The 72,089-nt window shown below is 38.1% G+C and overlaps 1 protein-coding gene across 1 annotated transcript; it reads left to right on the top strand.

The window, feature by feature from the left end:
* The first annotated feature begins 22,449 nt into the window (after positions 1-22,449).
* LOC126473474 (S-phase kinase-associated protein 1) lies at positions 22,450-37,472 on the top strand. The gene is made up of 4 exons (XM_050100550.1): positions 22,450-22,575; positions 22,690-22,792; positions 31,181-31,389; positions 36,874-37,472. The coding sequence occupies exons 2-4, from the start codon at positions 22,690-22,692 to the stop codon at positions 37,048-37,050; spliced, it is 489 nt and encodes a 162-aa protein (XP_049956507.1). The 5' UTR covers positions 22,450-22,575; the 3' UTR covers positions 37,051-37,472.
* Positions 37,473-72,089: the final 34,617 nt, after the last annotated feature.

Here is a 72,089-nt window from a genome sequence, read left to right as displayed (position 1 = left end):
CCACTGCTTTCAGCAGTTTTATGTGGAAAATTCCCACACCTGTAGACCAGATTCTGGACATCAATATAGCACAGATACATGTCGAGATTGGTGGATTGTGCATGCAGCAGTGGCCAACCAAACATCACCCATGGACGAAATCTGGACACATGATGCAACTGCTGTGTCATCAGGGATCTATGGGATTGCTCTGCTTGCAGCAGAATTGAGATGGCATGTGCCTTGGCCAGGCTACTGCTGACAAGATGACACTACCATGCATGGCTACTTTGGTGTCATCAAAGAATTGACTGGAGAGAAGATGAGAATAGGTTCTGTCTGTAAGTAACTGATAGATGTATATGTGTATGGCATAAATCTGATGATCTGCCTCTTTCAGAGTGCATTCATCCACAACACAGCTCCCATCCCAAATTCCATGATGTGGGGTGCCATCAGTTACAACTCGCAGTCTCATTTGATGTTTCCAAAACGTGAAGTACCCAGTGTCCACTACACTGCACAGACTGTTATCCTCGTGTTACTGCCACTTCTTCAGCAGGAAGGTGATGAGCTCTTTCAACAAGATAATGCACATTCACATACAGCTGCTGCAATGCTATGTGCTGTTCACAGTGTACAAAAACTGGCCTAGGCAGCAAGGTCACCAACTGAACAAATTTCTGGCATGTTGAAGTGGGGTCTTACTCTTTATTCAGAGCCTGCAAGAACCACTACCAAACTGCAACAGAAGGTGCAAGATGCTTGGGATAATCTGTCGCAGGATACTATTCAGAATCTTTATGATCATGCAGGAGTACATGCTCGTGTTGTCCCCTGTACACTGTGTACTGAATGGACTGTTTGGGCATCCTTTACTGTTACATGTGTGGTTCATTTGGCCTGAATGTGTTATCAAACACTCCTACTATAATGAGCTATGTGTCACCTCACTTGTAAATAAAATGACCTTGTCCATGAGGATGTTGCATTTTTTTCTGGCAATGTAATTTGATTGGCCTACCATTATAGCCACAAGGTTTTATGTTCAACTTGCATCACGTGTAATTTTCTTAATATTTTAACGTACTTACTGTTTTTAAACTATTTCATCACACCTACTCTTCTTTCACCACTGATGCCAGCCCCAGCACCGCCACCATTGCCACCATGGTCATCAGCTTGGAGGCGGCTGTACTTGTGTACATAAACCCTACCAGTTAACCCATGTAGACAGTTTCAGAATATTGTTTATTAATTTTGATTTCTTGACTTCAAGTGGACTCAAAAGATTTGATATTGGTATACCAGCTGACAGAGACTGTGACGGAACCATAAAAATCGAAAATGGTCGAGTTGGCATAGTATTACTGCAGTTCACTGAGATGGAGTGGGAGTAATGGTAGGACAACCTAAAAGACATTGAAGTTCTGATGACATCAGCAGAGTGCAACTTAGTTCCTTAAGATATCAGTATTTGTAGCATAAGTGCATCAGTAGTCAACTTACATGGAGGTACTACGCTAGACTTATCAGCATCCAAATAGATACACCGTGTGTGTCTTAAGTGTAATTTCTTGTGAATTGTATACTGTGTTGTAAGTCTAGCCGTTGAGAGACTTAACCAGTAGTGACCATATGTTAAAACACTCTTCAACCATGTTATAAGCTACTTAAATGAACAAAAAGGGTTTGATAGTGAAGTTGAATCAGTAGATAAATGTATTAATGCTTGTATGTACGACAGTTGAATGAAAAGTAATGCCTCCACCTTCGTTAAGTGGGTTTTGATGGGAATATTTCAATGAATCAAACGCAGAAATAATCCTTAGAATGTGGTCTTTAATTACAAATATTCACTTTTCTGCATAATCACCAGCCAACTGGATACATTTCTGCCAACGATGAACACGTTTTCTGAAGCCGTCACGGAAGAAGTCAACATTCTGTTTTCGCAGCCACAGTCTCACAGTTCTCTCAACGTTTTCATAAGAAGCATAATGATGTCCCCGCAGATCGTCTTTGATTATCAGGAACAGATGGAAGTCAGACAGTGCTAAATCTGGACTGTATGGAAGATGCCATACGGTGGTGAGATTCAGCCTCTGAAGTTTTGCTATGGTGGCGCGTGAAGTGTGTGGTTTGGCATTGTTATGCTGCAGGAAAACATTTCCCTTTTCCTTTCAGACCCTTGTTAGCTGTAGTTTCAGAGTTCACAGTGTTGTGATATAACACTCTGAACTTATTGTTGTTCCACGATCAAGGAAATCAACATGGATAAACACCATCTGCGTCCCAGAACACTGTGGCCACGATTTTTCCAGCGAAGGATAGTGTCTTGAATTTCTTTTTCTGGGCGAGTCTTTGTGTCGACATTCAATAGACTGACGTTTCGACTCCGGGTCGTAATGGTGTACCAACGTTTCGTCTCCTGTCACAATTGAATGGAGAAAGGCGTCTTCATCATTCTTGTAAAGCGAGAGGAGCTCCTGGCAAATTTGAAGTCTGTGCACTTTCATTTCAGGAGTCAGCATCCAGGATACCCATCGTGCACAGATCTTTTGATAGCCAAGCATAGAAATAATGTAACTCACACATTCTTGTGAAATGACGATTGTCCTTGCAGTTTCTATCTGAGAGATTCGACGATCGTCCTGAACAATCTGTCAACATTTTGCTTGGGAAACTCGGTGGTTGCTGTCACAGAACGTCCAACTCTTTGCTAGTCACGCAGGTCAGATGTTCCTGCTTCAACATTTTTAAACTTACTCGCCCAACGACGCACAGTACTCACATCAACCCATTCACCATAAACTGCTTTCATTCTCTGATTAATCTCCTTTGGGGTGACACCTTCTACTGTCATGAATTCAATGACTGCACAATGCTTAAATCGCATTGACCGACCATCTGCTCAGGGTTCCATACTATACACTGTAACAACACAACCGTTCAATGCTAAGGCTTCCCGCCAACTAGAGCTGTAGAGAAGAGGCTACGAAACAAGACACTGCCTGCCACATACCAATGCTGCCAACTGTTGAAGAATTACGAAGGTGGAGGCATTACTTTTCAGTCAACCCTCGTATGTTCCTGTAGATTTGGATACTTATTCACCAACTGGACAGAATGTTATACTGATGGAGTTTACTATAAATAAACAAATGACTTTTAAACTATGTTTTTGCATAGGGAATGGAGGTGATGTAGAAAGAAAGGGTGAGAACTATAAAGTTTAATAGTAAATACACATTTTCAATTGTTTCACTGTACAAAAAATATGTAGTAAAGGCACAATGTCACACAAGTCTTTCTATCCTACTCTGCATAGGTAGAAAACACTTTATGTCCAGTCGCACTGGTGGTAATGCAACGATCGGCAAAACGAAACTAGGCGGTTCCTGAGGTCAATGACAGCAGAGGTGACAAAATGAACAGATAACCAAAACAAGTCCAGAGCATAGCAAAATCGTCTTAAGCCTACACAACTGTCCAGGAAGCTATCCAAATCACGAACTAGAACAGGCAAGGTCATGATTCTACTATTCGATAGCACGTAACTTACGGCTTCAGAGACTGGCAAGAGACCGGCTAGCCAGTCAGCCCACATTATTTAGCAGTAAACACTCATCAGAGGGTGGCACTATCTCACACACTTGCTGTAGCTGCTGCACGTCACATGGGCACCACCTGGTACTGTATTCTGGAGCCCGAGCATCTCCAACATGTTCTCCCTATCGATACTTTGGCTACGCAGGTACTCTGATTCACCATAGGTTACTATACCCATCCCCCATTTAATCAGCATGTAAGACCAAAAATGGCCCAACTTATGCCGAATTTCCTGAGGAAAGGGAAAGAGAGAGAGAGAGAGAGAGAGAGATGCAGGAATTCCTTCCAAAGGCTCTCACGGTAGGTCCTCAATGTGTATTGGTGGGTTGTAAGGCGACTATATCTGTGGGAGTCCCAGACGATTGCCTGGTTGTGGTGTGTGGCTTTGGCCAGCTTGCTGGGGAATGGGTGCTGGACAGAGCGCTAGTGGAACCAGCAGTTCAGCCCCCAGAGGCATCACAGGCCAAAATTACTCCACCTTCATTGATGGTGAGGGGAGGGGGCAACCAGTGGTAGGGTTGGAAACCGGAAGCAGTGTAAGAGGAGGACCACCTCTATCAGCTTCCACTGACAGTCATTGTCGATTTCCTGTTGACACCTAACATGGGGGAAGAGGTTATAGTGGCATGAGGCAGGCTGGTGGACTGGCTAGATCCTAGAGTTGGTGTAGGAAAGCGGTGATGGTATGTCACATTTTGGCTGGAACTGATTTGATTCCATTGTCAGACCAGCTACTCCCTACTGGTTGTAACTACAAACATCTGCCACCACCGATTTCCAATGGCCATGCACTAAGCCCATCCAGCTTCCTTGCCAAAAGTACAAACCCAGACACGTGAGATCACATGTATGACTGTGCACAGAGGTGGTGATCCTGTTCTCTCAGGTGCAGCAGGTCAAACAGGGTGCAGTGCCAGTGTCCATGTAAAATTTCGGCCAAGGTATGTCCGTTTAGGGGAGGGGGTGTTCCAGTAGTTAGCGAGAAAGCTGGTGAGAGCTTCCCCGGAGTCAGCTGTCCTCATTATTTTGTATATCTGTATCTTAACTGTCCTGATCATCCGCTCGGCTTCTGAACTAGATACAAAGTGAAAAGGAGCATTGGTCAGGGGTTCAGTGCCATTGTGGAAATCAGGAAACCAGATGCTGTGAACTGAGGGCTGTTGTTACGGTACAGAATGGAAGGTGCCCCTTCTATTGCAGATATGGTGTACAGGATCCATGCAACATATGGAATGAGGAGAGGATGCCAACAACTAGCAACCAAATTGCTCCCCTGAATGGACTGGCAAAACCGACGTTCACTCATTGCCAGGGTGGCTGGGGCGTGACCAATGGTTGAAATGATATTCTGGGGCCAGCTGGTGGCAGGCGGAGGCATGGCAGGTTCAGATGGTGTGTTCAATGACGACATCAACCCCAGGCCAATACGCACCGTTGCTTCATTCTGCACATTCCCCAATGTGCAGCATGGAGGAGTTTCAGGGTGCCAGGACGAAGTGTTAAGAGGAACTGCCACTTGACATTCAGGAGCATTGTCCATAGCTAACAAAATAACCCCCACAGTGTTGCAAGCAAAAACAGGTGCGCCATTCCATGTTGTGCAGTTAGTCAAGTCCTCCAGTGAACCGAACTGTACAGCAGACAACATCCTGTGAAGGAATAGATCTTGGCACATCACTGCAGCTACTTCACATGCCCTAATCAGAAAGTCGCCATGGGTGCGTCTCTGATTTGCGCCTAAGGCAACACACAGAACTTAATGTGTATCAAAAGCAGTGCCTATTTACATGGCAAGCAGGAGAGTGTATCAGTGTTGGAGCGCTCCATGGTGGGCAAATAATGGATACTTTCCTAGGTATACTTTTACCTAGGAACAATGCACACCGTTGCAGCTGTTGTGCTGCTTTATCAGGAAGTTTTGAATGGTTGCCAAATTGCAAAATAAGGTTCTCATTATAGGTGAGTAGCTGAAACTTAGTACCATAGAGATAAATCTGTAACTTCTGGATGCTGCAAGCCAACACTTCTTCTTGAATCTGCAAATAATTCTTCTGCACTGCATTTAATGCTTTAGATACAAATGCAATGGCCTATGCTGTGCCATTTGTGGGACAGTATAGCAGGAATACCACAATCCAATGCATCAGTGGCAAGTGTTAAAAGCTTGCTGAGTAGGAAAGTTGATAAACAAGGGGCTGACTTAGGACACCTGCTAAACCACAAGAAAGTCTTGTGGCATGCCTCTGACTATGCTAATTTGATGCCTTTTTTATGCAATTGATTGAGTAGATAGGAAACGTGGAGAATATAGGGAATAAGGAAGAGGTAAGGTGAAATACCACATTCTGACCCTAGGAGGCCCAACTGGGCCCAACCGACCGCTATATCATGCGATATAGTATGTACCACGCTGTCTTGCAGTTGAATGGTTACTTGCTGCACCAAATGTGGAAAGTGAGGTGGAGCACTGCTAACAGTACCAAGCATAAACGTCAAGTAAACATCATACCTTAAGAGTTATGAGCGCTTGTTCAGTAGATGAGATATGTTTCACAGTAGCAAAGATGAACAAGTCCTCATAACCCTGGCTTAAGGTATGTGAATTAGAACTCATGTTACCATATTTCTTTTTTTTTTGTTTCGGTCCATACTACCTCCTGCCAAAATATGAGGAGCAAAGAGTTGCAGTCCACTGTCAGAGATAACAAAATGATTTTTATCCATAACTTTCCACTCAGCCGTTTCCAGACCTGGGTCCCTTACCCCAAATTGACACATGTAGCCTTCTCCATCATCCCTGAAAGTTTGTAACATCATCAGAGAATCACCTCTGTATGTTGAGTTTGGACAGGTCCAGTATATACATTCTGACATAAACAGGCTTTGTGAAGTCTGCCGAAACCTTAGCGCCTTCTCCAGAGTGATGAACTGTTCATTGAAGATTGTAGTCCATTTAAAATATGACCTAGCGATATAATTTTTTGCACTTTAATGCCTATACAATTTCACTGTTAAGCGAAATTCACAATGTTTTCTAACATCCTAGATTGTTTTGCTGAGAATGATTGCATTATTCTTTCTCAAATCTTATTCTTTCTCAGAAATCGTATGTCGCAGAAGGAAGACATCTTTTAATATTTATATCGACGTATTTTTTTCAACCAGTGTGACTGGTGGAATTTAATAGTATATTTGACACTAATCAGTTTCATCCTCAAACTGTGACATTGCTGGCGGCTTCTACAATAATATACATATCATTTTAAACGAACAGTGTCGTCATCAACGTGACGAGGGAACCGTTTCATCCAACTCGGTCCTCTGGGCATAGTGGAAAATCATTGTTCGCATCATGCAAACTATTAGGGTATCCCATGTCCATTTCCACTACCTATCCTACACTGCCACATTTGATAAATTACCCAGTCTAACAATTTATTCATTGAATAGCCATCAAAAACCTCCAACTGCCAGAAATTATTGAATGGCATGTCTGTATAGACTGTTTACTTCTAAGTACATGATGTAACTTAAATCGCTGAATGCTTTATTGAACGTTTCACTCATTCATCGTTTATTTGCCTTGGCATACCTATGGACACTTTGGCTGAGTTGCCCGCAAATCCTGTGTTAAAAATACATTAGCATGTCACGATTGGCTTAGAGTTCAACATTGGCCTCAGAATTTGAGCATGGCATCCCACGAAAACATGGAGTTCAGTGCAATGCAAGGTCCACTGTGTATGTTTCCAGGCCCACCTTCTGCAAGCGAGCATACATAGTGTCAATATAAGGCCTTGCATAACCACATAAATATGAGATGTTAATCTCCTTCCAAACACTCACTTCTCATCCATTTTGTAAATGCCTATAACAACACTGGAAAATGTGGTTATGTCAGACAATGAGGTTTTGTTGAGTTTCTCCATCGAATCCAGGTATTTGTATGGGATGACCCCTACCTTTGTCAAGAGTTGAAGCTTAGCGTCATCTAGATGTGCAACTCAAATGAAGAACATATTCTCCTGATACATGATTTCACTAACTTTCTGAAGTGATGTGTGCATAAAATGTAGTGAGTCCAGGAAGCATGACGTAATATTTTGGCGATGGCTTGGAAAGTGAAATACATTTATCTGTGTTCTCAGAAAGGACACTAATTACATTGTCCCACGAACTGAAATCAACCATGTTCTCAACAAGGAAGTGAACATCATACTATCTCAGCAGAAGAAATTATATGTGTCGTGGTAGTTCAGATTGCATGTGTTATGTGCTGTACTACGTAATTTGTCAGTTAGATGACAATGATCCCGACGAGATTTTTCAGCTTTCTTAGCTAATGGCAGCCCACAAATACAGCTACTAACTGCTTTCTTGTATAATGGTATACACTGAAGAGCCAAAGAAACTGGTACACCTACCAATCATGTAGTTCTGCTGCAAGACATTGCATGGACTCAAATAATGTCTGAAGTAATGCTGGAGGGAACTGACACCATGAATCCTGCAGGTCTGTCCATAAATGAGGTGGTGCAGATCTCTTCTGAACAGCAGGTTGGAAGGAATTCCAGATATGTTCAATAATGTTCATGTCTGGGGAGTTTGGTGGGCAGCGCAAGTGTTTAAACTCAGAGCAGTATTCCTGGAGCCACTATGTAGCAATTCTGGAGGTGTGGGCTGTCGCATTGTCCTGCTGGAATTGCCCAAGGCCGTCGGAATGCACAATGGACATGAATGGATGCAGGTGATCAGACAGGACGCTAACTTACATGTCACATGTCAGAGTCATATCTAGACGCATCAGGGGTCCCATATCATTCCAACTGCACGCTCCTTACACCATTACAGAGCCTCCACCAGTTTGAACAGTCCCCTGTTGACATGCAGGGTCCATGAATTCATGATGTTGTCTCAATACCTGTACACGTTGTAACCTTTCCACAAAAAATTTATAAGATATTATTTTTTAAAAACTAATGCACATTGTGCTAAGTGTAACCTCCCCACCGTAATTTTTAAAGTTTGAAATAATAAATGAATGGTAGCCAAACCTAACCTCCCTAGCAATTAAATTTAATGACAATAAAAATGAGAATCGCAATCTGACTCAAGGTGTAAAATCTCACGAAAATAATGAGAGACAATTTAATGCTAATGAAACTTCAGTGATAATGATAACTCAATTAAACCGAAATATTGGTCTTTGGCCCTGTGCAAAAAAAAAATCATAATTAATTTCTTACCTCATTGAAACTGCATGTCAAATTTCTGCTCTCATTGTTGGCCACGGCTTGGAGGAAATGCATTGCAAATAATATTTTTTTTTTTTTTGAAATTTAACTGAAACTTTACTTTAAGGGAAATGGAAGGAAATCATTGGTTCAATTAAATGGTTTTTTTTGTAAAAAAATTGCTTTGAAATCAAAATTATTATTGGGGCGATTATTGCACAAATTAGTTACAGTTGATTTGCATTATTAGCTGAGCACATTTAAAAATAATATACCTCATCCTGAATCTTGACCAGAATGCCGTGTCGACGCCCGCCGACTCCTCACACACAACTGCACTCGACTGCTACTACTGACATACTGCACTGCTCACAGACTGCCCACTGACAGACTGCTCGCAACTATACTGCACGACTACTACTGACCGACTACTGGACGCAACTGAACTGAGCTACTGCTACCAACAGAATGCTGCTCGCAAATCTCGCGCGGTCAAGCGCAGACTAACCACGATAAAAGGCTCTCTGGTCAAAGATTTTATCATGCCTCACCATCGCTGCTACGTTACATACGTGTTTCATAACCCTCCACTGGGGGGGGGGGGGGGGGCAAAAATTTGGCAGCGATGGTGAGTCATTTGGACTTGCCAAGCGCGGCAAAATTTTTTCTTTAATGAATGAACTTTTACAATTTACAGAATATTTAGATGTAGTACATGAATTAAATGTTGTGCACATGCACCGAGTACAAAACATTTCAGACAAAGACAAGATATGAGTACAAAACATAGTAGCAAATCAGAAAACTGTATATACAAATTATTTTACAGATAACAAAGTGCACACGCACTGAAAAAATTCTTTAGCATTTTCAGAACAAATAAACAGAATGGCAAAAAAATCATGTTGACAAGTGACATGAGTGCACATGCACTGCAGTTCAGCGAATCGACAAAAATGTATAACCCATGAACATAAATGATGTTAGCAAAAAAATGATTTTCACTATTAGGATAGGAAAGGGAAGGATTGCATCATGGTTGTAGCACTTTAGATTGCACACAGCTGTTCTGAAAGTCCATATCTTTCCACAGAAGTACAACACCAAGTGACACAATTTGAAGTTCTTTTCCCATCAGAATTTATCAGCATAGCCAAGACACTGAACTGTCGTAGTAATGTTCCATGTTTTCATTTTGGCAGTACACTAGGTACACCAAACAGTGCGACCATAAAAACGTCTTCATCGCTCACGGTGGTGGACAGCATGTCGTGTCAACACCACGCTCTTACAAGGCACACCAACGTAGAATTAGTGCAAAAACCAAATATAGTGCTCCATGATCATGAGGATGGACAGGACAAATGGATACTGCAGTAATTCAGGGTAGTTAGCTCATAAGGTGAAGGACATTAAGTCACATAATATTGAGAATTACAGTAGTAGTTTGCGGCATTCATAGCCTAGTTATTGAATATTTCTGTACCATGTATTTAGTATTACAGAATAACGTTCATAAAATTAAATTATTGGCATCATGGGTAATCGTATTACAATAAACAGTGGCAGTCCTTGGCCAGTTACAAAGCATATTTAGTATGACAGAATAATGTTCATCAGACGTCTTAATTGAAAAGGAGAGTCAATTATTGGCCTAGCATTAACATAATACATTGAGTGATACAAATTATTGGCACTCATTGGCCATTTACCAAAACATGAAAAGTCAACATTGAAAACAAGAGCTAATTAATGGCATAATTAATAACACAATTCATTTAGTGGCTTTAATTATTGGCACTCAGTGGCCAGTAATAGAACATGAAAAATCGTCATTGAAAACAGGAGCTAATTAATGGCATAAATAATAACATAATTCATTTAGTGACATTAATTATTGGCACTCAGTGGCCAGTAATAGAACATGAAAAATCATCATTGAAAACAGGAGCTAATTAATGGCATAATTAATAACGTAATTCATTTAGTGACATTAATTATTGGCACTCAGTGGCCATCAAGTATCGAATAGTATAAAACATTGTTCCTCATTCAGTATTATTCAGACCATTAAGAAGTCATTATTAAAAATCAGCTAATTACAATCATAGCATTAATAATCACGGGCATTATAAGTAGTCTCATTACAATAAAACATTGTTCCTCATTCAGTATTATTCAGATCATTAAGAAGTCATTATTAAAAATCAGCTAATTACAGTCACAGCATTAATAATCATGAGCATTATAAGTAGTCTCATTACAATAAAACATTGTTCCTCATTCAGTATTATTCAGATCATTAAGAAGTCATTATTAAAAATCAGCTAATTACAATCATAGCATTAATAATCATGGGCATTATAAGTAGTCTCATTACAATAAACAGTGGCAGTTATTAGCCAGTTACATAGCATTGTTTTATATATATATATATTTTTTGTCTCATTAAGAAGTCATTACTCAAGTGACATACTATTCAGAGCTAATCAGTATTATTCAGAATTATCATAAACTAGTGACATTATGTGGGACTGGTAATACATTTTTTTTTTGTTAGCAATGCATTGCGTTGGGATCGATAATTAATTGCTGAGGCATAACACTATTTGCTTTTGACCTATTGCTGCAAATGAGGATAGGTAACGTCATTCGTCATGAGTCAGCTGTAGCAAGGTTATGTAACAAGGCAGTATATGTGATCACATTTATAAACGATAGACACAAATGGGTAAAAAAATAAAAATGCAAGTACTAGAACAGGTATAATAAGTAACAGGTTTAGTAAGTATCATGAAAAGCTTTTCCTGAAAAAAAAAATACAAAATGGATTATTGAGCTGAAAGAAGAAACGCATACTATGCTGAAAAGTAGTGAACTTTGAATTAACAGGTAGTGAAATGTGTATAAAAGTGTTCCATAGCTGTCCTTTCCAAAACTTTCCGTCATCCTACTATGCAATATAACAACTGCTGTCAAAGCAAACTTCAACAAATACTTAAATAACTACATAGCATAAATACATAACTTCAACATTATCCTCATCTGTAAAGAAAAAACTTCATTATCAATCACTTCATTATCCATATTATCATAACTTCATTATTATCATCACCTATAAAGAAAAACTTCATTATTCATAGTAGCATATCCTTCATCATTATTCATCAGCATTCATTATCATCTGCAAAAAAAAAAATCACTTCATTACTCATTACACAACTATTCCTTATCTCTAGCACATTTCATCACTAAAACTAAGATGTGTAGTTCTGTCTGACAGCCTGCATCAATCACCTTGTATTCTGAAAGAAAAAATTAGTTAAGACTGCTATTCTACGATGAGTATAGTATATTCTTGTTAATGCTTGTTAATCCTGATCCATTTACTCTTCCTCATAAAGTTATTGCATCTTCTTTCGTTTATTCCGTAGGTGAAATTCCCACTTCTGTTGAATTTATTTCTTACATGCATCATTTCTTTCTGAAATTGATGAACAAAGATTAATGTCTTGCATTTAAATCATATACTCACTAAATAATGACTGGTTTATGGTGACATAATTAACCATACAGCATAACATGACAGAAAACGTAATATGTCAAAGACATTGACAGTGTTCAGAGGCAAAATGTACAGAGAATATCACAATGCAGCAGCAAAAAGAAAAATGTAAAACAGTCACGATGTTGAGATATCATAGGGCAACAAAAATGTCAAAGTCAACTGGTGTGTGTTATATCTTAACTATTTGACAGTGCATACAAACAAAACTGGAATACAATCATATACACAAAAAGAAGTGGAAAATGTGCACGGTCTGATGTGTAACGACAAGAAAAGCGACCTGCTAACCTTACCTTGTCGGGCACTTGCCAAGAAAAAATACGATAATCATCAGTAATTAGTCATGTGAATATAATTGCATAAGTGGTCATAAAAAAATTAGTAAATGGCATCATAGTGTGTCGAATCATACAGTGTCTTAATTCAATAAAGGGTTTAATATTTGACCAATGGTGGTTGCCTTTCGATTTTCTGGTTCTCAAAGTTTCGACGTGTGCAACATTGGGATGAGGAATGCTGCGAATCCGATATGGACCTGCGTATAGAAGTTCAAATTTACTGCACTTACCTTTTAATTTGCTGGATAAATAGTGTGTACGTACTAATGTCTTCTGTCCAACGTGAAAGTCGCGGCGTGTACAAACCTGTTTCTGCTGTCTTCTCCGGCGCTTTGCGGCACGTTTGATGTTGTTCAGCGCAATGTCAATTATTTCGTGGTGTCTTAGTCGACGACATTTAGGGAAGTTTACTAATTCTTTAATTTTGTTTGGTGGTTCAACGTTTTTCAGTATAACAGACGGAGATAGCATAGTGGATTCATTTGGAATGGAATTAATTACATCTTGGAATGAGAGTATTTGTGTATCCCAATCAATATGTCTTTTGTGGCAGTATATTCGGCACAGCTTACCAATTTCTTTCATTAACCGTTCACAAGGGTTCGAAGAAACATGGTACTTGGATATATAAATCGGAGAAATGTTTCTAGCTCGTAACATGCGTGTCCATATGGCAGAACGAAATTGAGATCCATTGTCAGAAATTACTTTCATCACATGCCCTACATGAAATAGAAAATGTTTTACAAATGCTTTCGAAACAGTTTTAGCAGTAGCTTTGCGTAACGGAGTGAAAGTAATAAATTTTGAAGTGAGCTCAACAGCGACAAAGATGTAGCAAAAACCTCTGTTAGTTCTCGGAATTGGACCAAAAATGTCTACTGCGGCCATATGTCTTAATTTAACAGGTACAATGGGATATAAAGGAGGAATATGTGAAGTGGTGTCTGATATAGCTTTCTGGCAAATTTTACAAGACGCTAAAACTCGTCGTATACGTTTTCCCATGTTGGTAAAATAACAGTTCTGTCTCAGTATAAGAAAACATTTTCTTGCTCCGTAATGTGCGTAACTTAAATGAGTGTACCAGATTAATTTGTTAACCAGTTCGTCAGGAATGCATAATAACCAATTGTTGCTGTCAGGATGAGAGCGGCGAAACAGAATGTTATTGCGTACAGTGTAATGGTTTCTAATCGTAACATTATTCTTATCTTGCCAAAGGTGTTTAATTTCTTTCCACACGTTGTCTTTATTTTGCTCCTTTGCTATGTCCTGTAATGACGATGAAATAAAATTTTCAAATGCAACTTGTAGAATGTACATGACACTGAAATTTGCTTTGCAGAAGTTGGTTGCTACGTCTTGCTGATTGTTGCTCAGGGAACGCGATAGTGCGTCTGCTATAACATTTTGTGTGCCGGGAATGTGAACTATTGTAAAATTAAATTCTTGCAAATAAAGTTTCCATCTGCTTAATCTGTCGTGAGTGAATTTAGCCGAAAGTAAAAATTGTATTGCTCTGTGGTCTGTGTAAACGGTGGTATGTCTGCCATAAAGAAAGTGCCGAAATCTCGTAAAAGCCCATACAACACATAATGTTTCAAGTTCTGTAACGGAATAATTTCGCTCAGCAGGTGACAGAATGCGACTTGCAAATGCGATGTTTTTAATTACTGTTGAGCCATCTTCTTCTATTTCCTGAAAAATGTGTACGCCTAAAGCGGTGTTGGAACTGTCGGTGGCAATGGAAAAATTTCTAATAAGATCTGGGTGCGATAAAAGTGGAGCATTCAACAAAGCATGTTTCAGGTTCACGAACTCAGAGTGTGCTTGCTTATTCCAAGACCAAATACTGTTTTTACCTGTTAATTGGCATAATCTGGGTGTGTCTAAAGCAGAGTGATGAATAAATTTACGAAAAAAGTTAATTAAGCCCAAGAAACTGCGTAATTGCTTCTTCGTCGTAGGAACAGTAATGTCACGTAGAGCTTGAAGTTTTTCCGGATCAGGTGCAATGCCTTCTGCTGAAATTACGTGTCCAAGAAATTTTATAGAGGTTTTGCCAAAGTGCGATTTACTAAGATTAACTGTAAGTCCTTGTGCACGAAAAGTTTGTAACAGTTGTTCAAGAATCAGATTGTGTTCAGACCAGTTAGCTTCTGCGATAAGAATGTCGTCTACATACGTCGTAATTCTGTCCTTAAGTTCTGTCGGAAGTATTGTGTTCAAACCGCGAATAAAAGCTGCAGAAGAAATAGTTAAGCCGAATGGTAATTTGCAAAATTGATAACAGTCGCCAAAACAAAGAAAAGCTGTATATTTTCTACAATTCGGATGAAGTTGAATTTGCCAAAATCCCGATTTCAAATCTAATGTGGGATAAATAGCAGTACCATGAAATTTCTGTAGAAGTTCCTCTAATGTCTGTGGTCGATCTGTTTCATTAATAATAATGTCATTAATGTGACGTGAATCAAGTACAAGGCGAAGTGAGCCATCTTTTTTCTTAACAATATGTAGCGGGTTTATGTACGGACTAACTGCCGGTTCAATAATTCCTTGATCAAGCATATCCTGCAATTCTTTTTTAACTTGTTCTTTGTGAATATATGGAATGGGATAATGCTTTGCTTTAAATGTGTCGTGCTGTTTGACTTGAAATTCATACATAAAACCGGACATAGTACCAGGAATGTTGTCAAAAACTGGAGCTTGCTGTAAAAGAATTTTGTGTAACTCCGTGCGTTCGTCGTCTGTATTTGCACTGCTCTCTTTAACCTTATCAGAAATCATCTGTATTACGTCGTAGTCAGCTTCGTCTGGAGTATTATAGTTATGTACGTACGTATCCGTGAACAATGTGAGATTACAGTCTATGTTACGTGTTGCGGAAATGACCTCTGTGCGGTTAATTGTTTGTTCTTCCGCAGACAATGAACGCTGAAACTCTAAAGCCAATTGTACATTTTCGTCCTTTAGCATTAAGTAGGAATTTTGAAAATCAACCACTGCATCGTGTTGTACGAGAAAATTAGTACCTAAAATTACGTCTCTTGTCAATAAAGGAACAATCCAAAAATTTGAGTGAAAAGTATGACCTCCAATACAAAATGATAAATGCGTCTGTAATTTAACGTCTACTCCTTTACTCGATACTGCTCCTTTTACTTTCATTTTGCCTAATGGTAATGTAGGATACGTATTCTCTTTGTTGCACTCGTTGAAAGTCTCCTCATTTATTACTGATATTGGTGATCCGGAATCAATTACTGATGAGAATTTCGATGAACCAATTTTAATTTCGATGACAGGATGTGAAATAGTTTTCTGAACAAATGGTCTTTCCTGCAAGAGAGTGTCTCTGATATCGTCAAAAGTAATTACATTTTCGTGAACAACATTTTGCGTGTCAAAGGTAGTGCTTGTGTTATTGGAATATGCGTCCTGTGCAGTATCTAGTCAGATTCTATCTGACGTGTTATTATTATTAGGAAGATTCTGTGGCATTTCTACTATTTGAACTGTTCTATTACTTCTTCCAGAAGTGTTACGCTCTGGATGATACCTACTGTCGGGTTCATTCATGAGAATATGTTCTTGTTGATTACTTTGTTGCTGGTAAGACCGACTGTTATTAAACGTATGTTGGTAATTATGCTCATTGTTTTTACGTCTGTCGTGAAAGTCATTCCTATACGGTGCATTGCGATAGGAATTGAAATACTGTCTTCTCTGTACGTAGTTGTTTCCTTGCTGCCGTGCGTTACTATTTGTTGGATCTTGGACTATACGTGCACGCGGTGGAACATTAAAGCCTGGTTGACCTTGTGCATTACATTGTTGGTTATATATTCCAACCGGCTGACTTTCATGCTGTTGTGGTGGAAAACGTCTATTGTTACCAAAATGTGTTTCCTGTTGCTGAAAATTTTGACGATATTGATAATCTGAATTTTGTCTGTGATTTAAGTTCTGGTAGTTGTCGTTCCTAAAGCGTCTGTTACTTTTTCTATTGAAATTACGTCCCTGATCATAATTACTGTAAGTTTGTTGGCCTTGGTTGTTATATGTGAAGTTTTTGTTTACGAAAGAATAGTCTGATTGCTGCACTTCCAAGAGCTGTAAAAGATCTCTGAATGCTGAAATGTTTTCTTTTTGCTGCCCTGTTAGAAGTGACACTCGTAATGACCGTGGTAATTTAGAGATACATAATTGAATGAGTGCAGATTCACTGTACGGTTCACTTAGGTACTGGTTTTGTTGCACCATGTGCTCAAAAAATTGCGTCACACTGGGGAAATTGGAGTTCTCATAATTCGGTAAGCTAATTAGTTGATCTTTAATTCCGCGCTGTGTCGTCTTCGACCAGTACGCTGATAGAAAAGCATTCTGAAATTCTTCTACCGAGTAACATTGCCTCGCGATCGGTCTCATACGAGTTGCCGGTTCGCCTTCCAAAAAACTGCAAATAAATTCAAGTTTGTGCGTTACGGGCCAAGTCGGTGGAAAAGCAAAGCTAAATTGTTGAATCCAATCCAGTGGGTGAATCTGTGTACTGTCATTCTTAAACACTTTAAATTTTCTTATCGACAGAAAATGTTTGTAATCGAAATTATCGTCTCTGTGTGATGGAACAGGTTCAGGATTGTAAGAGAATCTATTGAACTGTGGTTGTTCCGAATCTAAGTCCCGTACTCTCTGTAGATTACCCAAATTACACGCGCTGCGTGAGTCTGACAAATGTTCATAAAGTGGCGTCTGTTGTGGTATGTTATTAACTGAAATGTTTTTCATCTCTGTTACTTCTTGTTGTAAACTCGACAATTTTCTACGCGACGTGTTATTAGACGAATCGATCTCATTAATTGTCTGCTGTAAATTTTGAAATTCAGGTGTTTGGTTAAATGAAATCGGTGCAGTATCGTCTGATTTGCTGTCATTATTACTTTCAATAACGTCAATACGACTGGCCAATTCATCACATTTTTCAGTCAGTATTTTAACCTGATCATCGGTTTTAGAATCAGACGCATTAATCTGTTTTTGCAACTTACGTGTAGTTTCGTTCAGTTTTTTAACGTCAGCTTTGACGACATCGGAATCCTGTGTTAGTTCTAATTGTTCGAGTCTGTCGGTTACTGTTTGAAAATCTGTTGTGTGTGTGTGTGTTTTCGATTTAAGGTCAGAAATTTCATCACGTAATTCCGCGTTCAACTGTTCTATGGTATTAATTTTGTCGGACACTGTAGTAATATTATTGTCTACATACGTCTTTGCCTTCGCAAACATTTTACGTTTGTCTTCTTGTCTTTGAGCAGTGATTGTTTCCATGACTTGACGTTTGACTTTATTTTGATCCTGAATAAATTTGCGGAAACGCGTATCACTGTTTTGTATGTGGTGACTAAATCGCTCGTCAATTTGAGTGTTCTGCTGCTCAAATTTCGCGTCAATCTTTTCATCCATTGTGCGCGAAAGTTCTGCTGTCATTGCTTTAAACTCGTCGCGTAATTGTGTAGCTTTTTCAGAGCATTGTTTAGCGACTGTACTAATTTCTGCTCTAAGTGTTTCTGTTGCGGCTGTTTGCATTTCCCTTAATTCTTGAGCAACAGACCTAATTTCTTCGCTACTTTTCTTTGAACAAGCCTCAATTTCCGCGCGCAACTGTTCCTTAGTGTCATGGCACTGCGCGGCAACGGCTCTAATTTGTTCACTAAGCTGTCTGGAATTGTCGTCTAATTTTTCATTTAACTGTCTGGAATTGTCGTCTAATTTTTCATTTAAGTGTTGTTTGAGTTTTTCGTTATCTTGTTTGACCTGTTCACTAAGTTGTTTGAGATTTTCGTCATTATTGTCAAGTTTTTCATTTAAGTGCTGTTTGAGATTTTCGTTATCTTGTTTGTTATCTTCCCTGCGTTGTCTGAAATCTTCACTCTGTTGTTTGGAATTTACACTAAATTCGTTCTTAAACTGTAGCATTACTGCCATAAATTGTTCCAAACCAAAAGTAGCTGCTGCATTCTCAGTGCTCTGTGATGGAGTACATGCAATTGTCACGTTCTGTGTGACCATTTGGTCATTCTGTAATTTGCAAAAAGATTTGTCAGTCAAACGTACACTGTCAGTCACTATTTCTGAATTAAATGGATCCATCGTACTTTCAGAACACTGTCCATTTTCATTAGACAAATTTGTCTGTTCGTCACGTGAATTTAGTAAACCGGTTGTGTTAAGCTGGGCAGCGCTCATTACAATAGTGCGCCCCGCGTCATCAATTGTCGTCAAATCAACACAAGACACAATCGAGTTCGTTTGATCATCATTAAGGTCTACATCATTATTAATGGTTGTAACGCACTGATTGTCATCATTACACTGCGTGTCACAATTACTATCGGTCACGTTGTTTAAGTCGGTAATTTCGTTCATAATACCTCGCGATACACTATTCACAGTCTTTCGCGGCATTTTTACAATAGTCAAAATTATTCACAAAATAAATAAGCACAATGCAAAAGCAACACACAAATACAACAGAGCAACGAATTGCCGTTGACCTGTAGAAAGAAAGTCACAAGATTAGTAAAAGCGTTGCGCCAAATTCTAATTATATCTAAGCAAATAAGAGCAGATATCTGACTGTTTTTCAAAAGACTCTCAACAAAATTCGATCCTGGACTGGGTGTCGCCAAGTGTAACCTTTCCACAAAAAATTTATAAGATATTATTTTTTAAAAACTAATGCACATTGAGCTAAGTGCAACCTCCCCACCGTAATTTTTAAAGTTTGAAATAATAAATGAATGGTAGCCAAACCTAACCTCCCTAGCAATTAAATTTAATGACAATAAAAATGAGAATCGCAATCTGACTCAAGGTGTAAACTCTCACGAAAATAATGAGAGACAATTTAATGCTAATGAAACTTCAGTGATAATGATAACTCAATTAAACCGAAATATCGGTCTTTGGCCCTGTGCAAAAAAAATCATAATTAATTTCTTACCTCATTGAAACTGCATGTCAAATTTCTGCTCTCATTGTTGGCCACGGCTTGGAGGAAATGCATTGCAAATAATATTTTTTTTTTTTTGAAATTTAACTGAAACTTTACTTTAAGGGAAATGGAAGGAAATCATTGGTTCAATTAAATGGTTTTTTTTGTAAAAAAATTGCTTTGAAATCAAAATTATTATTGGGGCGATTATTGCACAAATTAGTTACAGTTGATTTGCATTATTAGCTGAGCGCATTTAAAAATAATATACCTCATCCTGAATCTTGACCAGAATGCCGTGTCGACGCCCGCCGACTCCTCACACACAACTGCACTCGACTGCTACTACCGACATACTGCACTGCTCACAGACTGCCCACTGACAGACTGCTCGCAACTATACTGCACGACTACTACTGACCAACTACTGGACGCAACTGAACTGAGCTACTGCTACCAACAGAATGCTGCTCGCAACTCTCGCGCGGTCAAGCGCAGACTAACCACGATAAAAGGCTCTCTGGTCAAAGATTTTATCATGCCTCACCATCGCTACGTTACGTACGTGTTTCAACGTCCATCTGCTAGATACAATTTGAAACAAGACTTGTTTGATCAGGCAATATGTTTCCAGTCATCAACAGTGTAATGCCAGTTTTGATGGGGCCAGGCGAGACGTAAAGCTTTGTGTCATGCTGTCATCAATGGTATACGAGTGGGCCTTTGGCTGCAAAAGCCTATATCTATGATGTTTCGTTGAATGGCTCACACGCTGACACTTGTTGATGGTCCAGCATTGAAGTCTGCAGCAATCTGCAGAAGAGTTACACTTCTGTCGCGTTGAACGATTCTCTTCAGCTGTCGTTGATCCCGTTTTTGCAGGATTTTTTTCCAGCTGCAATGATGTCGGAAATTTGATGTTTAAGCAGATTCCTAGTATTCACAGTACACTTGTGAAATGGTCGTACCAAAAAATCCCCACGTCATCTCTACCTCGGAGATGAAGTGTCCCACTGCTTGTGCGCCGACTATAATACCATGTTCAAATTCACTTAGATGTTGAAAATCTGACATTCTAGCAGCAGTAACAGTTCTAACAATTGTGCCAGACACTTCTTGCTTTATATGGGTGTTGCTTCGGTAGTTGAGTGGTTAGTGCGACAGACTATCAATCCTAAGCGCCTGGGCTCGATTCCCGGCTGGGTCAGAGATTTTCTTCACTCAGGGACTGGGTGTTGTGTTGTCCTTATCATCATCAGTGGCATCAAATCGAAAGACTTGCACTCGGCGAATGGTCTACCTGACGGGAGGCCCTAGTAACACGACATTTACATTTTTTATGGGCGTTGCTGACAGCAGCGCCGTATTTTGCCTGTTTACATATCTCTGTATTTGAATATGCATGTCTATACCAGCTTTTTTGGCACTTCAATGTATTTTTCTTTGATTTAGTTAAAGGGGTATTGTTAAATATAGGATTTTAACAGTGATGAATTTATATATTATTGATAGTGTTAACTGCATACTTACTGAACTACTTTATTTAATTGCAACAATTCAAAGAGATGATTATACTACAAGAATCTGTAATTCTCTGATCTTACCAGAAAACAGATCAGCAAAAGCTTAATAACAGTCATGTGTACATGGCAGTTAAAAAGTATAACAAATTCGTTAAATACGCCTCAAGCATGCCAATAAAATTATTTAAGGAAAAGCTGCACATATTCTTGTTAACAACCCAGTATATTAACTAGAAGAATTTTATAAATACGCAGTATGAAGATGCCACTTTAAAATGTATTGTTGTAAAATTTATAATGTAAAATGTACTGATGGAGCGAATTGCATCTGCTGGGGCTGAATGGCCAACAAAGAGTAAAAATTTTTATGATATGCTTAAAATGTTTGTGATTTCTAATACAGAATACTACATTATCATTTATTGGAAATCTAACCTCAGTTATTTGCTACGCATAAGCTCTAAGTATTTTGACATTTATTGTTTTAAACGAAAAGGAAACGCAAAAAATGTAACCCTGATGATGATTTTACTGTGTTTGTCATCGACAAAAATTTAAGCCCAAGTATGTGAGGTCTCATCTTACTTTTCACTTTTTATGTATAATACCACTACAAAAATAAAATCTTTTGTTATATGAACTGGAATACTCATTACGAAACACTGACAGAATTAACTGATCATAAGAAGATAACTTTTATGAACATCTCGTCTGGCGTAAGAACCAAACTGAAGTACAGTGTTGGAGTCACAGTTTATTTAGGAATTAGATCGATCAGTTCATTGTCAAACTTCTTTCGAACTCATGTCTTACAAAACGTAAAAGTAGCCTATATTTCTAGAAACTACTAATCACTTAAACTTATTACAAAATCAAGAAGCATTACGATATCATGTATAATACAAATGCAGATAAGCGACTTTCAGGCGAATACTGTGTAAACAATATTTTACTATTAGATCTTAAATGAAAATAATAATAAATATGGATCGCATAAGAGATAGCAAGAAACTGTATGTTAACCAAAAGTCTTCGTTCAAAAATTCACAAGATGTACGAAGAAGAAACTTTTTTACTGCACTCAAAACAATAATATTTCCCGGTTGTGAAGCTAGTGGTGTAAAATTACAACGTTAGGACAACTATTATATCGATACTATTTCTAATATCCATGCAACAGTTTGTTCGTTTAAATGTCTCTGATCGCGGATGAATCTATATAACTCTGTGGTACCTTTTGTTAGGGAGGAAATAGTTCCAGCTAAGGCGGAGTTGTGTCGTGTTTTCTTGTTTAGGAGCAAATAATAGTTTCTTTTTCGAAGTATGTATTTCAATGTATTGCGTTGTTATTATTTAAGAAACTGTATTTTATTCTGTCGCCAGTAGATATTTCGTTAATGTTGTAGCATTTCTCAACCGAATAATTCAATTTCAGATGCCGAATATAAAACTGCAAAGCTCTGATGGCGAAGTTTTTGAGGTTGACGTTGAAATAGCGAAGTGTTCAGTGACAATTAAAACCATGTTGGAAGATCTTGGTAAGTAGAAATGGTTGCTTCGTCCATTAACGTACGGTGCTTCCCATACCAAAAATGTCCGCTTAACGTCATTGTGAACTTACCGACAGTATTAAGTAGTAGTAATTGACAGAGGAAAAATCAATCCGTAACGCGTAGCAGTTAGTTATGAAATAGTTACAGTATCAGTGTAGAATGTTGTGAGTCGATGACAGATCAAGATAGCTATTGAGCGTCCTGCAAACTATAATGGCCTTGAATTGTGGCTTACTGCTTTAAACACGAGCTAGTGTCAAGTTCTTCACGCCCAGTATCAGTGTATTGTGGAATCCGGTTGTGCTTCAGTCTCGTGTTAAGCCACCATGTCCCTGGATGGCTCTAAATCATCTCTCGATTAATTGTAGGGGTGACGCTATACTGTGTGATCGGATTGCGCCACCCTGTATAACCAATTAACATAAATCTCAGCGTTACAGTTGAATCTATAGTCTTTATTGCTAATGCAAGCGTATTAAGTGTGCAATGGAAACGATCGGCGAAAGACTAATTCTTGCTAAATCGAAGGTTAGCACTGTCTTCTGCCTACGCCGTTATTTTGAATTGTAGTTATAGCGGTTTAGAAATTTGGTGATGATGTAATCGATTTTCGTGAATGTGGTATGATCTATGCATATACATTAAATTTATTGAGCTCTGTTCTTGATTTAAGAAAATGTTGACATAGAGCATTCCGTCGCGTAGTTCATTCGACGCTTTGATTCGGCTTCTCTTTTTTCCCCGCCGTTATATTCCAGTAAACAGCACCGTAATTGGTGTGCTACAGACGCCTTTTTCTGTCATGGGGTTAGGACAAGATAAAGGTTGCTATCTGGAGTTGAGACTACATCATTCGACCCATTCAGAATTAGGGTATGCCAGAGCTGAAAATGTTCCAGGTTATTAAGTTTCTTAAATATAATATTCATGTCAATTGTTAAATTTAAATAATAGCTATCAGTTCATTATATTAAGACATTTGGGAACCTTATTCCACGGTAATTAAGATACTGTTTGTTAGTATTGTCAAGATTGTAGTAAGACTGACTTGTCTCTGTGAGAATTTCTTTTGTGGCGACAATGTGTAAGAAGCTGATAATAGTTATGAAGTTTCCATCGCAAGTTGAGTGTTTTCCTTCCACTTTAGAGTAGCAGCAATACGGTAACAGAGCAAATCTAGCTCTAAACAAAATATAGGGCCTACATACTTTTAAGGTAAGCTTCCACTGACAAATTCCTGATAGTACCTAAGCTACCATCTGCACTACTTGTCATGTAGACAAATGGTATCCATGATTTGGTCAGAAGTGTATCAGCATTGTTGTAAACTTTGTAATATTACAAATTTTTAATTTGTTGCAAGATCTTGTGGGAAAGGCTGGTGGTGAAGGAAAATAATTCTTTTAATTTTTAAATGTTAATCGAGCCTCCTGATCCTGATTAGAGTGATGTGGCTGCATAAGTTTGCAAACAAAGATTGAACAGAAGACTGCCGGTACTTGTTTCACATTGATGTGTAAAGTGGCAAAACTAATCTGTACTGCAGCCAGTGTTTTAGGTTCTGTTGGTTGATGTGGCATGTAAACCACAAGTAAATTATGCCTGTTTATGCCAGTGTGGCAGTTAAGGCATTACGGTTAGGAGACAGTGGCTGTTATCGTTGAGTGATGGTTTTTCCTATTACTATTTTGAAGGAGAACTTCATCCAAAAGCCTAAATATTTCCAACATCATTGCTCTTTATGTCCATTGGCAATGCAGTGGCTCCTATGTGGTAACTAGTAATGTCATTTCCATATTGTTGTCCTATCCTAGACTTCTCCACTTTTATTTATTTTCTAAAAGTGTTTGTCTTAATGCTAGTACGTAGGGCAGGTTCCAATTAGTCAGTGAAAGTCTAGTTCAATACTATTAAAATATGCTGCCTCACCTGCAAGCCCAGCCACATAATTCGAGCATTAATGTTACTGTACAGGATGGCAGGTGGAAACCAAATTGAGTTGGCTAATGTGGTGTGAGCTTACAGGACGTAGCATACTAAATTGGAATTCAGGAATAAATTGCAGAGGCAGTGAAAGCTGTACATCATTACATGTCTTCTAGCATGCTGTTAATAACATAGCTATATTAAGCTGCAGCTGCTGCATTCACAATATACAACCTCAAGATTTCACTGCAGATGGAAAAATGTTAACTTCAGAGTTTTATTACATTAAAACTATATCTAATGGGCTGACTTAAAAATGTAACAGCTTTCATTTTTGTATAAGTGAAATACCTGGACTCCAACAGTGTAATTGGTGTAGGTATAATAGTTGTTTGGATTGTGGGTTTTGATAGCTGGCATAAAGCTGAAAATAGTAGCTGTTAAAATAAGACTCTAATAAAGCAGTGTCCTAAAATTTTGTTAATTTATGCAAACATTCTTTTCTCACAGAATAAAATTACAAATGTCGGGGTGTTTCAGTTATCTCAATGTGAAACTGGTACAGGAAAATTGAAGGAATGACGTGGAAACAGTACACATTAGCTCGGACTCCAGAGACACTTGAGTAGGAAACCTTTGAGTGGAAAAGACATAAGTTTTTAAAGAAAATATGCAAAAATGAATTAAATGAAAAGCTGCAAGAGAAGTTACACTTGTTGAATCTTCTATTAGGAAAAATAAAGTTCAGAAGAACTTCCTTGTGAAGAGTTGGGTAACCTTCCAACCCCAGACCAAAATACACTTAAAATCAGTTTTAAGAATTCAAATAAAAGGTTTTGTTCCTATGAAATTTTTCAATATATTTAAGGCAAGTAAGAGTGAAGACAAAAGATGAAAGATAAATTCATCCAAAGGAAGTGTGCTGGGGATTTCCTTCCTCTTAAAAAGGACTGTATTTGTTGTGATAAATTACAGTATTTTACATTTTGATCTACCCATCTGGTCAAATGTCTCTTACCTACGCCCTAGGCAGCATTTAATGCGACAATTTTCTTAAATTGTGGATAATATAATTATTTTAATATTGGACCTTATGTGAGATGGCTTTGGCTATGCACGCCAAAAGTAAATGGATTACATTTCCATTGTTTAAATTTTTTGTAATTTTGTTGCAGTTGTGGGTAGGCCTTAGTCATCAGAGTATTATTTTACTAAGTTTCCTAGTCCAGGGAAAGCTTTGCATGATAAATTGCAGTGATAGTCATTTTCCATTCACACAACAAATTAATTAGTTCATAAATATTGTTGCATGCTGGACAATTTTAAGTAATTTTTAAAATGTGCAAATGTAAGTTAGTAATTCTTATGTGCTGCCTTTTGCACATTACAGTAATTTAGAAATGATTCAACAGAATAGTTGTCAAGACAGAACTTCAAGTTTTCAAATTTTGCTTTGCTGTCTCAGCCATTATATCACTGGGTATGTGATACAATGCAGGAAGTACAATTTTTGTGTGTGCTATAGAAAACCATGATGTAGAGTAATGAACATTTCTCCTTCTGGTATTTAAATAATGTATATCATTGTTCCTTTCGAACTGTGGCAGTTTACTTACAACAAACATCTTGAGGGGACAAATATAATGTGAAGCAGTAGTCAGATTGCTCAACTATTTAGTTATGTACAGGAGGATTGTGGGTGAGGACTACTTATTAGTCTCAAAGAATTTGTGACAAAAATTCTATTTCTTTAAAGATAGTCAGCAGATAATCATTAAACATGACATTATTGAATGAGAATGTGCATAGTATCAACATACTGATTTGTCTTCTGAAGAATTCCAATAATTGTGCAAATGTGTCTGAAGAACTAAGTTGTTTTAGGACATGGCTTCGCAAAAGTTTTTCCAGTTTACTTTCAAAAACATGGACACCTTATTTTATCCTCGTCATGATTGTACTACCACCTGAGTTAAATATAACTCACAGGAAGTTTTTTCTTTGGGCCACATGATATAAATACAACTCGCGGACATTTTTCTGTTTACAGCTCCATGGTGCAGTTGTAACTCGCAGGAACGTGCTGTGACTCTGTGTTGTAGTAGGTTATGACCCCAGTAACAAAGCATGTTCGTGGCGTACGGTTTTCAAGAGCTCAAGAGTAGTTACTGACATTTGAATTCGTGAGTTATATAATATAACTCACATGGCTCAGTCATATTAGACTTTACAGCTTTTCATTATTTATTTATTATTTGGTTTGGCATATTACTTACACAGTAGATGCAAATCGCATACAGTTTTATTACAATTCTTCCACTGTAATTGCAACAACAATGAAACTGAAATAATTTGGGTCATTCCACTTTTTCTCTAAGACCTGTATGCATGGTGCTTTATGCAGTTAGTTTGCATTTCTTGACAGCTTGCTCTCGTCAGAATTCATTTTTTTCGTAGCACACTGTATACCTACGTCTGGCTGCTCCCATGTTCAATCTGCAGGTAACGCGGAGGCTTTGGTGAGAGATGTCTCGGGCTCATCGGCATCTTCTGTATGGAGTAGTCTCAAGTCACTTCCTCTTTGAATTCTGTGATTGAGATCTTGTCAGTAAATCACATGAGCATTTACCAGTGTTGACCCTGTCAACAATTAAGTTGCAAGCTCCCTGTACCATTTCACACCCCGCCTTAGACAGTGCGAGTAAGACCTCATTTGGTCAGAAAGATCTATAAAAGACTTTGATTATAGTCAGTTATCATTGCTGGTTTTTTATTTGTGCCCTTCCTGGTTTGAACTTCTGCTGCTTCTTCTCCATGGACATTACTCAGCATCAGAACATCCCTCTTATCTTTCCATTTCAGTACTACTACGCCTCTGGTACTTTCCTTCACTTTGTTCCCCCTTCCTCAGTTTTGCCTCTACAACATCTTGTGGATTCAGTTTCCTGTATGATCTTAGAGTACCAACTAAATGTGTTGATTGTTCAAGAAGCTGGTGTGCTAGATGAACACTTGTGTAAAAATTGTCTGTATATAACAGTCTGCCCTCATTTAGTAATCTACTTGTAAGCTTCATAACCACAGAAGTGGCAAGAGGAAAAACAGGATTTGCATTCTTCCCACAGTAAGCTTTCATATTCCAGGTGTAACAACTGTTAAGACAAAATTTGAACAATTTAATTCCGAATTTATGGCGCTTATTCTCTTTATACTGAATGACACTGTCTTCCTCCAAATGGCTCAAGTATTTCGTCAATGCAAACTTTTCTCCGGCACAACTGCACTTTGAAATATCTGCAGTAATTTACTGATAAGAGGTTGAATTTTGAATAAGCGGTTTCACAGCGGGCACTTTTTATCTGAAAAACGCCACATACATAAAAGCAGTTCAAAGTAATTGCGTGACATAACATTTTTTGCATTGTTGTAATAGAGCATATTTTTTGACCAATAATTTGGAATCGTCAGTTTTACATTTAGTGACATCCATGAGAAAAATTCTAAAAATTGTTAAATTTCGGTATTGCTGACATAAGTGCACTCTTTAGACATGAATTAAGTTACTGAATGACTTTCTAAAATTTCTTTTGGATACAAATTAGTTTGAGTCACATATTCTAAAATTTCATCAGTTACAAAATATTTGAAGAAATCATGTGGTGTCTTGCCTTTGAGAGTTAGTGCAACAGAAGCATTGACACCAGAACTGGAATGAAGAAATGTAAAGTTTTCACATTTTTTACCTGTAACTGGCCCCCAGACAATCCCATTGGAATTTGTTCTGAGTGTGTTATCTTCATCTTTGTTATTACACATACTTCAATTGAACCTGAATCAACTGCAGTAGTTATGGTACTAGCACGGTTAGAGGTGCTTTGCTGCCTGGTTCTTGCAGTGAAGTCTGATTCTTTGACTGAATGTGGACATAGAACTCTTCTTCCTACCATCACTGATCTGATTCCAACATCAGAACGTCCTGTTCACTTCCGGTCTCCTCTGGTAAAAATTCATCTGAGCCATCACCAAATACACAGAATCTTCATCACTTATGTCCATAACTTCATCTAATTGCTGTACATACCTTTGTTCCTTCGTAACTTCTGAGAGACATTTTCTTCTGCCACAGTATCACTTTGTTATGGAGCAAACAACACTGAATAAAGACCATAGCAACAATGCAGGAAATCAATAATGCAACTGTACACAAATAATGCTGTGGAATGAAAAACTGACAGGAGTACAAGCCTAAAATTATTAGCGACATAGCAAATGACAAACCTGGTACCTTTACTCTAGGGCCATACAATTCATATGTAAATTGCACAAAAAATTTAAAAAGGTACTAAAGTGCCACATTTTCACTTTATTTGCACTTGACAAGTTTACTTGGAGTAAAGTAAAGCAGGATATTGAATAAAAAGTAAATGGCCCCAAGGGGTCGGTAACCCAAATAGACTATGCCAATCAATGTGTCAACATGCAAAAGGGGAAATTTTTTAAATGGAGAATGAGATCTTTAACAGGAAGAAAGTTGATGATACCTCGAATAATGTTGTTTACATTCAAATCATAGGCAACAGCAATTGGTCATCCTCTCCTTGGAGATTTTATTTGGCAAATCTAGATTTGGCTAGTGCGTAGCCATTATCAATGCATATTCTAGTAGGCTACATCAGTCCCCTGTTCTTGCTTCAACAAGTCCGAACAAGGAGGCACTGACGTACTAGAACATGCATTGATACTGTGAAATGGTGCATTGATAATGGCTACGCATTAGCTGAAATGTTGATTTGCCAAATAAAACCTGCAAGAAAAGGGCAACTGAGTGCTGTGGTCTATCATTTATTTGAAAGTCCTATCATACTCGTTAGTGCACTTATGTTCCTAATGGAAGGTAACCTGACATTGTTTGCAATTTCTTCTGTTCTGTGTATGCTTTGTTACTAGTGTCATCTGCAAAAAGAACTAATTATGCTTGTATATTGGGCCGATGGTGGTTTACATATTAGAAACAATAGGGACATAACATTGAGCTTTGAGGAACCTCATGATTTTCACTTGGCCTATATAGGTTGAATTGCTAAGTACATTTTCCTGTCATCTTGTTGATACATATCATAATCTGCTGGTTGTCTGTATAACTCTCGTGAAACCTAGTTATGTGTAGAATACTGTGATTTGCAAAATCAAATGCCTTTGATAAGTTGCAGAAAATACAAACTGGCACTATTTTATTTAATGGTTGTGGTATAGCAACTCTTCTGAAACAATATTGTAATTTACTGAGGAGATTATTGTTGCTAAGCTGAGATGCTACAGTAGAATACCCCGGCACCTCAAATTCTGGAAAATTTCAGCAGTGAAACAGATCGGTGAGTGTTGGCCCTTCTATCACCTTACTTAGAGATGTTTAACAGCATACTTCAATCAATCTGGAAAGATGCATTTGAGTTTCTGATGTATTACAGCTTTCAGGTAAGACTGGGATTATATGGAACAAATCTTCAGTACTCGATTGGAAACAACGTCAAAACAACACAAACATTTTCAAGAATGTAAAATTTCCTTAATTTCAGAAGGGAAATTGGTGATGCTTCCATATAATTGAAGTTCGACATACTGCTGTGATTTTTGTTTAGAACTGTGCCTTTATGCTTCCCATTATGTTTAAGAAATAACTATTAAATATTTGCTATCTGACTAATCATTTAGGGTACTTCCATTCAGTTTGGTAGTGATATTAGCCTGTTCTATGGCTAGTTGCCCTGCCTTGTATCACACACATTTCCATTTTCGTTTTACAATATACTTTAATCCTAGTGATTCTTGGTTTTTTACGTGGCTGTTTAATGTTCTGAGTAGCTTACATGACTTATTTTTAAATAAGTTGAATTTTGTGTTAGTGTTTGGTTCAATATAATTTCACCTCAGTCATCTCTTGTAAATTGTCCTTAAAAGGGAATGCCCCCATGGAACTACTCCTCCGCCTTCTCATCAGATTTACTGATACGAGGGTCCGGTAGACAGTCCGTCAAAAACTGAAAGCAGATCAAGCATGAAAACAGGAATAAAGTGTACTGAACTGTGAAGGAAAAAAAGCAAAAGTAGTTTGCCTTGTTAGGAACATTTGTCTTTGAATCATTATTCTGATATGTGCTGAGGATTACTGTAAGGAACTGTTATTTATCCTAACTGTCCATCATGGTCAGACAGAGCATGTCACTTAATTGTTTTTTCTTTGAGCTTCCCTAAAGAAAGCATCAATTTGGGTCATGTTGTTTGTTTGCACCTGTTAGTTACTAAAGTCAATTTGTAGGATCCAATTGTTTACAGGTGATGCTCAAATAAGCACTGAATCTCTTGCCTTTTCAGAGTTCTGTAAAGTATCTGATCCCTGTGTAATATTATGCTGATTGTTTTCACAACTCCAGTTGCAATTTTTAACAGGAATGGATGAAGATGATGAAGAAGTTGTTCCTCTGCCAAATGTGAACTCTGCAATTTTGAAAAAAGTGATTCAGTGGGCTACTTACCATAAGGATGACCCTCCTCCACCAGAAGATGATGAAAATAAGGAAAAGAGAACAGATGATATCAGTTCATGGGATGCAGATTTCTTGAAAGTTGATCAAGGAACACTGTTTGAATTGATACTGGTACGTATACTGTCTACTGGCACATATTCCTGCGAACTGTTGCAGTGTATTAGTGGTCATGTTACTGCTTGTAATGAAACAATGGAAATCACAGGTTGGAATGTCAGCAATCTAAAGAAAATATAGATCTGTTTACCACAGAGATTGCATATTAAGTTGCAGGCACAACCAGCAGTTACACATTGGCAGCCATACCCCTAGTCAGAAAAGACCCACTGTGTGCATATGGGGGCATGAACAGCATTTCCAGTAGCTCAGACTAGTATCTTCTGGTCTGTGTGTTGCCTTTGCTGGTTAAGGCTGTTGTTGAAAACTTACTAGTGTCTTGAAACTTCCTGGCAGATTAAAACTGTGTGCCGGACTGAGACTTGAACTCTGGACCTTTGCCTTTACTGGGCAAGTGGTAGAGTACGTGCTCGTGAAAGGCAGAGGTCACGAGTTAGTCCGCCCCGGCCCACAGTTTTAATCTGCCAGGAAGTTTCATATCGCAGCACACTCCGCTGCAGAGTGAAAATCTCATTCTGGTAATTAGTGTCTTGTCTGTCTGCATTTTAACATGTCATCTTTACAGTATGTAGCAGTCTCTTTTCCTTGGATTGTTCTTGGTAACGGATTACTTGGACTAGTCACTGACAAATTCCAGCACACAGGCTGTGGGATGTTAAACCATCTTCCACTTTCTATGGTGGTTTGGTTGGGGGGGGGGGGGTGAAGGATGCAGGTAGCTGAGTGGGGACTTGGGCAGCAATCAGTGTGTGCATGTTAAATAAATGTAAATTGACCTGATGTAATAACACACTTAGTTATCAACTCACTTCCTTGTTACGTGCAATGGTTATAATTGATTACTTATTAAGTTGGAAAGAATAAAGGGCTCATTCCATACCAAGTGGCCCAGGAAAAAAATAGTTGGTTGCTTGACCTTACCAGAAAATTCCATAGTTGCTCAGTGAATTTCCTAATGTTAAATGGGCTAAAACTTTTTTAAAAATGTTGTTTATCATTTAGAAACAACGGCCATTTTTGTTTCAGGCAACAAGCATTATTTCATATTTACAAGTACGTGTGGTTTCTTAAATTATTTGATAATGGGTTGTCTTGGACCTTCCAAATGAGAAGCATTTAGTTCACTATACCCTAACCTATAAAGTAAAACCATGATCTCCTAGCTGAATATGCTCCTTAGTACATTTTTAATAGCTCAAAGTTGTTGGTTGCAAATTGAAAAAATCAGTTTTTGAACAGTAATTTTTCAGAGGATTAATTTCTGAGCCTTAATACTTTGTGCTTGTATATTACATGCTACAGGGAATTTTTATAGAGTATAAGAGGTGAGCTTATGTTTAAAAATACAAGAATAAGATTCTTGTATTTTTCATTCTTTGGCATGCAACATCTTCATCAAGGGAACAAATATGGATCTGAAAATTACTCTGAAAATACATTTGATATCAAACTTGAGTATGATTTTCAACTTGGAGATTAAATTGTATGTTGGGAAACAATTACAAGAGAGTCAAAATACACTTCTTAATATCTGCACTGTCTATACTAATGGAATAAAGTACATAAATTTAATTTCATATGTAAATTATGTGATTGTTAAAACAAGTAATCAATCATCTGCAGAAAGTTTCAGCAGGGTAGCAGACAGCATCTGCAAGTATGCACGACAGGCTCACAGACAAGCCTGTCAGTCTGCCCCTCCTCCCCTCCCCTCCCTCCCTTACCACCAACTTGTTAACTTGCTCAGTTGAAGGTGAGCTCTTGAAGTGTGCAGTTAAATAAGTCTTTCATTTTTATTATTAATTAAGCTTGCTGTAAGTGTAACTGTTTCCTAAAGACATTAATTAATTATCAGTGAAGAAGAAAGTTTTACTTCAGAGTTAACTCGCAGGTTAAGCTTGAAAGTACCATTAAATAAAGAACTTGAAGAAACTTCATCTGTTTCTGGCTCTCAGTATTCCTTGAAGTCTTTCTTAAAAAAAAAAAAATGAGCAGCCTATACCAAAAGGCCTGAGAGAAATAATGTTTGATCAGTGTAAAAAGATAATCCTTTTATCAATATAATACCAGGAAAGTCGTTCTGTAAAACATGTTTTTCTAAGATATTTGCCATTAACAGAGAAATGGGTGGTTATAGTTCAGATAAGACTTTGACTTACCAAAAAACTATAAAATGTGGATTTAGTTCATGAAATCCTGGGTGTATTGGAAAACCAAGTGAAGAAGAGACCTTTTAGTTATTGCAAATGTTGAAACTAGCAACTACTGTCAGAATTTGGAACTTCCATTTCAAAAGAAAAGGTGATACAAACTACATAGTTCTAAAAATTTTCCACCCAAATATGATTTGATAGAAAAGCTGAAAATGAAACATTGTGTGTCAAAGAGGATCAAGTTATCAGTTTACTATCAGATCTCGGAGTCAAGCAAAATTAGTGATGAATTTAATGTCTGAATATTTAAATTAACAAGGCAGTTGGTAAAAGAAGTGCTATCTGTATTAAAAAAAATGAAGTGCCTCTAACTTCATTAAATGAAAAACACTAGAAAAAGTTATTAGGCTGTTATCTGCATAACTTCTGATGCCTTGCAAAAGGATTGTTCCAGCGAAAGAAAATAGTAATAAGGTCCAGAGACAAAAAGATTAATATTGTGTGGGTTAAATGAACTATTAACAGACTTAGAAAATTCAAATATTAAAATTGGAAGGTTGAATTTTCATGAGTTGAGACCAAAATGGTGTATTGTTGCAGGGGTATTTGGCACCCACAATGTTTGCATTTATATCATCAGAATATAATTTTGAAAATAAAAAGGGATCCTATCTCAGTTGACTGTAAACCTTTCGGAAGTTTGGGTCTACAATATTGACAGTTCCAGTTGCATGATCACGGGGAAAATGTCAGAACTGTCCAGGCAAACTAACTTTACTTCCAATGTTTGAGTAATCTGAAGACGATGACTTGATGCCTTATAGTATAGAATACAAATAATGGATGACACAAATGTTAATCACATAACCAGAAGAAGAATTTTGTGAGCTGTTGGTAGCTAACTGTGAAAACCTGAAAATGCATAATTTTATTGCCAAAGCACAGGGTAAATTTTTGAAAGCTGAAAACCAAACCTTGGCAGTTGATAAATGCTTAACTCTTGCTGACTATCCTGAAAACTGTTTGTTCAAGGTGAAGTAAAAGAGAATCATTGGGTAAACACAGGCCATAGTGCATCCATTTGTGTTCTATAATAGTCAGACAATGGAAAATCCTGGGTGGAATGTCTAAATGTTATGAGGAAAATTGCTACTCACCATATAGCGGAGATGCTGAGCCGCAGATAGACAAAACTAATAATTGAAGCTTTTGGCCATTAAGGTCTTCGTCAAAACGCACACGCACACATACCCACACACAAAGCTGCAGTCTCGGGCAGTCTAAGGTTTGTTTCCTGATACTGCAGTTGAGTGCGAGTTTGCATGCATCCGTACGTGTGTCTATTGTTGACGAAGGCTTTAATGGCTGATAGCGCTGTCTTTTTTTGCTGTGCGTATCTGCGACTCCATCCCTCCGCTGTATGGCGAGTACAAACTTTCCTTCTGACAATATTGTTACTATAATAGTCACAGTTAGTCATAGGTGACTGACCACCTTGAACACAATGCTATGGCAGTACATGCTTTTCAACTGCAATTAACTACATAAAACTGCACTACCCTTCCATAAGCTGATAAAACTTCTGTGATGCTGTGAGCCAAAACAAACCAAAAGATGTGGACTTCATACAGAGTGCCACTTACTTAAATCATGCCATGGAAACAATGCATGTGATGGTGTTTGGAATACAACCAAGTAAGCTGTCTGCGGCGAACCTATGACATCCAGATCTTGACATCTTGAGAAATCTTTAAATTCTGTAAAGAACACCTAAAAGGAATTACCGACATGTTTAAAAAATAGAGGAAATAAAAGTACTTTCTGCTGGTGTCTTTGAGGAAGGATTCAATATTTGTTACAGATTAGAGGTACCTGACATTACATTGTTTCATACCTCAGCCACACAGCTTGCTCAAGTGTAAGTTCACATGAACTTCCCTGATAGTTAATTTCATCAGTGTGTATAACTTGTACCACTCGGACATCAAAATGAGGACATAGTGGCTTGTGTGTACTGTGAACAATGGTGGATTGCTGAAGCTAACATTCTTTGTCAAAACAGATGTGCATGTTAAATTTTCCACCCACCTGGACAAAGGACCTAATTTTTAAAAAATTGAAAAGGATCCTGTCTGGATGCATGTTAGTGTGCTGAAGCAGTCTTCCCTGGAATTTTCAGCTGCATCTGGATGAACTTACAATGTAATACCCAGACTGAGTGAAGAAATTTCTTCCATGAGCAGCATAATAAAAGCAAACAAGATAATGTAATATGTTAGCACATATTAACTCGTATTGGTAATTTTTTTACTTCCCATCGAATTTCAAACATTAAATTCATGCTGAAGTTTGATATCGGAAAGGTCTATAAAGTATGTAGATTTTTATGTTTTCCTAACAAAGATATTGCAGGCCAAAGAATGAAAAAATTCGAAAACTATTTTTAAAATAGTGTATGTGTAAGCTTATCACCATTCATACTATACAAAAAGTAAATACTTTTCACTAATATATTGTTAATGGCTCAATCAGCTATGTGATCATGGTTATAATTTATAGTCTACTTTGTGGAACTAAATCCTTATCATTTGGAAGATATGAGGCAACCCCCTACAGAATAATTAAAAAAAACACACACTTGTAAATGCAAAAAATGCTTGTGGTCTGAAACAAAATGGTCTAAGTTTTCAAATGACTTATAAAAAATTTTTCTCTGGGGTGATTGAGAAACCAGTCCTGGACTGTTAGGTATGGATAAACCCCAACGTAGTTTTGCATTTAAATTAAAGAAGGTTGTATTTTAGCTTTTCATGCATTGCTGTGTAATTACAAAGGACAGCTCATCTTGACCAGATATTTTAGTAGTAGACCTTCTGTTGTGTAGGTTTGGACAGCTAGTTCTTGAGTAGCTGCCAATTTTGTAATATTTACCATATAATTTGTGTAGAATTTATTTTGTGTATAACTAATTTGCTATAAATTCTTGGTGTTGAAAACTGATTTTGGATGTTCATAAATGTTACTTCTGCCATATTAGACTTCCTCATGAAACAAAGAAATATTGATAACATGCATTTTTTGATGCACTTTTTAAATATTTAAAAACAACACACTTCTGGGGAAAAAGTGCTTACTGCCTTATTAAAGAACTGTGAACTAAATTAGGAACAGTTGCTGGTTTTGAAGATAACTTAATTCTGAATGTTAGTTTACGCTATTTCCCCCCCCCCCCCCCCCCTCCCTTGTTCAGCTTCTTTTATCCTTACTGTAAAGTGTGTACAGTGCTGGATAGTAATAATGCATTAATTTTTTTTAACTTATCTAGGCAGCAAATTATCTCGACATAAAGGGTTTGCTTGATGTCACATGCAAGACTGTTGCTAACATGATAAAGGGCAAAACTCCAGAGGAGATACGCAAAACCTTCAACATAAAGAATGATTTTACTGCTAGCGAAGAAGAACAAGTCCGCAAAGAAAATGAGTGGTGTGAGGAGAAGTAAAAAGATTGCTCAAGTCACTTAAAATTTTATTTGAATTTATGTATACACAATTGTAATCTCCATCTTCTCCCTTCTGTTAATTGTACCTAATCATATGCTTCTGATTGTCCAACCACATAAACTTCGTGCATACATTTATTGTTAATGACATAGTGTATCTTAACACAGATGTGCTGCCAAGTCATCATATAAAGCTGATGATGCAAATGTATAAAGCAAATTAGAAAAGGCTTTGGCAGTTGTACATTTAAGTACACTTACGCAAATCCAGGGTTTTTCCTCTTTATTTTGGTTATTGCAAAATAAAAGTTCCTTTAAGTGTATGACCTCAGTATTTATTGTCAGTTGTAAAACATATGTGAAGTAGATTAGAGAGAAATCTGTTATAGACTGCATTTTAATAAAACCTTACATAAAACCAACTATGCATTTTCTTTGGTACTTGGTGTGAGCAAATTTTATTTTAAATGTAATAACCAGGACAGTGCATCTGGACTTACTTGCCACAGTTTAATTTAAACTGAAAAGTATAGTTGAATAGTTGATCTTAGAAAGTTTGTGTAGACTAAGCTTGTCATAATTTAATGATCTGTTTTAATCAGGTTGCTCTCTCGAAAAGAAATTCCAACATCTTCAAACTTACCTGAGAATATTACTAAGGGTTGTGTAATAGAAGCACATTAAAGGCAAGTTTGTGTATTTAGCTCTAAGGAAGTCTTCAGTTTACTTGCTACATGTTTGTCGTAGTGAAGGGAGGTTCTATTGTGGATATAAAACTTCTATGTGGTGTATTCTGTGTGTTTTGTTTACTATTTATTAATGTATACTATTGACATATTAAAATAAACCATTGTGGTGAGAGAATGTAAGTTAAATTTATGTGAAATAAATTTCTTCCTTTAAAACTGTGTTTAGTAATAAAAAAATGCATGTACTGCATAAAAATGTATTAAATACATGCATGTTGATTTGATGTATTCTGGTTTGTATTCTGTGAATTTGCAGTGGCTTACAAATTTTGGGTTTCATAAAATATCTAGAATGAAAGTGCTTTTGCCAAGTCTCCAAAATTGAGTTATACTGATAACTTCCATAGTTAGCATAGTGAAAACACTGATGCATATAATGAAATCTGGATTTCTTTAGTCTATTTCTTCATTTGTGGGGTGACAGTTACACTAGAAACATTTTGGTCTCAATGCAGAACACTGCCCAATTCATTCTTGTAAATTGGTGGTGGAAAAGTCTAATCATAATTAAATTCTTAAATAGTGAATTATTGATACACAAATAGAAGAGCAATGTCTAGATAAAATCATAAAATATCATTGGGGAAAAAATCCCTACAATGTTAATACTGGCATGCGTTTAACTAAGCATATTGATTTCCATTAAATTGGCCTGCTAGAAATGACAATACTTTATCTTTTTGTTGGAAGTTTCTTCTACTTTAAGCAAATCCAGATCTTCTATGCTTTTAAACATGTCAAAAGTAATTTCCCCCCCCCCCTCTATGGTGCAAAATATAGCCTTAGAGAAACACATGATCTATTGTACGGCAAAGAACTTCATGATGGTGGCTGACAATTGCACAGGTAATTGCTTCCCACTTTCATGATGGCAGTGCATTATTACTGTACATTTGTTTTATTGAACTTAACCATTTTCAATCCTTAAGTGAAAACTAAAATTATGGCCGAAGCTTAACCAGTGGAAAAATTGAGAGCATCTATTAATTTAAAGGGGTGTTTGAATTTTTAAATCCATTCTTCCCCCCCCCCCCCCCTTTTCCTGCAAATAATTGTTTGAAGCCAGCTACAGATAGGACATTTGGGAAGTGTGGGAATGTCGTAGTTGGGATTTGATGTGAAGGAAATAGCTGTTGCAAGTACTACACCTTATAAGAAGTGACTAGTATAGTGTGCCAAAATCCCAAAGGTGGCAATGTTTGTTTAGGGGTGTGCCCTGTTCAAATGCCTGGACTATCTGAAGGAATACATGGGTGGAGTTAATAAATTTGATCAGTACTTCTTTGTATAGTTGTTTGGAAATTGTGAAGATGGTAATTTCGTTAAAACTATTGTCAATGGCTACATTTTATATCAGAAAATATTAACACAAAAGATACTAGCAATTTCAAATTTGTATGTACTCTTTTAGTTGAGTAAGAGCACCGATAAACTGAGTGTTCTATATGTAAATACATACATACACCACCACCACCACTGCTGCTGAATTCAAATATCAACTAGTTAGCACACTTCTGGGATCAATAATTGTAGGGAAAACCAGATTACATGCCAAAAAGTTCTGGAACCCAAAAAATGCAGAGCTCTTTCTGAGGAGGTACTGGAAAATGTTAATTTTATGAATGTTGGCCATTGCTTTCCAAAAGGGAGCAGATGACGCTGCATATTGCAATACTGAAACATGCGCAACAGTAAACTACTTTGTGTGATGAATGGCAGCATGCTGTAAATGTAGAAAAATATGATTAAATGTAGATCAGTAGGGGGGAAAAAAGGTCTTGTAATGTTTGAACACAGTACTAGTGGTGTGCCGATTCAATAACCTATATTATTTAGCTACACTGTGGCAAAGCATTATGAAATCGTATGAGTGTAAAAGGACAATGGTAGGTAAGATGAATGATTGACTTTCGTTTATTGGGAGAGTTTTAGGAAAGTGAGTCTACAAAGCAGGCCACATATAGAATACTTCTGACACAGTCTTTATAACTAATGGTGCTTGGGATATCTACCAGGTCAGATTAAAGGAAGACGCTTGAAGCTATACAAAGGCATGCTGCTAAGATTCAATCAGTGCAGGAATACAGGGACCCTTACGGGTGTCTTGCCCCAGGAAATTTGCTAAATTTTAGAGGGAAAAATAGGGAGTTTTAAGCATTTAAGTCATATGATCAACATTAGAACCCTGAAAACTGGACTCTTTGGTAACTCTACACTCTGGGAAACTCAACAAGCCTGACATTTTTTGGCTTTGGAAAAAAAGGGAAACAAAACATAAATACACACGGTAATTTTGTAGAAAGCTAATTTAATTTACAGTAATAATCATACTAATAGACTATTACAGAGCAGTGAATATATAACTCGGAAAAGACTGAAATTATGTTTACATAAATCCTAAACTATCATTAAAAGAATAAAACGTAAAATATTGCTGTTGCACAGTTCAATTAATAAGTGAAATAGCTAATTTAAGCTTACTTTGAATAAGGCTCAGGGTTCATTAAATAAAAACAATATCTCAAAGTTAATGCTTTAATACAGTATGACTAATACTTTGTCGAAAACTATGTAAACAGTCTATTTTAATTGGGTCTTACACCGTAAAAATATTTGAGTATTTGAAAATAACTAATATAGTACTATAGTAATGCACTACTAAACTAGTAATATTTCAAAACTGAAAATTAACATTATGTATGTATTTAATTCTCTATTTTATAAATATTTTTAATATTGCTCTAAATGCCATTATTAGGGCTAGAGTGTCTTTAGAAAGATGCAAATGTCGACGGTCTGTCTGAATTACTGAATATGAAATCGTTGATGACTGGTCGGATATCCAATTCATCCGAAACATCTCTGTGGGCATGGAGAACAGCCAAGTTGTTCAATTGCTTCCGTCCCATTGTTGATTGGAGATATGATGTCAGGCGTCTAATGGCACTAAATGACCGTTCTGCTGTTGCTGTTATGATTGGAACTACTTGGAGAAGCTTAATGCACTTCACTACTTCGCATAACATTTCTACAACTGCAGGCTTTTGTGTAATGTACTTTCTTACATCACACATTTTTTTTACGACCAGTTGTTTTTTATTAGCGATATCAGCTAACATATTAAAGTGTAAGTGCAGTCTCTCAATGTCTTAATTCATTTTTGAAAACTTGTTGATTTTTCCAAATTTGTTTCACCTCTATTTACTAAAAGCAAGCGCACTTGTTCAACTGGAGTGACCTGTGTGAGTCCAGTTGAAGCAAATTGCTCAGTAATGCAAGAGTGCACCATTTCACAAACTTCAATGTAAATAGCTTTGTAGTATTCCTTTGGGGTTTTGAAAGTTCATGGTGAGCTGGCTTCCTTGTTTTCATACTTATTTGGTATACTTCGATTCCGAAGAAGCAAAGGATCATCAACTTGTGGATGTTTTTCTTTTAAACACAATTCCCAAAAGTGTTCAAAATTATCACGCCAGCCATTCAATATACAAATCAAGCCCTCACATATTTTTTCCAGATCAGCAACACTTAGATGAGGGCATTTAATGTTTTCATCGACATCCTCTACTGGGTTCATTGCATGGCAATAAAGACATAAAAAAAGTAAGTCTTGAATTCTAACATTGACTCAAGGTAGCCTGCACATTTCTAACCTGCCTCTGTTTTGTTCGCCGCAGAAAATGTTTCATAAACTTCTTCAAAGTTTTTCAATGTTCCCAAGATATTAGAAGCTCACATAGTCCATCGAGTTGGGCAAAAGGGTTGTAGACCAGCTTGATCGTTGGCTCTCTCACAGCGTATGGTTCTGGAAAGTCGCGTCCTTTTGTTGGATTTCCTTAGTATTTATTAAGTCCTTGGCTAAAGCTGTAATATCCGTCATAGACATAAGGTGGTGGAGACTGTCTACAACTGGCAAGTTTAAACTGTGAGCAGTGCAGTGCACGTAACGTGCTTTTGGTTGTATATCCAAAACTTTGTAGTCCTTTGAACTTAAAATCTTATATTCGAGGCACCACTGTCCTCTTTAAGTTATCCATTGACAAATCAAGACGAGCAAAAATGTCTTTTAAAATACTAATCAGAGTTTGCGATACAGTGTGGGGGTCTCGTATAAGCCAATAAAGTCATTGATGATTAAGGAGTCATCAACAGTACGAATACAAAATGACACTTGTTCGTGAATCAAAGAATCACCATGTTTTGGCAACCATAATAGAAAAATGTTCAGTCTTCTTGATTGAAGCCAACACCTCTCTCAACACAGACTTTCCTAGTAGAACCGTGATCTTGTTTTGAATATAGTGGGACGTCCACTTTTACCCTGAATGCCCTAAACAATCTTTAAACTCAGGTATGTCATTCTTTCGGAGTTCCAACAATTGGAAAAAAATTGAGTTTACATCTTTGTGCCCTCTAATTGATAGTCCTTATCGACATAGAAATTGCACGATAGTAAAAATTGCCTTAAGAGCTAAAAGGCCTTTCTTCATATCACTATCTAACTGTTCATTCAATTGGTAGGCCACAGTTTGGTTAGTGATAGAATTTAGTTTCAGAACACCTTCTTTATGCGTAAGTGTATTTTCATGAAGACGGAATTTTTCCAAAGCCCTTTTCAAGTTAGAAAACCTACAGAAGCAAATGCATCCTTTTTTTGAAGAAAATTGTGATAAATTTTTAGCATCTGCCACTTTGCAGGTTTGCAAAAAGAAGTTTTTCGGTAGATGCTTGATATTCTAGCCGTTTGTATTTGATCAACCAAGACTTATGAAATGATCTTCCCTTACTGGATTGTCCAGGTTTCGGCTGTGAACAGTTCTTGCCTGAAGACGACGAAGCAATTGGCGACACAGTAATTGTTGGAGGTTGACTTAAAATATCACAATATCAACAACTTCCAAGTGTGCCTTTTTGGTAACAAATTTATTCATTGCAAACTTAATTCACAGTACATTAAGAGACTAAAGTAAATGAAGAAAATATAGTCATGTAAAATAGTCCACTAGACACTAAAGTCGGAACACTAAACATATCTGCAGCATGCACTGAATGAAACTATTCACACTGAATGAATCGGACAGCAGGGTGGGCTTTATATAGCCACGGCGTCATTTATCCTGTTAGTCCTTTTTGGTACTTGTCTACTAACTTGAGTGGTATTGTAAAACAGGCCACACGAGTGATTTGTTTGCAATCTCCTGATAGCACTTCCCCAGTATTCTACCAATAAAATGAAGTCTTCCACCTGCTTTACCCATGACTGACCTATGTGGTCATCCCGTTTCATATCCCTATAAATTGTTACATGCAGGTACTTGTATGAGTTGGCTGATTCCAAAAATGAGTCATTGATATTATAGTCATAAACTACTATTTTCTTCATTTTGTGAAGTGCAAAATTTTACATTTTTGAACATTAAAGCAAAATGCCAATCTTTGCACCACTTTTAAATCACTTCATATTTATGCAGCTTCTTTCAGGTAGTACTTCACTATAACTGCATCACCTGCAAAAAGGCTTGGTTACTATTGTCTGCAAGGTCTTTAATATATATCAGCAGCAAGGGTCCCAACACACTTACCTGGGGGGGGGGGATGCACTCTGACTATAACTCTCTATCCAAGATAACATAGTGTCTCCTCCCTACCAGTCTTCAATCCAGTCACTAATTTCACTTGATACAACATATGGCTTCACTTTTGACAATAAGCATAGTTTTGGTACAGTAAAATGCTTTTCGGAACTGCGTTGATACAGAGCCTACATGTCATGTGAGAAAAGTGAGGTGGGTTTCACATTACCAATGTTTGTGGAATTTATGCTGGTTGTTACGAATGAGACCATTTTGTTCAAGGTACATCATTATGTGTGAGCTCAAAACATGGTCTAAGATTCTACAACAAATTGATGTCAATGATATTGTGCAATAGTTTTTTTTGGATTACTTCGACTGTCATCATAGATGGGTGTGACCTGTGCTTTCTTCCAACTACTGGGTGTTTTTTTGTTCAAGGGATCTATAATGATTACAGTATAGAAGCTGATAAGGATTACATTAGAGCCTGGAGCTTTGTTTAGTTTTAACACTCTCAGCTGTTTCTTAACATCAGTGACAGAAATACTTATTTCACTCATTTTATCACTAGAGTGAGGGTTAAAAAATGGGGCAATTCTCTTTGTTTTCCTTTGTAAAGGAACATTTAAAAATGGAATGAAGCATTTCAGCTTTTGCTTTGCTACTGTCAAATTCAGTTCCTGTCTCTTGCATTACAGACTGGACACTAACTTTGGTGTCCCTAACCGACTTCACATATGACCAAAATATCTTTCAGTTTTGTGAAATATTAATTGACAATATTCTTCTATGGTAGTCATGAAGGCATCACATGTTACTCTCTTGATGGCCAAACACATTTCACTCAGCATCTCTATCCATACCCTACACTTTGTTTTACACCTACTATGCAGTAATCTGTTTCTTTCGAAGTTTCTTTTACAGTTCCTGTATACCATGGAGGATGCTTCCTGTTACAAACTGTTCTACTGGATACATATCTGTCCAGTTATGGTCAACTATTCTTTTGAACTTCAGCTGGAGTTCCTCTACATGCTCCTGCTCTGTGCTGAAACTTTAAAGTTCTTCATTGAGAGATGACATTAACATAGTTCGCTGTATGCATATATCTTCCTGCTTGTTTTAGTTAACTTTTGTACTTTGGTATTCATTGTTGCCTCAGCAGTGACATGATCATTAATACCAATTTTGATGTGGACATCCTCAAGGAGGTCAGGTCTGTTTGTTGTCAGTAGATCCAATGTATTCCCATCATGAGTGGGGTTTCAAACTTATCTGTTCAAGCCAGTTTCAGGAGAAGGCATCTAGTAATGCTTCACAGGATGCCTTATCACACCCACCACTAACAAAGCTGTACTTTTCTCAATTGATTGTTGGATGATTAAAGTCTCCACTGATGATTATAATATGATTTGAGAACTTAAGTACAAGCAAACTGAGGTTGTCATTGAAATTTTTGGTTACATCAGAGATGAGTGGTGGGTGGTAGGATCCAGTTGTCTTTGTATGACCACCCCTGATACTGAGTCTTGCCCAGACCGTATCACAAGCAGCTTCAATTTCCACCTTGGTGGACATGAGTTTTGGTCTACTGTGATGAATAAACTACCTCCATTTCCCACTAGCCTATCCTTTTGATATACACTTAGTTTTCCCAAAAATCTCACTATCAATTTCAGGTTTCAAACAGGTCCATTGCTTTTCAAGAAAGCTCTGGCTCTTTGTTACAAATGTTTTGGCAACCAAACACTAGGATTTTACTGCTCAGGAAAGCATTTGTTTTGGTATTACACTGATATGTCTGGGTTTACTACAGCTATCATTATCTGGACTGAGTGGAGAGTCATCTAATCTAAAAAGATCTTGTGTGGACCCCTTACCATCAGCTATCTGACTAGCTGCCTCTGATGTGTAATGCACACCTGACCCCATTTGGGGGCCCTACAGTTCTCAATCCTATGGTACAAGTTCAGTAACTAGCAGCAGCCTAGCTTGTCACAGGTTTGAAGTCCCTGGTTCAGTCCTTCTACTAGACTCAGAACCAAGGGGCCGCGATCAGTTCTGGGGACAACATTACAAATTGTGAGCTTTGCTGAAACTCCGTGCACGAGGCTGGTCTTCTCAACCTTCACTGCCAGTCACTGAAATGATCAAAGTATGACCATGGATTCCAGATGATAGGCATCATTTGTTCCAACGTGTGCCAAAATCTGCAGTTGATTGCACCCTGTTTCCTCAATGACTGCTGAAATAGCCTCTTAAACATGTTTAATGAGGCTGACAGGCATACATAATGAGTGCACCTAGTGTCTTTTCTGGCCCTTGTTGCCATTTCCTTAAGGGGTACTACCATTTGTTGTATGTTTGACTGCCGACGATTAATAGTCACCCACCTTTTTCCATTTGCATCCTCTTGACACTGGAAAAAAGTTTTCCCAAAACTGACTCGTTTGCAGTTTGAGTGAGAGGCAGCAACTCAAATTTATTGGTTAGGGGGATTGGTATAACGGTCCTCCCTGGTCTCAATCCACCCTGTGCAGGATGTCTTGTTCTACCATTGAAGTGCCATTTGTGGTCAAGTGGACAAGTAATGACAGATCTCATACTTTCTGCAGAGGAGACAGGGTTCCAGGAGAGGACAGTACTTGATGTACCTTTGGTACTGGTACCACAGCTGCTTACGAATGTTGACCAACTCATTCCATGTTCGAGAACAGTATTCACAGTGGGGCTGCATTCTAGTTGGTGAAATGTATTACAGGACAGTGAACAAATAACGATCTTTTAATCTGTTGAGCAAAAACGTACTAATTCCCTATAAGAAATGAAGCACTTACACTAACTAAACTGTTCACTTCCTGTTTAGAACTATGAACATGGAATAAGTTGATTACCTCCAACTTTACACATTTAGAATGTGAGTGGTTCAAATCATGTAAATCCAATTTTTCTACAGCTACAAATTTCATCGAAACTGACAAAATTTTTATAGTATCTTTCAGTTCTAAGTTCATTGACAGGTCCAGTATTTTCTGCCATAACAGTTATTTTGTCTGGTTCTACTTCAGATTGCTCTACGTGAACTGTTAACATTCACCAACCCAACAATTTCTATTCCTTGATAAAGTAAACAGTGTTTCCACTGTCCAATAACATTATGTAATTTCCAACAAGAAAATCAAGACTCCTGGTGGCTGGGCTCCATCTTGTTTATTTTGAGGCTAGAGCTGCTGCTCTGTGGATCTGAGCATTGCCTGTACCTTGTTCAACATTTCACAGGTCGTCTGCCTGATCACAAAGGTTGTGTCCTTCCTCCTTCTATAACAATTACTAAACAGAAGGTACAAAGTTGTGACATTGTTCATAATTATGTATGGGAGACGGTATGATTCAGAAGTCTTGATGTCCCAAAAAAATTTGGACCGTCACATTATATCCTCCTTTAACAGTCTACGTATTTTCATATAGTTTTCATCTTCATTGAGGATATATTTATTAAGTTTCTTCTGGTTACTGTATGGATAACACTTGGGCTCTTTTACTGATTTTTGTGGGTAAAATAACAATTCTAATTTCTTTCAGTATTCATCTTTTGTATTGTTCTATTAGTCTTGTAAAAAGGCATTCCACCACTTACTATAATCCCATATTACATTTCTGTATCTAGTAGTAAGAAAATTCATTCCATGGAATAGTCTTTGGAAAGTTACTACGGCTATCCCATTTTCATTATCAGCTTCCTACCAGATAACTGAACTTGTGAGCAAATGCATTGCACTTCACTTACAAGCATTAAAACAAGTCCCCTGTTGATGTGCAAATACATCCATTTAGGAACTTTATCATGGCAATCTTCTTGCGCGGTCTAAGGCGCCTGGCACAGTTTGCGCAGCTCCCCCCGTCGAAGGTTCGAGTCCTCCCTCAGGCAAAGGTGCGTGTATTGTCCTTAGCGTAGTTAGATTAAGTAGTGTGTAAGCCTAGGGACTGATTACTTCAGCAGGTTGGTCCCATAGGAACTTCCCACAAATTTCCAAATGGCAATCTTCTCCTATGATCAACTTGTAAGCAAAAGTATAATTAATTGTTGGAGCCATTTGACACGAAAGACTCACTGCTTACCATTCTTAAACAAATACAAACTGGAGCCAGGAATGTCTCTTATCCATTGCTGCTACAACTGTCAGGCCCAATTTCTTTGTTTGTGATTGCGCCATATTATAGCAGGATTTTCACTTGTTTACCAACCACTGTTGCAACAGGGCATGTTTCATTGTTCAGTACCCTCTTCTTTTCTAGTCCACAATGACACACTTTTATCTACTTTTAGAATCATTCATAATGATCAGATTGCCACTTACAGAAATTTTATTTTGCCTTACAGAAATTAGACAATTTTGCTCCTACAATAATTCGCACTAAACAGTCACTGCCTAACTTAAATTCTCCTGCTGAAAATTATGTTCCTCCAGGTGCCTGTGACCTGGATCACCGAATATTGTGAAGTGTTTGAATTACAACTGTAATTCTAAAAGGGATTAGATTCAGATCCGAAGGAGTAGCTGCTATTCCTAAGCAGCATCCCATATGAGCAAACCTTCTATTTCTTTTCCTGTAGTTGGTCATACTTTAAGTATTTGGGCTATGCATGGCTCTGTTTAAAAGAATAGCTCGATGTTGTCATAGGGTTGAGCCACGCATATCTGCTTTCGTGGCTTGCAAATAATAACATTTAGCTGTAATCCTGCAGTCAAAATAGTCTATGCATTGGCTAGAATTGTGAGTTAACAAAAACAAAATAAAATTAAGTGCATAATTTAAGAAAAAGGGTTCCATTCTAACATCGTAAAAAATAAATGGGGAGTGGAACTACAATAATCAATCAAAATACAGATAGAAAATACCCTTATGAAATTCAGTAAAGTTACGTTGAGGGCGTTACGATAATGGTAACAAATTCCCCAAACTAAATAGTCATCAAAGACTCACAAAAACTAGTTCTATTTGATGATCGCAATACATGAAAGATTTACCAGTTCAAAATAGTTCAGAGTTTATGACAATACACAAATTACCCCATGCGGTACAAAGAACAGTAACTCATACTCTTTTTCTATGTGCAGTTCTGTATTGCAAGTAGAAAAAGGTAGTCCTACTCTGGAGTACATTCAGACCTCTCGAATAATAAAGTCCCTTCAGAAGTAGGACAGCAGCCCATTCACTGCCAAGAATCAAACACCTCCACAATCAAATCGCACTCGTTACCACAGGTAGGGTCTGGCTCCTTCCAGCACTCAACATAAGGTGTCTAGAATAGTACCCTTGAGCTCTTCACTTGAGAAATCCCAATCTCCACTTGACTCCAGCAGTGTTCCACCACTGACCAACTCTCATTGGGTGAAGGCCATTCCCACCAAGAATACATAGTTCTCAAGCTCTACAGACGTGATGTGTTTCCAGTTGACCACTTCTCAGACTAAACTAATATATTACAACAATATTTAAATAAAGAAATGTAAACAATATGTTACACTCATATCTTTTACAATAAATACACTGAAGAGCCAAAGAAAGTGGTACTCCTGCCAATCGTGTGGAGCCCCCGCGAGCATGCAGAAGTGCTACAACACGACATGGCAAGGACTCGACTAATGTCTGATGTAGTGCGGAGGGAATTAACACCATGAATCCTGCAGGATTGCCCATAAATCATTAAAAGTAGGAGGGAGTGGCGATCTCTTCGGAACAGTACATTGCAAGGCATTCCAGACATGCTCAATAATGTTCATGTCTGGGGTGTTTGGTGGCCAGTGGAAGTGTTTAAACTCAGAAGAGTGTTCCTGGAGCCGCTCTGTAGTAATTTTGGACGTGTGGGGTGTCACATTGTCCTGCTGGAATTGTGCAAGTCCATTGGAATGTGTAATGGACATGAATGGATGCAGGAGATAAGACAGGATGCTTATGTACATGTTACCTGACAGTCATATCTAGAGACCTATCAGGGACCCCTATGACTCCAACAGCACACACCCCACACAATTACAGAGCCTCTACCAGCTTGGACAGTCTGCTCCTGACATCCAGGGTCTATGGATCCATAAGGCTGTCTCCATATCAATGATGTTTTATTGAATGGTTCGCATGCTGGCACTTGTTGACGGCTCAGCATTGAAATCTGCAGGAATTTACGAAAGGGTTGCACTTCTGTCATGTTGAACGATTCTCTGCAGTTGTTATTGGCCCCATTCTTGCAGGATGTTTTTCCAGCAACAGCAATGTCGGAGATTTGATGTTTTACCGGATTCCTGATAAACACGGTACATTCGTGAAATGGTCTTGGAGGAAATCCCCACTTCATCGTTACATCGGAATGCCATGTCCCATTGCTCGTGTGCCAAATATAATGCCATGTTCAAACTCACTTGCATCTTGATAATCTGCCATTGTAGCATCAGTAACCGACTAACAACTGTGCCAGACACTTGTTATCTTATATAGGTGCTGATGTCCACAGCACCGTATTCTGCCTGTTTACATATTTCTGTATTTGAACACGCATGCCTGTACCAACTTCTTTGGTGCTTCAATGTGTAAGTAATAGTTGGTTCATAAATAAATAAGCCAGCCAGTATTCTTGCACATGTGTGCTCGTATTAAATGACTACAGATTACTGGTAAGCATTGTTTAAACAATTGTTTATGCCTGCTTGACAGAAGAGTCTTTTCACACCCTTTACAATAGTCATGTCGGCTAGCACAAGTGACTGACCACTTTTTAATTAGTACAGTTTATTTTTAATAGCACTTGTAATCAACATTTAAATCATGTTACTGGGGAACTAGTAAAGTATTTGTTAAATAGAAACAGAAGTATAAAAAAAATATGAGGTATTTATGCTACATTCATTTTCTGTATAAATGAGGAGAATTCAATGTTCTGAAGAAAAAAAAAAAAAACCATTGTAAATCGATAAATAAAATAGATACAGATATATATCTTTCAGGGATGATAGGTATAGTGCAATGCTATCATCTGAGGTACTGTTTGTTGAAATCACATGAAGCAATTAAAAATTGTTATTTCAAAGGTTTGTTGTGTCTTCGAACATGCCTCAGTTTTCGGAGATTGCAGATGTATTCTGATTTGTGCTAATATATAACTGTGAGTCATTGTCGAATGTCAGAGAGCTGTAACTGAGCCTCTTTAAGATTTTCTGACACTCTGCCCTTTTCCGGAGCATCTCCTGTGCAAAGGACATGTGAGTAACACCCATCCAAATTCCCTGTTTCAGGATTTTCCCCACATCTGGTCCTATGCTAATGCACATGGCTTGCCTGGAGCGGCTGTGGTGGCCTGCCAGGCCACATTGTTCTGTTCATGCTGAGGCCAGACAGCTTTGCAAGCAAATCACCTTACCTTGTACTAGTTCTCAGTGATAGATTAATTTGCCTACATATGCGTGATGTTACATGTCTCCTCAAAGTGTAAACTATTAGCTCTGCCCTTTTCCGGAGCATCTCCTGTGCAAAGGACATGTGAGTAACACCCATCCAAATTCCCTGTTTCAGGATTTTCCCCACATCTGGTCCTATGCTAATGCACATGGCTTGCCTGGAGCGGCTGTGGTGGCCTGCCAGGCCACATTGTTCTGTTCATGCTGAGGCCAGACAGCTTTGCAAGCAAATCACCTTACCTTGTACTAGTTCTCAGTGATAGATTAGTTTGCCTACATATGCGTGATGTTACATGTCTCCTCAAAGTGTAAACTATTAGCTCAGTTAATGAAGCCCAGAAAATGTCAACTGGGGGGAAAAATTCATGTAGTCACAAATCTTTGTGCAGTGGTAGATGGGAGTGTCATGAACAACATATTAAGAAGTCTGGCCAGTAGGGTGTGAGTGTGCAGATGGGGTGCAAGCACTTTTTTATGCTTTGCTTGACAATCTTGAAAAACCACAGCATCTAATAAAAATGTTTCCCAGTATAAAGTTAAACTACACTGGATTTCTTACAAAAAAGGTCATATTCATTTTGTCTCTCTTATTAATACTTTCTGTGTCACGAGTAATGGAAGAATCACAGATCATTAAAAGTAATGTTTTGATGGTATGAAATTAATGTTGATTGTTAAATGAAGTTGGTTACGTTCTTAACCAATTTCTTGTCTTAGTGATGACTATTCCGTGCAATGAGTTTTTCCTACTACTATGAATATATATCTAATATGTTATGAGGGAAGATCATAAACTAATGGACAATAACCTTATTGCCAAAAAGTTTAATAGGCAACAAAAAAAATCACCAAATGAACTTATATCTTTTAGCTACTTTTCTACATAGTCAATGACGTTCTGAAGACATTTTTCTCATTGTGGCACCAGTTTCAATATGTCCTCTTTGTAGAAGTCCATTTGTATGGCGTACATCCATCTTTGGGCTGATGAGTTCACTTCTGCATCTGTCACAAAGCATTGGCTGGCCAGAAATTTCTTCATGGGACCAAACAGATGAAAGTCTGATTGTGCAAGATACTGGGTCATGTCCCAAAAAAATGTGGTGATGTTCTCACTAACAGATAAAGTAACATAGGGGTGAGCATTGACATGAAGTTTGACAGTGTCAAAATTAATATTGTGGTGTTTGTCAAGAAGGGCACGAGACAACTCAGCCAAAGTTTTAATGTAGGCTGCAATAATATTAAATCTGTGTACCACATCTAAGTGCAGTAGAATGGTGTTAATGAATTAATTGTGTTGTGGGTATGTAACAGGGTGGAAAGGTGGGGGAGGAGGTTTGAAATGTGAGGGAAGGTAGGGTGCCAGATTGTGGTCATGCATTCCCCTCCTTCATTAGTCTGCAGAACAAAATGCAAGCAGGCAATTCTCAGCCCCTCTTCTGCACTACATCATGAAAAAACAGCTGCAGGGTATTCCACAAAGTTATATGACCCTTCCTCAGCTCACCTTATGAATTACTGGTGACACAGTGCGCAGACCATTCAGGGGAGGGGGCCATCGTGTTTATTTTCCACAACACTACAAGAGCTGTGAAGTTATTATGTCTACTTCTCTAAGAGAACTGGACAGGATTTGCTGAGCAGATACAGTGTTGTCTGTAAACTAAAAAGTGATTAGAACTTGTGTTGGAGGAAGTCACCTTTTATGGAAGACAGATACAGCTGGATAACTAAGAATCAATTTCTCCAGCAGCAGTGCACAACAGTGTGCATAGATTTCCATAGAATCTGTCTATATGCTTTCCTTGTGTTTGTACTATCAGCATCTCATATATCTGTATTCACCGTAGTGTTAACACACACTCCTCAGGGAGTGTTTAGACATTATGTTGCCAGTGATTCATTAGGCGAGCTGTGCAATAGTTGGTATAACTTTGTGAAATACTGTGTAGTTACTGTTTTTTTGGCACAGTGCAAGAGAAAGAATTGTCTGTTTTCTCTTTACTTTGCAGATGTATGAAGGAGGGTTAAGTGTATGACCTGAATCTGGTACCTTCATGCTGATATCTACCCCTGCCTTTCACCCCCAAAACACAATTAAACCCATTTATTATGGTTCTACTTAGAACTAGTATACACGTTTAATATTTGTTCTTCACCCACATTATTTAGCAACAAACAATAATTTTTTGCTTTAAGAACCCAATTTTTAATAATTTACCATCTTTCCCATCCCTAGCAATGTGGAAACTGCTAATCCTAGAGTAAAAGTGAACAGGACTTTTTTGTAGGAAATTTAGAATAGTTTAATTTTGTGCTAGGGAACATTTTCACTAGAAGCTGTGGTTTTCAAGGTATTCAAGAAAAAATAAGTGTGATCTTTAAACATGTGCTCCGTCCCCATGCCATGGTAAGCTGCGCTAAGTTTCTTGACTGAGGATCTATGGCACAGACAGTGCGATCGAGGTGGTACCACAAATTCTCAACTGGGTTTTAATCCAGTTAGTTTGGTGGCCAGGGGATTACAGTAATCTCATCCTGGTGCTACTCAAAATACGCACGTACACTGCAAGCTGTGTGACATGTTGCATTGTCCTGCTGATAGATGCCATCATGCCAAGGAGAAACAATCTGCATGTAGGGGTGGACATGGTCCCCAAGGGCAGATGCATACTTGTGTTGATCCATTTTGCCTTCCAGAATGATGAGATCACCCAGGGAATTCCATGCAAACATTCTCTAGACCATAATGCTCTCTCATGGTTGCAGGTTGTTTACTTTCAGGTGTCTCACGCCATACATGGCAATCTGTCCAATAGAGTGTAAAATATGATTCACATGGAAAGGCCACTAGCCACTACTAAGTGGACATCCAGTTGCAGCTTTGGTGTGCAAATTCCAGCCTTTGTCAGTAATTAACAGCAGCCAATATGGGTGCATGAACCAGGCATCTGCTGCGGAGGCCCACATGCAACAACATTCACTGAGCAGTCATTGAGGAGACACTGCTGGTAGCTCCTAGCTTTGTCTGGTTAGTCAGAAGTTGCAAGTCTGTTTGCCCACCCACATCTCCATAGCTGTCATTCACCCCCACCATCTATGGCCCACCTTAGTTGCCTCAGCACTTGTTTTGGATATCTTCATTTTGCCATGCCTTGTGTACTTTATGCACAGTGGCATGCAAACAGTTTACTAAGTTAGCCATTTCAGAAAGGTATCTAACCTTTGCCTGAAAGCCTGTGATCATGCCCTTTAGGACGTCAGATAAATCGCTCAGTTTCTACGTTATGATGACTGCATAGTTTACTGTGTCACCTGCCTCTTTCCCTCCCGAACGCACTTTATGGACACTTCACTGCTAGTGCTGCCACCTGCCATTTGTGTGTGGTTATTTTACATTGATGTCAAACATAGGCAGTGGTCACATTATTCTGACTGGACCATGTACTTCTATAATTCTGAATATCCTTTGAATGGGGTGTTTCTTTTCTCTCTCTGGAATTCTTTTTTGGTTTAATCAATAAAACGACTCTAATAATGGTTCACTTTTCACCTACAAGCTGTTTCCTAAATCAATCTGTTAATCTTGTAAATACGTCTATTAAATTAAGGAAACTAACGAGTTCACCTAAATAAAAAGCCGGATTAAGTTGGTACTCCATGAAGCTGTGGTAACCACCCCAAACAGTCATTATATCTTTGTGGAATAAATAATTCTAAGTTCCCTTTGAGCATTCTTAGACCAATATTTAGCCTTGAGAGATCTGGAAAAATCTTCTATAATTTTTTTAAACTTTTCAATTGAGCTGCATCTCGTTCTTTAGAGTGATTACAATGCTAATTCTCCAGTGGTTATTTCAAGTTGTATATAAAGTTCCCTGAAATAACTAAAATATATTACAGTTTGTGTTTCTCTTTTTGGTGTAAAATGAGGAAAATGGTTTATGCCATTCTTTATTCCAAACTATATTCTGTACCCAGTCAAGTTTTTTGCTATGGGCTGTAATGATTTCTGTATTATGATAGGAGTCTTGTGATCTATGGATTGTGGTATGGGCCCTCCCATTATTGTTATTATTATTATTATTTATTACACACATTACAGGCCATTATCAGACCACACAAAGCATTTGGCTACTTGTTCTTCCTGTTCTTCCAGTACTCTTTCATTCGTTCGCTAAAGGCTGTTTTCCTTTTCTTTGGTCTACTTTGGTCTCTGAGCTTTAGGTGCTGTCTTCTCTGACATACTTCCCAATTGTGCATTTTGTGTCTATAGATGCTTTTGTCTGTGATGTCCACTGAATCTACCTGTGCTTCTTCCATTTCAATTTTGACTTGTGCTATCCGAGGTATAGTGATTTTCAGCCTCTGTATATATCTGAGGATTCTGTTGGTGAGTCTGATCTGAGAGTGTCTGCTGATGAGGCTGTAAAATTTTAGTTGCCTTCCTCTGATGTCCGCTGCAAGGTTGGACAGCTTCTCTGTGGTGTCTGTGGAGTGAAGCCTGTATCCTTCATCTGTGAGTTTTGATCCAATAACTTTCCTTATAATTTTTCTTTCCTGTGTGAGGATCTTCTTAGGTCACCCTTTGTGTGTAGTGTCAGTGTCTCACAGGCATATAGCATCCCAGGTTAGATTACAGTATTGTAGTGACGAATTTTGATGGAGGTGGACACACATTTTTTGTTGTGTGTTGTATAAGGATCTCTTCATCTCCAGTAACCTGGTGTTCTGCATGATTTTCTCCTTTCCTGTCGGTTTGAGCACTTCCCCTAGGTATTTAAAATGTGTTACTCTGTTGATCTTGCCATATTTTGTGTTTAAATTCAGTATGTTGAATTTCGTGCAGAAGAACTCTGTTTCTTGGAAGGAGATCTGTAGCCCTACTTTTTCTACACACTCTTCTACCTTCCTCATTGCTGTGGTTTCATTGTCTGCAAGTAGTGCCAGGTTGTCCGTGAATGCTAAACAGCCAACTTCCAGTTCATCCTAGTCGCACTGGCTTCCATTATCCTTGTAATTTAAGCTTTTTTTCATATTCCTTAATGACTTTGGCCAACATTAGGTTGAAGATGAGAGGTGAGAGACAATCACTTTGATGCACACCTGTCGTGATCTCAAAGGGTTCAGAGATTTCCCCCCTAAATTTCACTTTTGATGTAGTATGTGTATTTTTGATTTGTCACAGTGTCTTGTTGTCCAAAGCTTGTTCATATAGGATGTTAAATAATGACTGGCAGTCAACAGAGTCATACACTTTTTTATAGTCAATGGAAGTTCATATGACTGGTGTATTTCTGAGGGCTTTGATTTTCAGCATAGTTTTCAAATTTAAGATTTTTTTCTGTGCGGGAGCGACCAGGTCAGAAGTCCATCTGGTACTCGCCAATTTTGTGTTCCAGCTGGTCCTGTGGCATACTGAAAGGATCTTGTATGTGACTTGTAGCAGAGAAATGCCCCTGTAATTGTTTACATCTGTGCAGTCACCTTTTTTATGTGTTGGATGAATCAGGATGCATTTCCAGTCGTCTGGCAGCTTTTCTGATGTCCAGATGTCTGTGATAATCTGTGTGAGTTAGGTCCGATGGTTTTTGGTAGTTCAGCCAGATGTTCTGTTGTTTTTGAGTTTGAGAACGTGTCTGTAGACCTCCTCTTGTGTTGGGGGTTATGAATCTGTGTGCTTTTCTGTCGGTTCTTCCTTTATGAATCTCTCTGTGGGTTCCGGGCAATTTAGAAGTTCTGAGAAATACTGTGCCAGCACCTTGCAGTTATCCTTATTTGTCAGTGCCAATTTTCCATCACTTTTCCTGAAGCAGAGGTTTGGGGGCGTGTATCCTTGGATTTGTCCTGCAAATGCCCTGTAGAAGTCTTATGTTGTAGTTACCAAAGTTGTCCTCTATGGAGTCCAAATGTTCTTTCATGAATTTTCTCTTTGGTTGTCTGATAATTTTTGTGGTTGTTTTTCGTGTTTCGTTGAAAGCCTGTAAATTTCCTGAGTTGTTGTTGTGGTCTTCAGTCCTGAGACTGGTTTGATCCAGCTCTCCATGCTATTATATCCTGTGCAAGATTCTTCATCTTGCAGTAACTACTGCAACCTACATCTTTCTGAATCTGCTTAGTGTATTCATCTCTTGGTCTCCCTCTACAATTTTTACCGTCCATGCTCCCCTCCAATACTAAATTGGTGATCCCTTGATGCCTCAGAATATGTCCTACCAACCGATCCCTTCTTCTAGTCAAGTTATGCCACAAACTCCTCTTATCCCCAATTCTATTCAATACCTTCTCATTTCCTGGGTATTTTTTGCTATTTTATTTCTGGTATGCAACTTTCCTAGTGATGAGTGCATTCTCACAGTTGGTGTCCCACCAAGGGTGTTTGGTGTTCTTCTTCAGGAGAATGAGGGCTTGTGCTTTTTTCTGTGATTTTTCGGTGGAAATTTTGCCAGTCATTTACATGTTCTTTTTCCCAGGTTTCTTTCACTCCATATTCTGTGATCTTCTTTGTGTGAAATTTTGGTAAGGGGGTTTTCTTACTGAGACTTCTCTTTGGAGCAAATTTGACTGTGACACATGTGAGGTAATGATCCGAGTCGATGTTGGCTCCCCTGCGTACCTGCATATTGTGGATCTCTTTCTGTAGTGGGTACGAGACTGGCACATGGTCGATTTGGAACTCACCTAACTGCTAGACTGGTGAGTGCCAGGTTTTCTGTTTTCTAGGGTCTTTTCTGAGGGATATTGGCATAAGCTTGAGGTTGTTCTGTTGGCAGAGTTCTATGAGTCATGTGCCATTTTTGTTAGTAAATTTATGCAGTGGATAATTTCTGACTGTTTTCCTGTGTCATTTTTCTCTGTCTATCTGTGCATTAAAGTCGCCCAGGAGGAGTTTGACATCATCTCTGGGGACTACGGACATCACTTTCTCAAGGGTCAACCTGAATTTTTCTGTGTCCTGTGGGTCTTTCTTGTTACTCTGGTTAGTGGGGGCATGGGCGTTGATCAGTGTGTACTTTTTGTTGACGCACTGAACCTGCATAGTCATCAGTTGGTTGTTTACTGGTGTAACTTCTTGTATGGATTCGACTATGGTCTTGTGAACCATGAAGGCCATCCCCAGTAGTGGAGCACCTTTGGCAATGCGCTTGTCAGTTTTGCTTTTGAAGATGCGGTATTTGCCATAATCCATGGTGTCTTCATCTGTGATATGTGTCTCCTGGAGCACAAGGATTAGAATCTTCTGTCTGTCGAGTTCTATCACTAGGTTGTACAGCTTTACAGGATGTATGGGAGTTGAGAGTCCCTAAGTATGTTGTTGTCTTGAGTGGGAGTTTGTCAGAGAACTCCAATTTACTCTGTATTCTTTGAAGCTCGGGTCCCCTAGACTGCCCGGATGGATTGGTTACCACCTGGGGTATTGCTGTTATTACTTGCACGAGCTGTGGTTGCTTGTAAGCAGTGGTGTCCAGTGGTTGCCCACTAGGTTTGTTAGAACCAGGGATTGTCAGTTCTTGGAGCACATGTTGCAGCCACACCTCTTGGTGAACAGACGCTGACCATACTGCCACTTGCTCCAAATCAGACGTAGCATGGATTTTGGTTGTCATTTCAGTCCATGGGTGGTATTTTATTTCTCACATTCCCTGCATATCTGCCGGGCATTTCCCTATCTGCCACCTGGGTATGTGCCAGATGGGTGCTGAGGACCCCAAAATAGGCCCTCCCATTATTATTATTATTATTATTATTATTATTATTATTACTATTATGTTTACTCGTATATTTACTGCATGGAGTTGCAGCTACAAAGCACGCACTAACTGAATTCAATTAATTATTGTGTGTTTCACCCTGCTCATAAAACTAACTTCTTTTAAAGGAATAGTAGCCTGTTTAACCTTTTCGCTTACCCATTTTTGAGAGGTTTTTTTTCCAGTTTTGTATTGACAACAAACCCTAAGCCTTTAATTTGTTCTTGCAATTCAGTTGATTTCTATACTTCGCTATTTGTGAAAATGTTTGTTCTCCTTACAGATTTTAAAATTACTGATCATCTTATCACATTTATCATATTTCTGTTCCATTACATCATTTAAAAATAACCGTATTGCAATATCCTGAGAGTCCATCATGTGATTCTGCTGGAGGGGAACTCAGTTTGTGTACCCTCTCATAAATCTTCAGTTTGAGCACTGAGCTTTTCCTGGTTACTTTTCAGTATTTCATTTATTTTGTCTCTTTTTAATTGTTCCTGTCTTCGATTCAGTTCCTGTTTTAACTGTTCCTATCCTGCCATTAGCTGGGCAAACATCTTTTTTGATCACCTTCCATTTCCTAATTAAAACTTAAATACAAATATCAAGACACAAATCATAATTCTTAAATGCACTGCTAACTACCCCAAACAATCTTTTACCAAGAAATGTCAAATATTGAAAAAAAAATTGACTTGCGAAAACACACACAATATATCACTCATCATCAGTGTTCTGTCAAAAGGCAGGTTTTCACATGGTAGTTCTCCAGGCTGTCTGGTCTTCTGCCATTAGCAAATGTACTGGCTTGTTTGCCACGATTGTGAGCTTATTATGGCTGCACATTCACTTATTTTTATAAGGAGTTGTGTAGCCTTGCTTTCAAATTGCATACCTGAGTTTGCAGTTATTACTGCCAACAAGTCATCAGCATAGACTGCTATACCCTTCACCCTATCATCTTCGTGTGGATTGTTTAAGAGTAGTTCTGTGGCAATATCCCAGAAAATTGGCCCACAGGTTGAGCCTTGTGGACATCCTTTTGTTATTTTCTAAATAACTTTATGTGTTTGTGCTTGCCATTGCACAACCCTATCTTTGCAGTGGTCAAGTAAGCTATTGTATAATACTGTTGTGCCTGCATCTCTCGTAGCCTTGCAGACAAGGCAGGCCACCAGAGATTGTCCAAGGTGCCTGCTGTAACTATTGTTATTGCTACTGTGTATGTTTCTTGTGTGTCCTGTATTATTTCCAATGTGCAGTAAACTGCATTGTCTATTGGAAATTTTAGTCAAAAACCATACTGATGTGGACTAAGACCAGAGAGCATCCTCTGCGACTGTAAGCAATTACACAGGAACCTCTCTTGCACCTTAGCCAAAGTTGTCAAGAGGAAGATGGGCCTTGGAAGTCATTGGATCTGTTGGATCCTGATCCACTGACTTTTTGATAATTACTATGTTTGCTGTTTTCCACATGGCATGGATGGACCCTACCTTGCAGCAGTGCTTCATTCAGTAGCTCCATTAGAAATGGGATGACCTGTGTAACAGTATTTTTTAGTGTTTCTGAGTGTATGCTATCTGGGCTGGGAGTCTTCTTATTCTTTAATTGTTTTATTGCTAACGGTACCTCTTCTTGGGCAAATGGGACTGTAAGGGGCCCATTTGTGTAGGTGTCATCCATCTGTCTTCGTAAGTCTGTGTGATGTTGCTGGTTATTTGCCTTTTGATCATCAGGGAGAGGATTGCTCAGAAGATACTCTGCTGAACATCTCCAGCTCCTTATAGTAGTGCCATGTGTGTGCCTAAGAGTTGCCAGTACTGTCAGTGTCTTTACCTTATCTGTTTGAGGTTTAAATAGTTTCCCTAATGTATTGTTTTGTAGCTAATTTGTGACAAAATGTTTTCCAGCGATCCTATATGGTCTTGTATAATTTGTTTTTATATTTTTGCTGTGATATAATTTCAATCTTACCTCCCTCTCTTGTGCTGTTTTTGCTTTTTGTTAATGTTTCCTTTTGTCTCCAGTGTCTTTCATTAGTTTTGTTAATTCAGTGGACCAGAGGAGTTTCTGTTTTGGTGAATGGTTGAACTTTGACATAGCTTACAGTTGTGATTTTTGAAGCAGGTCTGTCAGAACATGCTCTTTATGCTGCCATTGACTGTATGGAGGGAAAATTCTTCAACCATATCCCTTGTTTAGAAGAAGTCATAATTTTTGTTGATGTGAAGTTTGTGTGTTCATGTTTGTGTGTATGAGTATGGTGTGTGGTCACTGTGTGTGGCATTTTCTGTTAAGTTCCATTTGTTGACATATATGACTGCATTTGCTTGTGAGATGTCAATATTACTGGTTCCTCCTGCGTTATTGCAGTATGTAGGCGATTGTTCTGCTTTGTTTTGAACAGTGAGGCTGGATTCATTTATTGAGTCAACTATGATTTGTCCCCTATTTTCCCTGTCTGGGTGCCATAGAGTCAACAGTGCATTGATGTCACTAAGTGTGAGTAACCTTTTGTCCCTGACAATTGTGCTATATCTCTTATTTGGTCAGCATAAGGCTTTATGTCATATGAATACTGTGGATACATGGATATGATAATCCAAGAATCTTGTCCTTGCATAATTTCAGCTGTGGCTAGATGTTCAGAGCAAAGTTGTGCTATTTTTGTGATTGTACAATTTAAATTTGTGTTCACCATTACAGTTTCAGCCTTGGCATTTTGGGTCCTGATAATTATGACATTTTTGGGAAGGCCTGGAAGTGTCCTGCTATGGATAGATGGCTATTGGAGACAGATTATATCTGCCTGTATTTGTTTGGAAAACTACTCAGTTCCATTCCAACCATTGAGCTCCTATTGCAGTCTAGTTGTAAGATCTTCACATCTGTCAGTCTGCTCGGTTGTAGCAAAATATATTATTTCGCTCCTGGTTGATTGAGGCATATCACCAGACGCAGAGGAGTCTGTAAACTTTCTCTAGTTTCTATCCTATTTATGTGTAAGTTACTCTCAAGATTATCATTATAAATTACATTATTTTTGTCTTCCTCTATTGTTTGTGTACGCTAGGAATTGCATGTGGATGAAGTACTTTTAACTATATTATTTGCTAGATTTAGCGTTAGACTTTCAGTATCTCTATTTTTGTAATACTGTTTGCCTATCTGGAGGTTATTTGGCTACTGAGTGTTTTGTTTGTGGCTATTTCCCTGTGTGTCAGTGCTGTGTGTACTCCCACCATATGTAAAACATATTGGCTTTATGAATGATGGGCATTTGCTAGAGTCATATTCTGAATGTAATTTTAATGATGTGTTCTGACCTAGTTAACTGTTAACAGGTGTTGTATCTTTTTGTGTTTTTTGTACTGGTGTGTCAATATTTCTATCTGTTCCTTGTTTTTCAGTGTTGTGAGATAAATATGTGTTGGTATTACTGAGGTATCGTAGGGCAGCCTTTTGTTTTTGTTTTCTGATTGTTTTGTTATATTCCTCGCTACAGTGTGAGAAAACGTCCTCTTCCAGCTCTTCCACTCATAGCACAAGTCCGATCTGGAAGATTGCCCATTGTAACATTTTGTGTTTTATCTGCCTTCCTTCTGGCTCCCTGCACATGCATGTGGTCTGCATGATAAGTGTCGTTAAAATATCTTCACATTACTTAAACTACACTACAAATGGGGCACACTAAAACAAGAATTAAAATGCTCCTGTCATAGCACAAATAGATGAATATATCCTTGGCTGAGTTAGGGATGTAAAAGAAAGGAACTGGCTTTTCAACTTACATGGCTTACATGGCAGCTTCAAAGACATTTAAATCAAAACTTCAAGACATATTCCCCTTTTGTTACTTGTTGGTATTAGTACCTGTGTTACGTAATTTAATGCAACATCTCAAATAAAGTAATGTGATGTCATGTTGTATAACATGAACTGTGCCATCATGTCATCCAACATGGCATTTTTCGTGTTGTGCAAGATGAAACAATAGGTCATTAAAGTTTAGAATGCAAGCACCCCCACTCTTGGATACTTCCTATTGTAGGAATGCAACCACTTTCCAGAAACGCATATATTTGTGCCTTATTTGTTCTTACACCTCTCACTGTACATGTAACAAGGGATGGGTTTGGCGAAGAGATGGTGCCCTTAGGGAAAAGTCATCCCCCCCCCCCTCCCAGAAATAAAAAAAAAAAAAATTTTAGCATCCTCCCCTCCCCACCACACCCTTAGAACCTATCCATGCCAGAAATTTTAATGCATGAGACTGTATACACTGATGTATGATTAATAACAATAAATACTTAATACAAATAACAATACTGAAAGAAATATTAAATACTGTGCAAAGCTTATGGCAGTAATGTACGTAAATGGTTTATATAAAATAGGTAAATTCACGATATGATCTTTTTACATAGAAAAACTTACTTAAAAGTGTTCTGTATTGCAAGCTGAACAATTTGTGCAACAAATAATAAACGATTAAAAGCATACATCTTCTTATTATCGCTTAACTTAAAATTTTTATCATCATTTACGTAGTAATAAAAATTGAAAGTTAAGAAAGCACTGCTAGAAAAACTCGTGAATAATGTAGGTGTGAAGTGTTGCAACATCGAGCTGGATTGAGTATGGGTGTGACTGGCTGAAATTTGCAGAACAACTGTGAAACAACATAGGCATGACAAAATACTATCTATTTATTCAATCCTGTACAAAAATGGACAAACTTAAGTGTATTATGTCTGAAAATAAATTTTCTACTAGATAGCATAGTAGTTTTTGAAGAAAATGCAGTAAAACATTTTCTATTCTATGAAATAAGATGACCTTTTTTCTGATATATATTTTTGTAGCAATATTTGGGTTTGTTAAATTTTCTGCATGGTCATTGATAAAGTTTTAAATGTTCACTCAAACAGTATATCATTTTGTACATGGCTGGATATAACTCTGGTTTGGTTCATGCATTATTTTGTATGTCCAAAGATTTTTTTATGATTTCGAGCCACTGGTCAATAAAATCTTTAACATATAAACAATGCAATTTTAATCAACTGTACTAACCAGCTTTTTTTATCATATCCAAATGTAGTGCTTAAAATGCAATGCATTTCTATAAGATACTGTTTCATGTGCAAATACTTGATTTTTTGCATGTAAAATCTAAATTATGAAAGATTTTTGCAAAAGCTTCTTATGATTACAACAAGAATATATTTTTTATTATCATCTGTATCACTTTAAACTGTCTTGGTATGTGCGCTTTGTGTAAAACTGGATTTTTTGTGCGGTTTTAGATTGCTATATCATGGCAATGGATAAAGATTTCACAAAACAGGAAGATCATTAATTACATGTTTTTGTCTACTTTGTTACAAAATTTGCACCAATTTGACTAGTTTGAAACATAGAAGTAGTCCATATAAAATACACACAAAAACATGTTTTTTGCCCATAAAAAAAACAAGATTTTTTCAGATGGATACAACTCATCTTCAATGGAGGTCTGATACACTGGAAGACTAAATTTGACCCGTGAATCTCACTCCAGCCTGAAGTTATTTAAGGGTGACTGTTTTAGCATGTAAAATCGGACAGTGTACACACAAATAGTGCCATTAGCTGAGCATTAGTTTCAGTCCAATTAAAATCTTTTGCAATAGGCATTAATCAATCCACACAACTGGCCTGGATGCCAGCTCCCGTTTGTCATTCAGACTTTGCTTAATATACTGCAACATAGCTACAGTAAGACAGATGCTTGAATGGCTACACAAATGGCCACTGATCCAGATAAAACTAAAAACTTTTTACTACACGTTCCTAGCTTAAATAGGAACTGAGCAGCAAAACCCCTCAAACCCCAATTCTGCTAGCAGCATTTTCATACATATTTGTTACAGCGTTTCCGCACTGTAATGATAGTATGCCTGTAATGAAAATATGATTTTCTTTTCCTTCCTTGATCGGCATCTAGACATTTGAACCATTTGTTAAATTCCCCTTCCTATACTCTGTGCTTCACTCACTAACTTTCCTATCTGTATTTAACAGTTCATCCAGGGATCCACAGGCCAGCAATTGTGGACTGTGAAATTGCTGTTCATTCCCAGCACTTCCAGAGGTACTACTGGAAAACCATCTTCAGTGAAACACTATTTACTTCCTGCTTAGAACTAAGGACAAGGGAGGAATCGATCATTAATGGTTTGCCCACTGCTGATTAACATCATAAATTTGGAATGTGACTGGTTCAATTGATGTCAGTCTGACATTCCTTCAGTTACAAATTTCTTTGGTGCCACTTCTCCGTGGCTCCAAGCACCAAATGTATTTTTTTCATTACTTTACAGGTCATCTGTCTGACCACAAAGGCTGTGCCTTCCCTCCCACATATCAACATACTAAAACAATACAATTATTACAGCACATGATATAAAGTTATGACATTGCATAATTCTTCATTATGTACAGAGGACAGTGTAATTATGTACAGAGGACAGTGTAATATCCCAGAAAATTTTGGGCCATCACACATGGAGTGTCTGAGTTACCAGAAGCAGCTGTTGTGAAAAATTTTTTGTAGATTACATTGCCTGGAATAAATCAGCTGTGACATGTTTGCTTTGAAAAACATTAATCAATTAATTAAAAATTAGTTTAATTAAGAATTAGGTTTCTGGTTATATTAAGTATTAGGTTTCTGGCTATATTAAGAAGTAGTGATGCTTAGTGAAATGTGTTTGGCCATCATTAAGCCTTTAACATATATTGTTGCAGAATCTCAATGAAAAATCTCCTAATGCCTCACTGGATACTATTGTCTCACACTATATTTATTTGCTCATGAAGTTTGTTGTAAATCTGTTGCAGTTGAAAAGAAACAATGATGTATCTAACTGCAATATCACAACTCATCTTTGCTCAAAAAGGGAGGTGCAATAGTGCAATCAAAATTTTTGGTTACTTAGGTAATGATACAAGATGTCTGACAGACAGGAAAGTTAATTTTTATAACAAAGTGAAAAAGTTTCTCCTGGAAAACTCCTATTCTGAAAAACACGGTAGTATGAATTAAAAACTCATATCTATATTTTAAAAAAATCTTGTGAATAGTCAGCATGTAGCCAATTGTGGATATGTAATAGGAATGTGAAAAAATGACTCAATCCACATCAATATGATTAACTGTGTAAGTGATCCATGGAGCATGAAAGTAACAAAACTCAAAATATCTCTTTCATGTGTAAAGGTTGTCAGTGGCACAAAGCTAGTGCCCATACCCTCAGTGGAAGCAGAAATGCAAATATTTTCAAACGTTCCTTTACTTAGCAAGATAAAACAACTGAACAACCTGCTTAATAGTGTGTTGATCTTCCATTGGGAGGGACTACAGCATGGACTTGACAGGTTCATGGCGGGGTTCCTAAGGTGTGTGTCACCAGAAGTCCATGCAGAAGTCATGCAGTTTTTATAAGGTGTGGACCGTCGTTTTGTAGGTGGGGAGCTGGCAACTGATAGCGCCCTGTCTGTGTTCCGTGCAGTCCAGATCAGGCATATTTGATGGACAAGACATCAACACAAGTTTGTTGTTGTGCGCCTCAAATCACTGTGTAATAATTCTGACCTAGCGGCATGGACAGTTATCCTGCTGGAAGATGCCACTGCAGTCAGTAATGGCATCAAGCACAAAGGGATACTAGTGGTCAGCAATAATGTTAACATCTGCCACAGCTGTCACCCTGCTTTTGGTTACTACCACACGCCCTGTAGATGTCCCTCGTCACATAATACTGTCCCCATCGGTCTGCATCCGTGATGAGGTGCATGTTTCGAGTAGCTCTTTGTCTGGATATAAAAATAACATGATTCATTCCATCAGGTGACATGTTCTCATTGATCTATGGGTCAATTTTGAAGATCCTGTGCAGTCATAATGATGATGTTACTGGGTCTTCATGTGCAACAATGTGCATTAAACTGTGTGCTCTAAAATGCTAGGCATTCAATGCCATCATAATCTATCACAAATCGTCCACATCTCTCTCTGTGCTGCTAATTCTGCCTGTTATGGTTACACAGATCCATCTCTGCACCTCCCCAAGCTCCTTACCCGACACCTTCTGTCCTACTTTATTACACCATACTGTAGCCCCATAAATTATCATAGGTCTTATTACAGAGGTGTGTATAGGTACATGCTCCTGGAGTTTAGACCACAGTTTCTACTGCAGCCCTTCTAATGCACATAAGAGCACCTTTTGCCTCTGTGTTATGTGAGGGGCTGTGTTAGTTTCACATCCAGGGCTACCCCTAGGTACTTAACTGACATTTCTATGGGTAGAAATTCACTGAAGAGCATAAGATGCCATAGTGTATCCTGGGTATGCTTCCTTGTGAACAGTACACAATCAGCTTTCATAGGAATGACCCTTAGATCCTATTTCCTAGAGATATAATGAGATATCTCAAACAGTATGGCCATCTGAAACAGCATGACCTCCTCCAAGCCAGCCAGCATAGATTTCGAAAACTTTACTAATGCAAAACTAACTATTGATGAAGAAATTACATGCAATGCCTGGATCCACAGAGAAGTGGAATTTGTAACTGTAGGAAAGTTGGACTGATGTGAACTGATCCAGTCACATTCCAAATTTGTGATGTTAATCAGTAGTAGGGAAACCATTAATATTGATTCCTCCCCTATCCTTAGTTCTAAGCAAGAAGTAAGTAGTATTTGACTGATGACAGTTTTCCAGTAGTACCTCAGGAAGAGCTGGAGGCAAATAGCAACTTCACAGTCCACAACTGGTGACTTGTGGATCACTTGATGAACTGTTAAATACAGGTTGGAAAGTTAGTGAGTGAAGTAGGTAGCTAACACCTTAAGTGAGGCCGCATATTTTTTTAGTAAAAAAATGACAGCAGCGGGCAATATACAGGGTGTTACAAAAAGGTACGGCCAAACTTTCAGGAAACATTCATCACACACACAAAGAAAGAAAATATGTTATGTGGACATGTGTCCAGAAATGCTTACTTTCCATGTTAGAGCTCATTTTATTACTTCTCTTCAAATCACATTAATCATGGAATGGAAACACACAGCAACAGAATGTACCAGCGTAACTTCAAACATTATGTTACAGGAAATGTTCAAAATGTCCTCCGTTAGCGAGGATACATGCATCCACCCCCCGTCGCATGGAATCCCTGATGCGCTGATGGAGCCATGGAGAATGGCGTATTGTATCACAGCCATCCACAATACGAGCACAAAGAGTCTCTACATTTGGTACTGAGGTTGCGTAGACAAGAGCTTTCAAATGCCCCCATAAATGAAAGTCAAGAAGGTTGAGGTCAGGAGAGTGTGGAGGCCATGGAATTGGTCCGCCTCTACCAATCCATCGGTCACCGAATCTGTTGTTGAGAAGCGTACGAACACTTCGACTGAAATGTGCAGGAGCTCCATCGTGCATGAACCACATGTTGTGTCATACTTGTAAAGGCACATGTTCTAGCAGCACAGGTAGAGTGTCCCGTATGAAATCATGATAACGTGCCCCACTGAGCGTAGGTGGAAGAACATGGGGCGCAATCAAGACATCACCAACAATGCCTGCCCAAACGTTCACAGAAAATCTGTGTTAGTGACGTGCTTGCACAATTGCGTGCAGATTCTCGTCAGCCCACACATGTTGATTGTGAAAATTTACAATTTGATCACGTTGGAATGAAGCCTCATCTGCAAAGAGAACACTTGCACTGAAATGAGGATTGACACATTGTTGGATGAACCATTCGCAGAAGTGTACCCGTGGAGGGCAATCAGCTGCTGATAGTGCCTGCACACGCCGTACATGGTACGGAAACAACTGGTTCTCCCGTAGCACTCTCCATACAGTGATGTGGTCAATGTTACCTTGTACAGCAGCAACTTCTCTGACGCTGACATTAGGGCTATCGTCAACTGCACGAAGAATTGCCTCATCCATTGCAGGTGTCCTCATCGTTCTAGGTCTTCCCCAGTCACGAGTCATAGGCTGGAATGTTCCGTGCTCCCTAAGACGCCGATCAATTGCTTCGAACGTCTTCCTGTCGGGACGCCTTCATTCTGGAAATCTGTCTCGATACAAATGTACCACGCCACGGCTATTGCCCCATGCTAATCCACACATCAAATGGGCATCTGTCAACTCCGCATTTGTTCGAGATGAACACTAACCTGTTGATGCTATGTACTGATGTGCTTGATGCTAGTACCGTAGAGCAATGAGTCGCATGTCAACACAAGCACCGAAGTCAACATTACCTTCCTTCAATTGGGCCAACTGGCGGTGAATCGAGGAAGTACAGTACATACTGACGAAACTAAAATGAGCTCTAACATGGAAATTAAGTGTTTCCGGACACATGTCCACATAACATCTTTTCTTTATTTGAGTGTGAGGAATGTTTTTTGAAAGTTTGGCCGTACCTTTTTGTAACACCCTGTATATACATATATTATATTTTTTAATAGACCAGGCCCAGAGTATAGGAAGGGGAAGTTAAGAAATGGTTAAAATGTGTAGTTGCTGATCAAGATGCTCAGGAGATTGTCCCTTGTTACGTAATACTGTCCCCATTGGCCTGCATCTGTGATGAGTCGCATGTTTCAAGCAGCTGTTCACCTGGATGATGGCATATCCAGAGATTACCACTGACCTGATGTAAAAATAACATGATTCATTCCATCAGGTGACATTTTTTCATTGATCTGTGGGCTAGTTTCAATGATCCTATGCAGTCATAATGATGATATTTCTGGCTCTTTGTGGAAGCACATAACGATCATCTGCTGAAGATCTCGTTGTTCAACAATGTGCATTAAACTGTGTGCTTCAAAATGCTTGTGCATGCATTTCCATTGTAATCTGTCACAAATGGCCTGCATCTATCTCTGCAGAGTGTGCAAGCTCTTGTAGCCAGCAGTGGGTGTGCTGCTAATTCCTCTTCTTATGGTTACGCAGATCTATCTCTGCATCTCCCCAAGCTCCTTATCAGACACCTTCGTTCTACTTTATTACACCAATAATGTAGCCCCATAAATTACCATAGGTCTAATTACAGAACCCTATTTCCTGGACAAGTTTCATTGAGGCACAGATGTCCAGCAACTTGCAACTGACTTGTGGTTTCACTTCCCTGCAACCACTTTCCATAGATGCTCAGGATTGTAGCATACAAACAGCTGACTAGCTTCACTGTTTCTGAGATGCTCATTTTCAGACATCAGGCTATAACAACCTGCCCTTTGTCATAGTTACGTAGATTGTCTGAGCTAAAATATAATGAGATACCTGAAACACATGACCTCCTCCAAGCCAACCAGCATAGATTTCAAAAACATCACTAACGTGAAACCCAACTCACTCTATTCCTGCTCATCCTGAAAGCTGTGGATCAAGGCAGTCATGTGGATGCAGTATTTTTTTATTATTATTATTTCTAGAAAGCATTTTACTTGATATCACATCAATGTTTGTTAAAAGAAGAAAAATTACATGGATTGTCAAATAAAACTTGAGACCGGATAGAGGATTTCTTGGTTGTAATGATGCTGGAAGTTATCTTGTGTGGAGAGTCATCAACAGAAGTAGAAAAAATTTCAAGCTTGTCCTGCGGGAAATGTTTTGGGACCTTTTGGTGTTCATTGTGGTTTTTTTAATGACCTGGCAAAAAGTATTAGTAAAACTCACAGAAATTTATAATGAAGTGCTATCTAAAAAAAGCTGCACAGCTTAACAGTCAGAGCCTGATAAAATTTTAAAGTGGTGCAAAGATTGGCAACTTTTTTTAAATATCTTGAAATTTGAAATTGTACACTTCACAAAACACAAAAAAGTAATACTCCATGACTACAACATCAACAAATCAGAATTGGAGTTGGTCAACTAATACAAATACCTGGATGTAACAATATCATAGGATGTGAAATGGACTACTGGTTATTAAATATTTATGAGACTGTTTTTATGAAAATGGGCAGTGATTTTTAATTTCATACTTAGCATGGCTTGTGGGTCACTTGATGAACTGTTAAATACAGGTTGGAAAGTTAGTGGCCATGCACACCAGGTATGCAGTCCCACTCAGAATCTTAGCCAGGGATAGAATCTGCATTGAGTGATATTTATGGCTGTGTACATTGCATTCACTTTGGAATATTTTTCCCTCACAAGTAGCATTAAGCAACAAATTTTCTGGGAAAGTAATTAACAATTTCAAAATCTTTGAAGAAGTTTTCACAATAAAGTGGTCCTGGGACAGTCAATAATATTGCACAGTATGTTCTCCCTAGACTGCTCAGTAACACTGTCAGTTATATTGTACAGTATACGTGGGTCAGAATGTTGGACGATAAAGACACTGCTGCTTTGTTGCAAGCAGAAAAGAAGGTGGATGAAAAATTTGTTCAAGAAACATCAAAGATCACTTGAGGATGCCTTTGGAGAAAATTGAGGTTGAATGAAAACAAAAGTTGTCATAACTTTTTGTGTGCTGATGGTTCAAGATTTGATACATTGCTGGAAATGATTCTCTTCATAAATTGGCAGCCCCATACATAGGCACTTAACCAACTCCCTTTCATTTTGCCAGATAAATTTTTGCAGACATCCATATCCCCATCATCAAAAAACAAAATACTGCAGTGAGATGCAGTTTCACCAAGTCTGTGCTTATGTATTACACTTCAGTAAGTTGTACGGCCAATTATTTCAAAGACTTGAAATTTGCAAGTGCAGTTCCATCTTACAGTATTTCAGATTGATTTATGGAAATGTGTTGTGCAATAATATGTGCACAGAAGTATTATAGTTGGGTAAGTAATCTAGACACAGAGATAAATAGCTATATATATAACTTTTCATTAATTAATTTTTTTTAAATTTCCGTCATGGCCATTCCCTATATTTTTTGTTTTTGTAGTCATCTGCCTTAACATCCCACAGTGCTGGCAGTGATGTATACAATTTGATGCTCTCTAATAACAATGCTCTTTCATCTTGCTTTGAACTCATTTGTCACACAGTAATGACAAACGTAATCTTCTTGGTCTGTATAGCATGTGAGAGACTGTTGAGGAGATTGTCAGTACAGCCCACAGACTGCACAATATTTTCAGGCTGTGCAATATATTTCCAAAGTTTTGATGTTCTCAATATTACTATGCAACATCTCAATCTCACTCCTAGACATAATCATCATCATCATCAGTGTTCTACCAAAGGCAGGTTTTCACACGGTAGCCCTCCAGGCTGTCCCGTCTTCTGCCATCCTCTTCAGGTCTGCATAAGTTCCTCTTCCCTTCATGTCATCTATCATCTTGTATCTCCTTCTTCCTCTCAGCCTTCTCCCACAAACCAATCCTTCCAAAGCATCTGCTAGCAAGCACTCCATTCTCAATGAATGTCCGACTCCTAGACAGTCAATATTATTGTGCAT

Source organism: Schistocerca serialis, chromosome 4, assembly GCF_023864345.2.
Source record: "Schistocerca serialis cubense isolate TAMUIC-IGC-003099 chromosome 4, iqSchSeri2.2, whole genome shotgun sequence".
Taxonomy (NCBI): domain Eukaryota; kingdom Metazoa; phylum Arthropoda; class Insecta; order Orthoptera; family Acrididae; genus Schistocerca; species Schistocerca serialis.
The sequence above is the reverse complement of the archived record's forward strand: the minus strand, read 5'-3'. Positions and strand labels throughout refer to the sequence as shown.

Excerpts from the sequence above, each read along its gene's own strand:
- LOC126473474 (XM_050100550.1), top strand. The coding sequence starts at position 22,690 with ATGCCGAATATAAAACTGCAAAGCTCTGATGGCGAAGTTTTTGAGGTT. Across the intron at positions 22,793-31,180 it reads AACCATGTTGGAAGATCTTG|GAATGGATGAAGATGATGAA; the intron begins GTAAGTAGAAAT and ends AATTTTTAACAG. Across the intron at positions 31,390-36,873 it reads CACTGTTTGAATTGATACTG|GCAGCAAATTATCTCGACAT; the intron begins GTACGTATACTG and ends TAACTTATCTAG.